We start from the raw sequence: 72,089 nt of genomic DNA, 5'->3' as shown, positions 1-72,089 counted from the left end.
TCTCCTGTAATGTGCGACCATCTGCTCAGGTGATCCCAAAAATCATTTGCCATTAACATGGCCATGATTAGAACCTTAAAGCAAGTGATGTAGAAAGAACTCTGTATAACTTGATATGAATAACAGTATTTGAGACATTCGCAGGTTCAAGGCAAAAACATCTTTCAGACTCTGCCATCTGCTTCTCTCAGCCATCAATCAGATATTCGCTGCCACAGCTGTTGTTAATTTTTGCTGTAGGAAATGTGGAGACATGAAAAAAAAATAAAGCACCAGAATATGGGCATTACCAGGAGCAGCAGCTGGAGTTGTGTCTCTGTCATCATTTGCTGCAAAGATTAAACAGTGATCTGCCCTGTTGGAATAGATATGTAGGCGATCAGAGAGGTAATAAATTCCTTCCGGTCAAACATTTATCTTGCTGCTGAATATATAAATATGATTTATCCCCTCAATAAGATTCCAAGTACAGTAAGTCAAGTTATCAAAGCCCAAAGTAATCTTTGTAATTAGCCAGAATCTACAACGGATATATTTGAGCTCTATCACTACTTTGTGTCTCCTGTTTAACACTAACTCATACATCCTTATTATCTCTTGCTCATCACTTCCAGTTAGAGCATTTAGTCTACTTCTCAAATGATGTTCAAGGTTTAATTGGCAATGATACGTTTATTTAATTTTGTCTGTAATTTTGCATATTCACTATCTCATGATTTACCTGGCATGTATAGTAATAAGATGTCCATAACGTGTAAATCTATTTTTGTTCTGAAAAAAAATCACTCGACTTTTCATCTTTTCCGAATGATGGTGAATGACAAATTGAGCCAGGACACTAATTTCTACTATACTGGTTTCCATCTTCCATCTTTTTATTTACTGGTGTAAGTAAGTAATACAGGTACTGTGGCTAATTAAAGCTAAGTAAGATATATTCCACTTCTAATCTTCCATAGAACCTATGTAAATTATGTGACAGCAGAACAGGGTTCAGTAAGCAGGGGCTCATAGTTTCTCCTTCATTCCCATTACCCCCCTCCCATTACCCCCCCCCTCTTCCTCCCCTTCCCCACCATTTTTAAATTTATTTAAAAAAAAGATAGTAGTACAAACATGTACATGGCAGACAACTACAACTTAGCAGTACAAGGTGCGCTGGGCTACATCCCCTTTTTGAGCACCTTGCTGGATCAAGCTTCCCACAGTTCCCACTAGGCCAGCCAATCAGAGAACGGCTTGAGCCACGGAGGACTCGAGCCAGTGTTGGAGAGAAAGGATTGAACAGCTGTCAGGAGAGGAGGGGAAGGAACGGAGAGCAGTTGACAGTGATGGAAAACGTGAAGCAGAAAAGCAGGCAGCAGAAGTGGCTGGCAGGATACAAAAGAGAGACAGAGTGAATAGACCAAAAGTGAAATGTGGTTGAAAAGATGGGGTATAAGTGAGGGTATAGGGGGATAATAATGAGGAATGTAAATTGTGGGTGCATATAAGAAAAGAGAAGTGTAACAAAATTCGTTTGACCAACGAAAATAGTATAGAGTGGAGGATGATAATAGTAAGACACAGGAAGGAAAATTACAAAAAAATAGGAAGGTACAGGAGAGAGGGAGAAATATAACAGTTACATGGTCAGGTAGTGAGAATAGTGATAAGTATTATGAAGTGAATGACAAATATCCTCTGAACAGTGCTGTGTACCTGTTGGCACTATATAAATATACAATAATAATTATAATAATAATAAAAATAATTTGTCAGTGAAATATTGTGCTGCTTTAGTCGGTAAATCCTATTTCCCAAACTTGGCCTGGGAATTTGGACAAGGGTGTGTGGTCACACCAGCGGAGGCGTGGTCAAACCGTGTGGGAGGGTGTTATGTCATTCGAGTTTGTGCCTAACACTTCAGAGGCGCTAGGCAACCCCTAAACCCACTTCCCTCTCCTAAAGGCACCCATAATTTGCATGCACATCAGAGGGACATACCTCCCAACTTACTAGGAGTCTTAGCAAAGTGTCAGCTATCATGATGATGGGGAAAGTCCGCTCAAATAGGCACTGTGCTGTTTTAATTGGAACAGTTGGAAGGTATGGGCTAATTAGTAGTTATGTGATAATCTGCCAGTAGCTGAAATATTAGTAAATGAGTAATTATCCAATATATATATATATATATATATATATATATATATATATATATATATATATATATATATATACCAATATGGTGTGATTGCTAGCATTATCTTACCATGTTTTCCCAGAAACAATATCTGGGGGTTTGGGGGGCTTGGCAGGGAAGAGATGCCAAATTTTAGGGGGCAATTCTCGACTCAACGTCCTAAATTAAGGGGGGAAAAATGCAGGTGGCCCAGTGACCCAGCCCAAGGTAGCCCACTATGGTACCAGCCTGAGGGGCAGATGTCCCTTGCCCCCCAGCCCAGCCTGCCCCTGAGGCTTGTGTTGGTTGGGGTCTTAGCTCTCCCTGGGTCTGGGTTAGCAGCATCCTGTCTTTGCAGTTGGGACACAGTGAACTAAACTCTGAAAAACATAATTTCAGGATAGCTACATTTATATATGCCAAGCATTATAGGGTTGAGCTGGCAGCCCAGATAGGAAAGCAGTTTAGATGTATTTGTTAGTTGCAGGACTTGTCCATATAAAAGGTCAGAATTGTTTTGTTTAGATATAACTTTTTTGCAGCACTCCCAGAAACTGATGAATAAAGAAAATATATACAATATTAAAAATAACACTACATTGCCTTCTTACTAGAGAAGTTAGATTTAAACTAAAGAAAGTTATAAAGATAAGGGGAGGGGCATTGTGGCAGAACAAGTGGCAGCACCCTAGAAGTGAATTTATATATTATATCAAATGGAGCTGGTTGGTGCAATTTTTAAAACATTTGCCTCAAAAAGTGGATAATACTGGACTACAATTAAACATTATAGTATTCCCTTTTCCCCTCTTTTACACAAGGGGAAACCAGACTGCTCACAATCACTCCACTTCCCTTTATTTTCCTATCTGGCATTATATTTGTAATTGTAGTCAGTATTTCTCTCTGAAGGCTTAAGGATTAGCGGATTGCTAATGTAATACCCTGTCATTTGATCAAGGACAAGGGTGGGCCAATGTTTTAATGACAATGGACATCATGGGTCTTATGGCCAGTCCTGAGTGTGTCACTAACCGTCTACTGTAATGTATCCAAATTCTCTGTTAGATTAGCAGCACTTTATGGTGAATTTGAATCGAAAACTGTTTAAAAATTAAACACATGGTGAAGACAATCCATGTATTTGTTTGTGTATGGCAGATACTCCACTTTGACCCTTTATATTACTCTGATTTCATTTGATATCCTCATCCCACTTTGCCCCTCTTGCCCAATATTCTAAAGATATAAGATGTAGAAACAAACATGATGAGGCTGTAGCAGACTATATCAGATAGAAGTATTCTGCAGTGGGAGGCTGAGTCACGTGACCTCACAGAAGAGTCATGTGACCTCTCTAACGGTATACATTAGTGTAGAACTCACCAAATCAGAATTAATAAAGCCTTGAGAAACAGGGCTATATGCAATGTCTGAACTCAAACTTCCTTATGTAGTTTGCTGGGAGTAATCAGATATTTTAATAGGTCTCCACTACTATTATTACCTGATAAACCCAACCTCTCATGTCCATGACATATATCAACATCAGTCTGTATTATGTGGAATTTTTATATAACTTTAGTGTAAGGGGTTGTAAATATTTATTGTAGTAAATGCAGATATTGTAGTAAATGCAGATTGTTTGACGTAAATCAAGCAGGACAGTTTTGTAAAAGAGTAAAAAAAGTTCACTGCTGTCCTACTATTACTCGAATCATCTCTAAGATACAATATAGCTTTGAGATGGAAACAACTGATACGCCCTATGCCTCATCTGCATTAGCCCCTATTATAAGATGGTTCAGATGGCATGAATATATCACTGATGGCCCAGGGGTTCCCCAGGATATCTCTGGTTACCCAACGACTCATTCACCAGCGGCCCTTGTAGAATCCCCCCAGCCCATTGACCAGCTCCCATCCCCGGGTATTCTCCCCCTAGAGAGGCTATCTTCCAACAACCACAGTGAAAGTTAAAGCGAATATGTCTTACTGTCTCTTATATTTGTGAATACATACTGTTGATACTGTGTGCCTTGGTTTAAATGAGTGATTCCTTTCCCCCTGCGTGGGGAACCCCTATGTGTGCCCCATTGTATGTACTTTCTTCTCCCCCCCCCCCCCCCTTTTTTTTTCTGTACCCCAAATACTTTTGCAAAATCTGAATAAAAATATTGATGCAAAAAAAAAAAAGTTCACTGCCCTCTTGCATGACATATAATTGGTTCTGTGCCGGTCAGATGCCATGTCTACTATGGCACTAAATACTCCACTCTAGTAAATCAAGCAATCAACAGTTATCACAATGTGTACAGTGCCTTGATATAAGATGCTTTACATTGTTTCCTCCTCGAAAAACATAATTTCCTGTTACATTATGAAAATGGAAGGAAACTAAGCCAAGGACATATATATGAGAACAGAGGACTGTATTGTAAATAATGTTAGTGTAGGCAGAGAGTTCAGTACGGAGGATTGTGCTATTGGTACTAACATTTCCCAACCCTCAAAGTTCAGACTTTTTGTAACCTGTAGCGACCATTGTTCTTCTACAGCAAATTATTCATAACATCTGAAAGAAATATAAATTCCAGCTATTATAGTCTACATTTTTCAAGTTACAGTCAGATGATTGTCTGTTGATTATGCATTGAGAAAATCAGTAACATAAAATGTGATTAATGCTGGGGAAATGTGTGGAAACACCTTTCTATACTATTTTCCTTGGCAATTATACTAATTATTGTACTGTTCTTCTAACATTTAAATAATTTTGAATAGCATTATTGAAAGGAAGTAGCATGCAAATGAATCTATAGATCCACCAAATTACTTATCAGCTGATATTTTTTTTTTGCTTTCAGTGGGTAATAATATCAAGGGGTAAATGTATCAAGTTGAGAGTTTTCCAGCAGGTTTGAAAAACCAATCATATTCTAGCTATCATTTATTTAGTACATTCTACAAAATGACAGCTAGAATCTGATTGGTTGCTATAGGCAACATCTCCACTTTTCAAACCCTCTCAGCTTGATACATTTACCCCCAAGTGTTGTTTAAATGCAGGACTGGTAAAACACAAACTAAGCGATAGTACCATGAAAGCCATTACATTATCATCATCAACATCATCATAGAAATAAAATTTGTCCAAGCAGATGTTTTAGTATCTTAAAGTGAAAAACACTTTTACAGATGAAACACATTTTAGTTAGATGAACCGTGTGATCTAGTGACTGTCATGCAGTGTTCGTGGTGGAATACAATATTGGGCGGATGAAGTGACCACTCAGAGCCAGAGAAGCTCGGCCCCATCCACCTTAACGTTCCAATACTATCATGCAGAACTGTAGACAGTTACTCCTTTCTAAAAGAATGCAGAGCCGCTGCTTTTTTAAAAAAATATTATGGTTTTAATACATCATGTGACCAGTATCAAAACTACCATTGGCGCAGCAGGTGCGGTGCACTGGGGCCCATGGAGATGATGGGGTCTGTTGCACGGGGAACTAGTTAGCTGTTGCCCCTGGTTCCTGTACAGGGGCCCACAGCTCGCTAGTTCCGCCTTTACATGTGACGTCTGTTTAGCGTAAGACAAAAAGAGCTCAAAAAAGTAATGTCTGACTGTAGTGAAGATAAGGTAAGTATGAGAACAGCAATAGAGAGGTGAGAAAGAGAGAGAATACGGGTAAGATGGAGAGAGGTATCTGTAGAGGACATGACAGGTAGAGAGAACTACAGGAGCGGACTCAAAGTCATATACATGTATAATATAACATTTGTGTATAATATATACACAACGCTAAAACCACTCTATGATGACGGATTTGATGTGAATGCTCATCCACTATCACACTGGAATGATTACTTTGAAAAAAAGTTGCATGCGCAAGAGCATTCCCCACCCAAAATGAATGACTGCCTAAATATATGCAAGTAAACTAGCAAATGTAGAAGTGCAAGTGATGAAGAGGAAGCTGCTTTTCTAAAATTAGTTTGAATATTATATTTTTTAAATGTAAAATGTTTATTCATATAGCACCAGTCATATTACGCAGTAAAGAATATATTGTCATTTACCTCAGTCCCTACCCCAATTGGAGCATACATTCTAAATTCCCTACCACACACACAGACACCTAGCAGAAAACAACTCAAACACAGGAAGAACATAAAAATTCCACACAGTTAGAATCCTGACCAGAGTAGAACTCATAACCCCAGTGCTGTAAGGCAGCAATGCTAAAGTCAGGCGTTGTCGCTCCGTACCTGCTCCGGGGTGGTTGCCTTCTCGCTTCCGGCCTCTTGTGTCTGGTTGCTCGGCAACCAGGCTCAATGTCTTTGCCCTGGCAGCCAGCTCCCTGGCGCATGCGTGTCCCGTTGCTACTGACATCAACGCCGCCGGTAATTTACCTTCCCCCCTTCCTCTATTTAAGCCATGCTCTGGTACCATTAGGATGCCAGAGTGTTAGGTAATCTTCTGTGCTCCAGCGTTCCTGCTCCTTGTGTGCCAATCCCTCATATTGATTGGCTCCTGACTTTTGGCTATTCCTCCTGACCAATCTTCTGGATTTCCCCTGGCTCAATTACCTCCTCGTGATATTGACCTTTAGCTATACTTTTAACCTTTCTTCCGGATTCTCCTTGGCTCCGTTACCACCTTGTGGTTTTGATCCCCAACTCGTCTGACCTTCCCTTTCTGGATCCTGATTTGGTACTGCATATCCCACTCGGCGCTGACTCAGTCCATCTGACCACTCTATACACCCACTACTTCGCTGGTAGCTGTTCTGGAGAACTGCAACCTGCTCATCCTTTGCAGTGGATTACAAACCTCCTTGCGGGAGTCCAGGGGTTAGACTCTGTGCCTCCAGATTCAGAAGCGCCAATCCCAACAAGTAGCTACCGTCCGCTGACCTTGGTGTGACAACTAACCACTGTGTCACTGTGCTTTTCCACTTTCTATTATTTTAAATCTAATAGCAACATTCTTATATACTAAACATTCTATAACATTTCATCACAAACAATGGTTCATCCTGCTTTTATCTCCTGACCTTCCCTGTTGAGTCACTTCACTTGAGTGTCACTAAAACATGTTAGTTATATGTATATTTGTGAAAAATACTGATGACAGCTTAGCTGTATACATCCAGGACAAATTCTTCCTTCAAATGAATGACACCAATGTCAGCTGGGAATTTGTCAAAACAATAACTCATGTCAATTTTGTTCTTTCAACTTTACAAGCCTGTAAGTCCCCAATCAATCTTACAGTCATGTTTTAATCCAAAACCTGTAACCTTGCACATTTACAATGTCATGTTTTAAGTCTTCAATAGAAAACTGGATTCATTTTCTTGTATTCTGTCCATACTCATTTCTCTTTATTCTGACTCATGGCAAATCATGTAAGATTTCTACTCCATTTGGATCACTGAAGACATTTGAAATCATTCCTTGAAGCAAGCTCATTATATGCTACAATACAGTGCACACCAATAGTTTTGTCATAATATATATATATATATATGTGTGTATATATATATATATATATATATATATATACATACACACACACACACACACACACACACACACACACATATATATATATATATATACATACACACACACACACACACATATATATATATATATATATATATATATATATATGTATACGGTATAATAAAATATACACAAAATATAATAAATAATTTATGGAGAGTAAATCCTGTGAGTCGTGGGTTACCCTAGCAAAATTAATTAATATATAGTCTAACAAATATAATGAAGGCCTGCAAATTTAAACACAGTTTCATGATGATGAAAATAGCCATTTTAAAAAACTGAGAATAAAATATCTAATAACACATAATCACAGTAATAAAATAAAATAATAAAATAATATTATATGTTAAGTGTTATGTAATGTGTAGACGCTATATAAATAGCTGTAGCAAATAAATAAATATATTGGTAAGTATATGGGTATATAAACAGTTCTGAAGCAAAATAATGTTAATAAGAGCTAGATTTGTGCACAGTAGTTAGGTGCTACAAAGGAACAGTTCTAATGAGGAAAAAAAAAAGAAAGAATGATTGTGACAAGTAATTATGTCACCTACTTGAACAGCTTAATTAGCCACTTTGATAATTATGACATCTCATTTGTCTTTTAATTCCATGTCCTCTGAATTTTACCTTTGATTTTTTCCCTCAATCAGATAAGAAGATTAGATAAGCAAAATAGTCCATTATGCCTTTGAAAGAAATTGAGATTTTAGCCTCCTCATCTGCCTGAGCCTGAGCCTCTCTTTATAAGAGCACTCCAAACAGAGCTGTAAAAGCTTCTGTCTCCCTGTCGACAAAAAATGTTTGCTAAGCAAATTAATAGTGGAAACAGGTTGCTGGAGGGAATGTTCAGCCCACTTAAGAGTGACAGCAAACAAACTGCTTTCAAGTACCTTTGAAACCACTTTAGTAAACAGACATTTACAGTTTGTTCAAATGATTAACATGCTAATTAGAAAGCAGTTATTTAGCGGAGCACTATAGGCTGCTCTGGGATCAGGCTGCTAAAATGTCGGCAAAAAGAAGCTGCTATATGGATATGTATATGGATATTTTCACATTTAAAATTGCACTGAATAAATCACCGTAAAGCATTAGCCATAATAAAAATTTATTTTCAGAAATATATTTTATGTTCAAATTGCAATACTTGTACAGTAAAATATTTCTGATTACAGCCATACCTGTGCCAAGACATTTACAATGGTGACCTATCCAGAATAGTGACCACAAGCTTCTGGGTGTTCAATGAGACAACAGGGCTATGAGATCTTTGTACCAAAGTTTAGTTCAACAAAAGAGGTTATGTGTGTGGCTTTCAGCTAAACGCTAGCTGGGAGGTTATTTTCTAGATATGAACAAAGCGTCAGTTTTAATAGATCAAAGGAACATGACATTTAGATCGGGAAGATAAGACATAAAGGGACACTCAGGTGAAAAGATTTCTGGACATCTGCAAAACAAAATGACACTGCAATAAAACAAGTGCCTTTGAAATGTCTTCAGCAGCTACTGAAATGATCCTTTGATATTTTTCAATTCTGGCTGTTTATTGAAGGGATTCCTTGTATAATTCTTCCTAAATGTACATAGTCAGTTACGACGGTGATGAATCAATAATTATAAATGTAACAAAATAGTCCAACAAGTAGAGACATTCAGAAGAGAAGAATGTGCAACAATGAAAGGAAACTCAGACAGTCGTTGCAAGATACCTAACATGCAATAAAGTAAATCAGTTATATTGCAAAACTAAAAATACTAAGAAATCCTAATATTGAAGGAAAATTTAACATTTATGAACAGATTGAACAGATTATTACAGAAGTAAGTAATGAATGTAGCTTTGGACCAATTCATAAGCTGCTAGACTCCGTTACAAAATACAGGGTGCACACAAATTACAAGTACACTAAAATATCACTAGAACAACATTTTCACCATATCTGGGTTGAAAGGAGGTGGTGATCATCTATGTCTACAGGGCTGCCATAGCTCCAGAGCTAATACTGTGTCAAAATATAAATATATATTACATGTTATATAAATATATACATACTGGAATGAAGTCAACCTGGGACTTCCTCATATTATCCTAGATTAACCTGACCTTCATAGTATTTTACCATGCTACTATAGTGTGAGATTTACCTGGTGTGCCATAAAACTCTTCCCCAATTAGCAAACGTTTTACCAAGTCAGATAAGTATTTTATTATTGGAACCCTTTAAAAATAAGTCAAGTAAAGGACAAGTGAGTTGCGGGTGGGCAGTATCGTAAAGGGAATGGACTTCTTTGCCTGAATGCACTATTTACTGCAATTGGCTTGGAAAGAGAACAAACTCAAAAGTAGTGCAGAAGAGGTCAGAGCATGACTGGATATGGGACAATTATTTAATCATCCCACCTCTGATAATGGGCCATCCTTACTGGCCAGATAAAACCGTCTGGGGTTTGTAATCTGTCCCAGATGGCTGTGATAAATAGAGCAATTAGGCACAGGGAAGTATATGCCTTTAAGTGCAAATGGGCAGAATCAAGTCAGCATGATAAACCCGATTTTTACTTTTGCCAAAGAACACTATAAAACTTTTTTTAACTGTGGTTAAATCACGGTTTAATGAAAATAGTGAGGGAACTACAAAAGTATAACAGTCATCTCACACCTGGGGGTAAATGTATCAAGCTGAGAGCTTTCCAGCGGGTTTGAGAAATCAATCAGATGCTAACTATCTTTCTTTAGTACATTCTACAAAATGATAGCTAGAATCTGATTGGTTGCTATAGGCAACATCTCCACTTCTCAAACCCGCCGTAAAACTCTCAGCTTGATACATTTACCCCCTGAAGTTAGTCCTACAGAATTGTATAAAATCTGTCAGGAATACAGACTATATTCATTTTCCATACATTTACTTGTTTATATTAAACTTATATAATAAATTATGTTGCAGGCAAGTCTCCAGGTACATCAGTCTGACAGAGGAAAGTGCTATAACATATCTGATTCAGCCTAATATTCTGAATTACCCAACAAGGAAAAATTTAATTATGTTTTTTTAATTAGATTCTTCATATTTAGCTGGACATTTATTTTTACATTTTTTTTTCATATTAGAAATTGTCGGAAGAATTTTGACATTAGGCATCATATATTTGGTAGCACCAATAAAACACCTTAAAATCTCTTAATCATTTAACTAAAATATAAAAGACTATGGTGTCTATTTATGAAGCTGCATTTTTCTTCAGAGAATAGCTGTTGCAGATCTTTTCTCAATACATCAAAGGGTTAAAGCAGGAGAAATCTAAGATGTATCCTGCCTTAACTTATTTTCCACCAGTTACTGCCGTTCCCTTTGATTTCTAAGGGGACTGCAACCTGACCTAATTTAATAAGTAGTGAAAAGTTTTGCATAACACCATATCAAGATTGTGTTAGCTTAACTTTTTAATGGGGTTCATCACCGCTGGAGAGATAGCTCTATGTGGCTCGCCAGGGGTTGGTTACCTTATCCCGATGCTTTAGAAACACCTATATGGAATAGCCCGACATGATGAGACCAAAAGTGTCATGCACGACAGCGTGATAATAGTGACAGCTTCTGACGAATGAACATCCTGGCAGCTTACAATGATGTCAGTTTCAAGCTCCCCACTATCATTTGTGCTGTTAAACTGCTAATTTAAGGAGGTGCCTGCTGTAAAATGTTCTTTAGGCTAGACACACACTGAAGAATTTTCTGATTGGCCTGTTATCTCAAACGATTGTGTCAGGCGCCGTCCCGTGATCTCCCGGGATGGCCGCCTGTGTTTCTCCTCTAGCAACCAGACGCGTCACTTCCGGACGGCCACCGCTACATGACAGCGTTCCCGTTCTAGGAAACAGGACACTAGACCTTAGCACTATGGCGCTAATTATGACAGCTCTGCGGCGCTGACCTCCTATTGGGCCACAGCAGTATTCAACCCCTCCTGGCCCTCCCACCAGTGCCAGAGTTTCAGGTCCCTATCTGCCTCCAGCGTTTCCTACAGTGTTCCAGTTCATTGCTTGTCTCCTGATATTTTGCCTGCCTGCCTGTGACCCTTGTGACCCGGATTGCCTTTTATTACCCCCTTTTGGATCTCCCTTTGTAGCGCGCTTCCAGAACGCTACTGACCCAGCTTGACTCACCTTCCCTTCGTATTCTCCTTGTGTACCTTCATTGCCCGCACCGTTACCGACTCGACTTGTCTGACAATTCTTCTCTCATGCTTCGCTATCCGAATGGTGGAAGGACCGCGACCTGCGTGTCTCCTGCAGCTGAGTCCATACCTCCTTGCGGGGGTACCTGGTGAATATCAGGGGCACGTTAGACTCTGCACCTTCCCTTGAGTAGTGCCAACGATAGCAGGTACGCAACACTAAGTCGTGACAGATTGTACCTGCGACTGAAGGTCCAATCAGTCTGACGATTCATGCATACACACTGACACGATTTACCTTCAGATCTGTCCTCTTCATCTGGTCCTCTAGACTTCAGTGACAGCACAATATTCATTCATTCATTCATTATTGTCACATTGTCACACTGATTAAAACAGCCTTGTTATAGCTATCCATATGTCCTAACGAATTTTGCTAGCTTCTGTGACTCTGAAACTAAACCTTCTGTCTCGGAACGAATAAATAAATGATTCCTTCTAAAGCACTATCTACATTTATTCACTGGGACATTCATTGCTGGCATCGGCTGAAAAGAACATGACATGGAGATCGTGAGCATGAGTGCATACACACTACATGATCGTTTGGTGGTTGGTTGGAAAATATTAAACAATATATAAGACCAACCAAATGAAATGATGATCGGCACTTTGGGACGACTTTAGATTATCATGTCACTATACACACTCACACGATATCTGACCAAATGGTCGGATGTCGGCTTATTGGAGGTTTTTCTTGCAATGTGTGTGTGTACCTAGCCTTAGAAAGCCAAGAACATTGTACAGTCGGCGCCTCCTTAAATTAGCAGCTTAACAACACAAATGAAACTGACGTCATTGTAAGCTGCCGGGACGTTCATTCGCCAGAACTGTTTGAAGTCTCCTTTCCAAGCTGTCACTATTACCACGCTGTCGTGCATAACACCTTTGGTGTTATCATGTCAGGCTATTCCATGTCGACATATTTTAGCTTTGTGATAATGACTACCACTGCTCACCTAACACTATGGACATGCATAGCCATAGCCGTGCATACCCAATAGTCACAGACAGTCCCTTCCTCCTTTAGCCGGCAACATTAGCACGTATGCCACCAGTGAAAGGGTTTTTTGCTCATTTCGGAGGGGTGGATTTAGCCAGAGCTTGTCAGCGAGGCCTGGCATGGTAAATAGCAGTGGTATTACCAACAATGGTAAATAGATATGTTTGTGATAGATTGATAGACAGTACATATTCTTATAGAATGAGAAGTACTCTGTTCTGTACAACCATTGCCTTAAATAAACATTTGTATGGCTCATGCTCTACTGGATTGCTAATCAAGGCCAAGAACCTGGAAACTACCCCTCCCCATAATGGACTATAAAATAATAACCGTGCAAAACAAATGGAGAATAGAACTTACTTTATCAGTAAATTATAAGCATAAGGCAGAGGCCTAAGGAGATTATGGCAAAAGTTGGGTATTCTATGAATCAGGTGATAGGTTGTATATTTTAGCCCTTACAAGCAATATGGCAAGGTCCCTATGTGATCATTGAAACCATATTGTGGTAGAGACAATGTGGGATCGACCTTGTCAGTTCATTAAAGATATAAAATCAAAGGAGTTAGTAATAAGGATGTATCATCACTCCACTAAACTGTATATAATGGACCTCAATCACCCGAAGGGATGTTGGTACCCAGGTGCAATTGATAATTTAATAATTTCCTTATATATATATATATATATATATATATATATATATATATAAAGAAGCAATTTTAATGCAATCAGTGTATACATATGCAATAACATCGATTAAATGATCATTACATAAAAGCAATAATTACAAAATGTAAATGCAATAAATAACATTGATATTTGCAGAAACATATAGACCACAGATTTAAGTGCCAGCGAGATAATTGGTCCCACATTAGATCCTTATATAGATGTGGTATTCAGTTTAACAACTGCAAATCCGTGTGACTGACATATATAGGTTTCCTTGGAATAGTTCAATGTCTGTGTTCTGAAAATTATTGTTTTTATATCTATGTCACTATCATTTAATCAATGTTATTGCATATGTATACACTGTTTGCATTAAAATAAATTATGTTATTTATGTATATATATATATATATATATATATATATATATATATATATATATATATAAAAATTGTTACATTATCAATTGCACCTGGGTACCAACATCCCTTCTTTATTATGGATAAGTGACTATATTTATTTATATATACTGTATTTGATATCTAACTGTACAATGCAGGACACCAACATGTTTGTTTGCTATGTGTCATTACAAAGAAGACAGGCGCTGTTGTAATGATAATAAGGCTTCACTGGGAAGGTACATTTTCAGGAATTGTCCTAATACACTATCTATATTCATCTCAAGAAATTCTGAAGACATTTGCGATAACAAAAAGTCAGTGATAAAAGAGGGACAAATAAAACACAGCAGACAATCTAATTTGTAGAGCACTGCACTTGTCAAGCTGTAGCTTAAACTTTTTTTTAGATAAGAAATGATTTGAGAATGAGTGTCCATCTTTTTTGTGATAGCAGATAGAGCAATCTAAAGAAATACAATTTACCATCCACTTTGCTGAAGTTCTTTGTAAACAGCTCAGAGATAATATAGCCCTGCAGTCAAGATATCTGTTCCAGGCACATAGGTGATGGTTATGGTTTTTTTTTTAAAGGCAACTTATAGTTTAAAATAAAATCTATAGTACTTTTTTCCTGGCTTAAAAGATATTTCAACAGAAAAAATTTGAGACTGTTTTAGCTTTTGTGTTTATATGTAAGAACTGAGGAAGTAGTTAATCTTGCTAAGATAAAAATCCGATTAAAAGATAATTGTTTCATCCATAAATATAATTATTGTATGGTATGTACATGTATAAATGTGTTCTAATGATGCTGCCTAAAATACAAGATTCCTGATCCATCTTATTGAGAAAGTGTAACTCTAAGAATCATAATCATCATCATCATCTTTTTTGTAAGGCACCACAAAACTCTGCAGCACTCGACAATCCAAGTAACAAATCCTAAAAAATGAATAAGAATCAGCAAGAACCCTTTTTAGGGTGTATATTTTTATATGTATTAAAAGCCCCTAAAAAGGATTCTTGCAGCTGTTAATAATTCAAGGACCTTATGAATGTTTCAGATTTATGTAAATTTATTATTTTCTAGATATATACTACTAATGTTTCATTGCAGATACATTATTTATAAAGTTTTTTGTTCTATAGATTGCCCCTATATTTTACAAGTATCATCAATAAATTTATTTTATCATGCCCATATGTGCTGTATGTGCCCACCTTCCAGTAACGGGAGTGTATACTCAAAATTAAGAGTGCTGATAGTGTAATATGCTTGATGTTTTTTTACACTAATAATAAAACTAATCTGTGTACTTTAAATAGAGAATATATAGGCTCATCTGAAATAACAGTGTTAGAGACCATTCAGTCTTCCTCAATCACTGGAGAAAAGCTTCCTCTTCCCTTTTTTGGAGGGTCACTCTGGGTTGTGGCATTGGTACAGTAAAATGCCAAATACACCCAGGGCCAGTGTTAGCATGTCTGGCACCGGCCCTGGGTGTGCTGGCCCAGCACACTCTTCCTGCCTGTCTCTGCTGAACGGACCTGCACATAGTATGCAGCCGCCGGCAGCAAGCCCCTGCAATCTCCGCACACTTTTTGACAGCTAATATATATATTTTTTAATTTGGGGGCAAAAATTAAGGTGTGTTTTGTACATGGGAGCACCTTATACATGGGGAAATATGGAATGTCCTACCTCAAATGGTCTGCACAATGTGTTATATTATTCTCACTTTGTCTCTTCTTTAGCATATCTGTTTTAGTAATTATATTGGACCCTGTAAACTAGACCTGACAGAGACGTGACTAAACATTAACCCATTCACACACATAGGGGCATATTCAATTACGATTCCAGTTACCGCAGAAAGTGCGCAGTATTGCCGGTAATACAGTACCGCAATAACGCAGATTTTCGTATGCAACCCTATGGGCTACGAATGACAATCCACGTTATTGCGGTACCGTGGATTAACTTCGCGTCCCGTTCCGGCGCGATCCCGTGGACCTGAATCATAATCGAATATGCCCCATACAATTCTTTTTGACACGCTTTGTTACCCAATATCACATCCGAAATTTTACCATTACCAGAGGGCCCCATAAAAGGCTAGGTAGTACAGTTTTTTCACCTGATTATTGGGCCAATCACACGATAATCGACTGTTCAGCCCGATAATTCATTAATGTGTACACTCCAACAATAGACGATGATCATTCTAAAGCACATTGTATTGTTTGATTTGATTTTATAAATGGATTGAAAATCTAATTTAGCGATGGAACAATGTTGTTCCAATTCTGCAGTGACTATATGCACTCACGACCAGATCTCTATAGAGTTTTTAGTGTCACAATATTTTCAGCTGATTGTTATGACAGATGAAGAGCACATAGCTGAAAGTAAATCTTGTAAAGCATGTTTAATATGTACACATGAATCGACATGCTTCCAGTCATTGGTAAAATTGTTAATGACATCAGCAAGGGATACATTTTCTGTAGTGTGTTCCCAGCCTAACCCTCTCCTCTCCCTAGTTACTTTATGAATGTCTGCCAATTTAAGTGGTGAAAGGCCCAATTGGTGCACAAAGTAATTCAACTAAACAAAAGATAAAATGTACTGTGGTATTCCTCTAAATAAGCAATAGTCTGGACAAGGGATGAATGAATCTTGCAAACTGTTTGGTTCATTTGTCTATTTCTAATATTTAGCCAATGGTTCTGTTGCTGACAAATGTCATTTAAAAGCTATATCTGTTCAGTCTGTTGTCATTTTATGTGTTATAAGGATTGTTGTTAAAAAAAAAAAAGGTTTTAGGTGAAAAATTTAGTTCTGAGTTGTTGTTTTTTTAGTACAGCATTTGCAAACTGATTATCAAGCTGCACAGAATCTACATTTTTATCAAACATTGAACTCATCTCTAGAACTTTCCTACTATAAGGTGCAATGTTGTCCAGAGCTTGACCTGGAAATACTCATTGTAGAGTGCAGTGCTAAATCACACTTATTTATATAGTGCCACTAATTCCGCAGTGCTGTACAGAGAACTCATTCACATCAGTCCCTGCCCCATTGTAGCTTACAGTCTAAATTCCCTAATATAGACACACACTCATACACAGAGAGGGAGACAGACAGACAGAGAGGGAGAGAAAACGGGACCTCTGCTGGGCACCTACAGACCTACTTGAATCTAAGCATTTGAGATCTGACACAGCCGCTCTAAGGCTTTCAAACTGATCCACTGTGTCAAATTTCTCCTGCTACTGGGAGAGCTGACCATCATCATCATCATCACCATTTATTTATATAGCGCCACTGATTCCGCAGCTCTGTACAGAGAACTCATTCACATCAGTCCCTGCCCCATTGGAGCTTACAGTCTAAATTTCCTAACATACACATACACACACACAGAGAGAGAGAGAGAGACTAGGGTCAATTTTGATAACAGCCAATTAACCTACCAGCATGTTTTTGGAGTGTGGAAGGAAACCGGAGCACCCGGAGGAAACCCACGCAAACACAGGGAGAACATACAAACTCCATACAGATAAGGCCATGGTCGGGAATCGAACTCATGACCCCAGTGCTGTGAGGCAGAAGTGCTAACCACTAAGCCACTGTGCTGCCCTATATAATATATAAAAGGGCACAAAATTCCATTATTATTATTATTATTATTATTATTATTATTACTATTATCCTTTATTTTTGAAGACTAACAAATTACACTGTGCTTTATTTTGAGAGGATTATGATACAAAGAAATTATGTAGAAATACACTTTATGCAATACTTCAAGGTCAAGTTTCAGATTGTCATTTAGAATACAACATCCATTAATGATCATTGTTTGGCACTTTTGCTGGTAATCCAGGTTGATGATAGAATGTTTAACATGCTACTCTTGCCTACATTTGAAGCAAATTGCTTTTGATTCAGTTCTAGTTCTAGGCCTGCAGCAGTGACACGCAAACAGAACTTTAAACGATGCAGTAATTCTTCAGTACTGTAGTCTACAAGGCCAAGAGGCAAATGTCTGTGAAGTCAGCATGAGTAACTTCTATACACAGACAACTCCGAAGACAGTTTCTTCACTAGCCACATTCAAAGATTTCTGAATTTATGATCCCCGTTAGCAGTAAGTATAAATGGCTAAAAATATTTTGAAGTGCAAAGGGATGTTGTTTTGTAGTGATTACTGGCCTCCAGCCATAACCTCTTTAAGATGGATCAAAGAAGCTATTGTTGTAACATTTAAATAGCTTGATCTAAGCATTCCTTTTAGTATATAGGTGTTGTACACATGCACAGCCATTGTCTGGTCATGAAATTAATTTTTCCCCACCATGTACGTCTCCAAGAAACGAAGATGACTGAGCCTATTGGATATTGTATTGAATTACTTTCTAGACAAAATTGACAATGAAATGTAGCATGACTTATTTGAAGTAAAATGTGTCTACCAATAAATTCTCCTGATTTAAATAGCATGGAATGAAGGTCAAGTAGTATTGACTGTTTCTGTTTGTTTGCATAATACTATACTAAAGCTATGTATTAAAAAATACATTTTACTTTGTGAATTAAAACATTTATGAGGAAGAAGTCTAAGTAGAGTTGTAATTCATGTCATGGATGTCAACATAGGAATCTTTTAAATGTTTTCACAGTGCTTATTCTTATAAATAGCCCAAACATTACTGTACAGTCAGTGGCTTAGCACTGGGTAAATCTGAGACAGGCTCCTTACATTGGTCAATGAATAAGCCTGTAATCCTCCATTGAACAATGACCTACGCCTTGCATTGAGATTCCCCTACTCCACAAACTCGTGGCTTGTGGCGGTGAAAATGTGAGAGTAACTGTCTGTAACTGCTGTCACAGGGAAGCAGATGAGGTTCCAAAACTGGTTCCCCTGTTCCCCTAGGACAAGCCACATATGCAACTGCTGAAAGCCCCAAATGTTATTTCACTGGTTACATTCAAAAATCTGCAAAAGATTCAATACTTATTTTATTTAAACAATAATGTCTCTCTTAGATTTCCCATGTGTTCCACTTTTTCTAAGACAGTCAATCCTCATTCTGAATTAGAAGGAATAATAGTAATTAACTTTACAGCACTTTACAAGTAATATGAAGTACATGGTACATCTGTAGCTACACAAAAATGACCATGACTCATTGGTGTCATGTTGGTTTGCTCAAAAAAGTAAGTCCACTCAAAAAAGAATGTTGCCTAATTCAAATAATTTAAACTATCATGCTGCTTACTACAGCTTACTGGGATAACCACTGATGCTTGAAATACCCAAAATTGGCAGCTGGAACACTCAGATTTTGCTGTTGCTGTCCTTTGTTGGACATTTAAATATCTGACACTCTTTAGCAACATCTGTAGCAATGGAAACAAATCGACATTGCAATCCACAGTTTCTCTGGTTACAGATGTTGCTATGGAGTATCAGATAATTACAACAAGTCTGCCAAATGATAGCAGCAACCTTTATAAGTCTTCAGTTGACAATCTCAGGTAGAAGTCTGATTTCAAACATCAGGAGTTATTTTTTTTTTTTTTTTCATTTTTGAGTTACCCTGTAAGAAAATGGGAGATCTATCGATCTGTCTAACTGTGAATCTTTATATTACTTTATTTATCGTTCTTTAGCTTACATTGTATAGATGTACTCATTTGGCTGAATCCCCAATAGATGTACAGTATAACAGTGCATTTGATAGCCTTTCAATCAATTTTGATTTGATTATTATTGGGCATCACGGTCGCTTTCTGGTCACGCACATTATATATGACGTCGTGCCACACAAAGTGGTATCCCTGAAACACCAGGGGGTAAATGTATCAAGCTGAGAGTTTTCCGGCGGGTTTGAAAAGTGGAGATGTTGCCTATAGCAACCAATCAGATTGAAGCTATAATTTTGTAGAATGTGCTAAATAAATGGTAGCTAGAATCTGATAGGTTTTTCAAACCCACTGGAAAACTCTCAGCTTGATACATTTACCCCCAGATCTCATGGGATTTTCTCAAGAATTTACAGAATGGTGCACAAAGCAGAAAACATCCAAACAGTTACAGTTCTGTGGGCGAAAGAGTCTTGTTAATGAGAAAGGTCAGAGGAGAATGGCCAGACTGGTTCAAAATGACAGGAAGGGGACAATAACTCAAATAACTATGTGTTACAACAGTGATATGCAGAAGAGCATCTCTGAACAAACAGAATGTCGAACCTTTAAGTGGATTTTCTCCAGCAGCAGAAGACCACACCGGATTCCACTGCTGTCAGCTAAGAACAGGAAACTGAGGCTACAGTGGGCACATGCTCACCCAAACTGGACAGTTGAAGATTAGAAACATTTCTCCTAGTCTGACAAATGAATCCATGGATCCTTCCTGCCTTGTGTCAATGCTGTAGGTTGGTGGTGGTATAATGGTGTGGGGAATATCTTCTTGGCCACATTAGGCTCAGTAATACCAATGGAGCATAATTTAAATGCCACAGCCTTCCAGAGTATTATTGCTGACCATGTGCATCCCTTTATGGCCACAGTCTACCCATCATCTAATGGCTACTTCCAGCAGGATAAAGCGTCATGCCACAAAGTACACGTCATCTCAAGCTGGTTCCACGAGCATGACAATAAGTTCAGTGCGGTGGTAGTCACTTCAGCGACTCCACAAAATGTACAATGTTTATTCTATATTGTACACACGGTGCTACCCTAAATGACCACCTTAATACCAAGGATGTCTGTATCGCAGTTTAAGATGACATCATATTTACACACTGACATGTTCGTTGGCCACAATTCTTTGCAGGAGGCATAGGAAGTTGTCAATGTCACCTCAAGGTAGGAAACATGCAAATCTGAGTTCTCCGATCAGGGAAAGTGCTGTCGGAATTTGTCAAGTCGATAGTTAGTACCCAACCCGTTCAGCCTACTCCAATGGCCTCCACAGTCACCAGGGGCTATATTTACTAAACTGTGGGTTTAAAAAAAGTGGAGATGTTGCCTATAGCAACCAATCTGATTCTAGCTGTTATTTATTTATTACATTCTACAAAATGACAGCTAGAATCTGACTGGTTGCTATAGGCAACATCTCCACTTTTTTGAAACCTGCAGTTTAGTAAATATACCCCCAGATCTCAAATCAATAGAGTACCTTTGAGATGTTGTGAAATAGGAGATTGCACCATGACAAATCTGCAGCAACTACATGATTCTATGATGGCTTCATGGCCTTAAAGGTACCTAACTAATGGTAAGTTCTCATCTGTAAGTAATAGTTGTCTTATATATAGTAAATATATAGTATATAATGTGTTCCAACCAGAGTAAAATTAACCATATCTATATGGTTGATCCAGCAAGTTTTAGATTAAAATACACTACTGGAAAAAAATAAAGTAAACATTACCAAGATATAATTAAAGCACTATTTTGATAAGTAAAGTAAAAATTCTAAGCATATTAAAATATTATTTCTTAAATACATTTTTATAAAACCATTAAGAAACATGTTTTTATTATATATACAGTGAAAAATACAAATACCAATGATCAATTAATTAATAAAGTTCCAATATATGTACAGTCAAGTCCATAAATATTGGGAGATCGACACGATTCTCATATTTTGGGCTCTATACACCACCACAATGGATTTGAAATGAAACAAACAATATGTGCTTTAACTGCAGACTTTCAGCTTTAATTTGAGGGAATTTACATCCAAATCAGGTGAACAGTGTAGGAATTACATGGGTTTCTATATGTGCCTCCCACTTTTTAAGGGACCAAAAGTAATAGGACAAACTAAACAATCCTACATCAAACTTTCACTTTTTAATACTTTGTTTCAAATCCTTTGCAGTCAATTACAGCCTGAAGTCTGGAACGCATAGACATCAGCAGACGCTGGGTTTCATCCTTAGGGATGCTCTGCCAGGCCTCTACTGCAAATGTCTTCAGTTCCTGCTTGTTCTTGGGGCATTTTCCCTTCAGTTTTGTCTTCATCAAGTGAAATGCATGCTCAATCGGATTCAGGCAGGTTATTGACTTGGCCATTGCATAACATTCCACTTGTTAGCCTTAAAAAACTCTTTGGTTGCTTTGCAGTATGCTTCGGGTCATTGTCCATCTGCACTGTGAAGCGCAATCCAATGAGTTCTGAAGCATTTGACTGAATATGAGCAGATAATATTGCCTGAAACACTTCAGAATTCATCCTGCTGCTTTTGTCAGCAGTCACATCATCAATAAATACAAAGGAACCAGTTCCATTGGCAGCCATACATGCCCACACATGACACTACCACCACCATGCTTCACTGATGAGGTGGTATGTTTTGGATCATGAGCAGTTGCTTTCCTTCTCCATCACTCTGGTACAAGTTGATCTTTGTCTCATCTGTCCATAGGATGTTGTTCCAGAACTGTAATGGCTTTTTTAGATGTTGTTTGCCAAACTCTAATCTGGTCTTCCTGTTTTTGCTGCTCGCAAGTGGTTTACATCTTGTGGTGAACCCTCTATATTCACTCTTGTGAAGTCTTCTCTTGATTGTTGACTTTGACACCTATATACCTACCTCCTGGAGAGTGTTCTTGATTTGGCCAACTGTTGTGAAGGGGTTTTTCTTCAGGGAAAAAAATCTTCTGTCATCCCCCACAGTTGTTTTCCATGGTCTTCCGGTTCTTTTGGTGTTGCTGAGCTCTTCGGTGCGTTCTTTCTTTTTAAGAATGTTCCAAACAGTTAATTTGGCCACACCTAATATTTTTGCTATCTCTCTGATGGGTTTGTTTTGATTTTTCAGCCTAATGGTGGCTTGCTTCACTGATAGTGACAGCTCTTTGGATCTCATATTGAGAGTCGACAGCAACAGATTCCAAATGCAAATGTCACACCTAGAATCAACTCCAGACCTTTTACCTGCTTAATTGATGATGAAAGAAGGAGCGAATAGCCCACACATGTCCATGAAATAGGTTTTGAGTTGATTGTCCCATTACTTTTGGTCCCTTAAAAAGTGGGAGGCACATATAGAAACTGCTGTAATTCCTACACCGTTCACCTGATTTGGATGTAAATACCCTCAGATTAAAGCTGAAAGTCTGCAGTTAAAGCACATCTTATTAGTTTCATTTCAAGTCCATTGTGGTGGAGTATAGAGCCCAAAATATGAGAATCGTGTCGATGTCCCAATATTTATGGTCTTGACTGTATATACCTCCTGATTGTGAGTCAGGTTGCTAACAATAACTGACACATATAAATGTTGATAACCATTTTTTTGTAGCATACTGATCTCCAACTGATAGTATGCTAAGTAATTTTTTAGTCCTCACAGTCTCTCTCCCAGTTTTGTCACCTTCAACTTTTTGCTAGAATATGCCCTTTTCTTACCCAAGATGCAAACAATTCTCTTTTCATTCTCTCATCATCTCCTGCTTTGACTACTGCAAACTCCTGCTATCTGCAATTCCTCCCACTTACCTATAACCGGCTCAATCTTTCCTAAATGCTGAGGCAAGATCCTACTTCTACCTTTGACCCGCACCTTGTCTTGTCTCAAGTAACCACCTCGCTCTCACTCTTCTTGTCTCACCAGTGTTCTTTTTCCAATAGATTGTAAGCTGCTTCATCAGGTGGGCTCTCCATACCCTTTGCTTTCATGCCTGTATCAGGGCCACCTTAACTACTTTATGGGCCCCCGGGCAATGCAGTGCACCGGGCCCCTAAAAATAAATAAATTATATATATATAAATATATATATATATATATATATATATATATATATATATATATAAATATATTGGGGCCCCTTTAACTTACCTTAAGTCCCATCCACTTCTCCTTTTTTCCGCGCCGCTTAGTCTCTTCTGCGCTCTTCCGTGTTGTGCTCGCAGTGAATGCTGAGCGTGACATCACGCCCAGCATTCACTGCGAGCACAGCATGGAAGAGTGGACCAGGGAGGGAGCCGTATCACCGCTGACGTGACCGCAAGGTAAGTATTTTCATTTTTATTTTTTTTTCAGGATTTTTTTACAGAGCTGCCTGGGACGGGCCCCCTTGCCCGCAGGGCCCCTGGGCACCTGCCCATTGTTCCCAATGGAAGAGACGGCCCTGGTTTGCATTTATTTTGTCTACCTTGTATTTTGTGTGCCACTGTCTGGCACTGTTGCATCTTACAAATGACAATGATAATAATAATGTTTGATCCAATTTTTACATTGCATTTATGTAGCTTAAAACACTTGGTTAAAGCAATATTCCAAAAGAAAAAAACACCAAACTTGAAACAGTAAAAGATCCACCAATGTCATATGCATTGGCCTGCTCCCTTCCAATCACACTGGCTTCAATGGATAACTGTTAATTTCTAGAACAATACTAAGTAATCAGGAGTTTATGTAGACTATTTGTTGTATTTAGCTCCTGCACCCTCATAATTGAAGTTGCACTTGCCAAAGTGGACCGTTATCTATGACCCCATGAATTGTGAATATGCTAACATTAAGACGTTTTATGGCCCCTATGACTGGTAGCTTCATTCTCTCCATGTTTAGCCATAAAGTATTATGTTCCATGTTAAAGTGTCCTTCACGTTCCTAGGAATCTGTAAAACAAGTGTTACGTCCATGCATGCCAGTGCTATCTTTCAGAATGTCATTTTTCTTCATTAATTGATAGCACAAGAACAGTGCCTCTTATCTTGTCTATATACAGGGTGTACTTTGCTTATTGTATTCAGTTTTAATGTACTTAAATGGAGTCCACACACATAAATTTCTATCTTTAAATTAATGTTAATAATTGAGGTTGAACATTTTCTTTATTTTCATTTATGCGTAGCATCAACCTCAATCAAACAATGCCCAAATAACAACACCCTTTAATTAAAATAAATACCACTATTTTTCTTGCTCCACTAGTTTTCTGATACTCATTCATTAGAAAAATTACAGAAAACATCTTTCAAATGCTGAAAACACCGTTATTTAACTGATATCCAAATTTTAATCTTCAAAGAATCATCTGAATTTGACAAATTCACTCATGAGCTGCATTTCCGCCAGTTAAAGCCCCACATTTTCAGATATAAACCATGAAGGTAAAATACATTGCTCAGTATTAATCTGACACTGTAGCTCTGTTAAAAACTAAAATAGCATCCCCCTACTTCTCAGGAAAGCCAAGGCTCCTCCAATGTCTTCAGGACAGGATCCCAGTAATATCTGTTACAGGCCAAAAAGCTCTGAATGCACTTTGAGCTATATCACTCGCCCTGACTCTATACATGAATCAATCAACCATCCAACCTACCAACAGAGTGCATTTTTTCAGAACAGGTCTCCCAATCTGGCAGTCACTCTGTGTCTGTTCAGTTAAGAGAAGCACCTCCTTCCCATCATAACACCTGGCTGAAGAGCATTAAAAGAGAATATGGTGGACTTATTTAGTTAAACAAAACACTCCAGTTATTCCTTGTATATTATTCAGCTCATTAATACACACCTTTGATATACAGTATATTAATATGAATTAGGGCTTTTGCTTGCTCTTTAATTAGTCTCAACAACTGATGATGAGCAGATCACTCAGATTGTTTTGAAACTGTATTCATGGTGCTATTCAAAGTACCTAAATAATTTTCAGATTACACTTGTCATTCATTTCTGTGATTCATTATCACTATAAATATCACAGCTTTTCCTTCATTTTCAGTGTCTTACGTGTTTTAAGTAATAATAGTTTTCCAAAGTCAGCAAATTGGTTGGCAATTTGAATTAATTTAAATGTTTAAACATTTTCCACTAAGGAAATCTAGTACTTTCACTATTTTAGAGATCAGTAGTTCTGTTGTGTCTTGTTTTGCAGACCAGAGTTTGTGTTTTTAGTTATTTGTGGGTCACTGGGTGATAATTATAGGTAAGTTATATTATTATAGGCATCCATGTAGATGGGTCTAGTTACACTACAGTGTAATGTTATGACTAAAACCATGTAGGAAACACCAACTCCCTTGGCATAACAAGTAGACAAGCCCGCAATGGAAGATATTGTTTCTGCGACAGAGTGGCAGATAATGTGTGTGTTTGGAGACCATTTCACGATTTCCTAATGGCACATAAAATACATAGTAACAATTAATTACGGAGGACAACATGTGGATGCTGGACAGAGATTAGGGTTCTATGGTTTAAAATGTATAATCAAAGACATACGTTGAGGTGTGTGCAATTTGAAAAATATGTAGATAAAATATACCCTATTTGTTGATAGTTAAATTTTTATTAAAAAAAATATACAATCTAGGCGCATAGTGTGTTTTGTGCTGTTACTCTATAGTTTGAATAAAGTAAGCCTATATAAATGTTCCCGATAAAGCCAGTCTCACAGCAATGCTGGGGGCAGTGCAATTTCTTAAAAACCAAGATATATGTTTCCAACAAGTCACAAGTACTAAGCACATTTTTATGTCTTAAATATTTAGTTATATGACTTAGGATAATAGTTACTGATGTTAAAATATTCACCTGTTTTAAAAGCTTTTAGTTGTGCATCTGGCTGTGTAATAACAAATACACATACTGAGGTAGTGCAGTAAGTAGGTGAAGGCAGGACGGATCTGAAAATAGTCAGTGGCCACAGTTCCAAGCTATAACAATTTGTCTAGGTTGAGTAAATCAGCCGTGTTTCCAACTCACTCATACCTTTTTCATTTTGTCTGATTTTCAGAGAATATGTAGAAAAATTAATTTTGCATGAACAGTAGCCATGAAATTCAGTATATGTTCCTTGCATGACCCCTCCCCACAATTACCATATAATCACTGCAGGTCAGCCTATGGAAAATCCATATTTCAAGGCCGGAAGACTGGAAGGGAAATTCAAACTGTTATCCAATACTAACACCTAATTGGTTGGCTGCAGTATCTGTCCAGTCAGATGCTGCATTCACTGCTCTATTCCCGTTTATAGCAGTTTTGAATCTCCCATCACCTCCAACGGCCACCTTACAATAGATGGGTTTTCAGAATATTTTATAAGATTTTAAAGACAATTAAATAAGGAACATTGTACATTAAAAGAGATATACTTTAAATAAACATGTATTTTAATATTTATTTTATATTATTTTCATAAAAAAGTGTGATACAGGGATACAGAGTATGCAGTATACACTTATAACCAATATTAAGATCAGGTTTCTAGTTGTACAGAGACATTCATACTCCACCCTAGTCCTAAACACTTCAGTCAATGTTAACCTTTGCTATTGCTAACACCAACCAATTTGCTTCCTACACCCCTTTGTCATGTGTACCAAGTGCAAACTTTTCCAAGGATCACCAGTGGTGGTTTCTATACACTCAGGGCCAGATTAAGGGTCACAAGGGCCTGGAGCTGAAAATTACTGAGGGCCTATTGTGAGCAGCATTGTGCCGCTAGAGGGGGTGTGGCCAGCATCATATATAACAAACTTTAGACAACCCTTCAATCCTGTGCAGCTCTTTCCTAACTGTTCTTGCAGCTTTGACTACCTGGCTCTGCTGCTGCTGGTGTCTTAAGCTCAGCTGATACTTGGCCGGATCCTGGAATGTTGGGGCCCTAATTGGAAAGAAATATTTACTACTCCCTTCCTGTAAAGCTAAGCAGTGAGTGAACAATGCAGGCCTCCCTCCCCCATTTAACCCAACATTAAACCAGTAGTGTTTTAATTTAATAAATAAGCCAAGTCATGACTATAATTACTACAGGAGACTATTTCTACGTTTTATACAGCTGACTTACGATTACTATTGTATTGTGTTTTGCATGTATGTTTGTCGTTTCCTCTCAGGTCCATGTACATTCACCGTCTATTGTCTATTATACTAGGATATGGACCAAGTTTCACTCTACAACTAGACTTAGAGGGACTCTAACCATAGCGATTGGGTAAGTTGCACTTTACTGTGTGATGTTTTTGTTGAACTGTTCACTCTGTACACTACATTTTAAACTATATGACACATAACCCCCTCTCCCCACTGCACTAACTCTCCACCTCTTTTCTCTTCATATATGCCCATTTCTTCAAACCTAATTTACATATAATGCAGTGCCCCACACACTTTGGAATCCGCTGTCTTAAAATTTTCTACCCCTCCCATATTGTGAATTCTTTGCCACACTACTCCTCTCTGGTTCTTCTGAACAGCTTTGGATGCATTTAGCCATTCCTAGGGCTATTCATATTGATGACCCGGTTCCTCCTATCTCCATGCTTCCCATCTCCTAGTTTATGCTACCTTCCTCCCTGTAAAGCCTCCTCCCAGATCCCCTGGTGGTCTCCCCCTTTCCCCCTGCCTCCCTCCCTGCCCTTGAGGTCACCTCTCCGGGTACAGATATTACCATCTCTATTGCTCAGCTCGAACTTTCATATGCATATGTCTACTAAAATACTAACATTTAGGGGTACATTTATGAAGATGCGGGTTTGAAAAAGTGGAGATGTTGCCTATAGCAACCAATCAGATTCTAGCTGTCATTTTGTAGAATGTACTAAATAAAGGATAACTAGAATATGATTCGTTGCTATAGGCAGCATCTCCACTTTTTCAAATCTGCAGCTTGATAAATTTACTCCTTAATGTTAATAGTCTGAATTGGTCCCAAAAACACTGAATCTTGTTCCGTGCACTAAAACAAATCAGAGGAGATGTTGGGCTAGATTTACTAAGCCGCGGGTTTGAAAAGGTGGGGATGTTGCCTATAGCAACCAATCAGATTCTAGCTTTCATTTATTTAGTACCTTCTACAAAATGAGAGCTAGAATCTGATTGGTTGCTATAGGCAACAGCCCCACTTTTTCAAACCCGCAGCTTAGTAAATCTAGCCCGTTGTCTTTCTTCAGGAGACCCATTTTTGCTGGGTCCCTCCTCCTTCCATGTTTGTGACACCTTCCATTAAAAAAAGGTGTTGCTATTTTATTTTATTGTGGTCTAACATGTAAGCCCTCTAATGTCCTATGCAATGGAGAAGGAAGATACTTTTTTTATTGGAGCATTGAGCAATGCACCTTATACCTTAGTTAATGTGTATGTCCCCAACACGAACCTAGTTCACTTCTTTCACAAGTGTGATATCATATCACTACCCAGAAGAGGCAATGTGATCATGACCGAAACCTTCAATACTACTCTTGATTGCCATATGGACAGTACCGAGCACCCACATTCCCTGGGTCTTAGTGAAAGTTGTGCTTTCTGATTCTAAAGCTAATGGCACCAGGCAGGGGTGTCCTCTTTCACCCCTGATTATTGCGCTAGTCATAGGGCCCCTGGCCGCGATACTACATTTATCTCAAAACATTAATGGTGTCTCAGAGGGTTTAGATGTATACAACATCTCTCAGTTTGCTTATGATGTCTTGCTCACCTTGATGTCCCCACATACATCGTCACTCACAAACCTTTTTCAGGTCTTATCCTATTATGGTTGCCTATCAGGATACAAGGTTCTATCACTCCATTTTTCTTCTGCCGCCCTTGATCTCCTTAAAAGGAAAAATGTTAAATTAAATATTTAGCAGTTTTCTTTACTACCTCCTATGATTTGTTTTACAGGGAGAACTTCCCTACATTATACGTACAATCAAATTGGACCTGTTCAGATGGTGAAAGCATCGGGGCTCACAAAATGAACTTGCAGCCTAGACTTCTTTATCTCATTCAGACTCTGTCCACCCAAGTCCACAAATGTGCTTTGTCCTAACTGAATAAATGTTTCATACAATTTGTCTGGAGAAATAAGCCTCAGAGAATTAGCTTTTTAAACCTGAGAGGAGCCACCACCAAAGCAGCAGTGGTTTCCTGTATATACGTCTATTTTACTTTACCTCTCACTTAAGCCAGACTGTCGCCTGTTTTACAACCAACCAAGCCCCTAGATGGGTTACACTAGAAGCAAGGTCTTGCAAAAATTTTTCTCTGTCCTCTGTTGTGTCTGTCCCATCTACAACCCCCACTTGTGCTCTCACATCTGTTAGTTCACATCTCCTCGGAAATTTGGACCATTGCACAACTTGCTTTAATACCACTTTGGCCCAATCTCCCCTCACCCCACTTTGGGACAATCTTGAGTTTGCTCCTGGCCAATCTTCCACTTATTTTGCTCATTGGTCCTCCAATGGTATTACAGTGGTGCATGATGTTCTACACCAGGGTAAAAGTGCCACTTTGGAGATGCTGCAACAGAAACATGAACTCCAGTTGGTGAGATTCTTTGAATATTCCTAACTACGACATTACGCCTCATCTCTCCCTAAAACATTAATTGCCAGACCTCTGACTCAATTGTAGATCTGTTGAGAGAGGGATCCCCTTTCAAAATGCTTGCTCTTCTTCCAGTACAGTCATCTAGTAAATGCCAAATAATCTCCTATCCCTAAACATGAAATCAATTTGGAAAACTATTTAGACAGACCCCCAAACCAGGAATCAATGATTAGGAAAAGAGTATCAAAATCCTCAATCTCCACCCTTATTAAGAAAAATATACATACAATTTAAACAAATGGTTCTCTATACCCACTGGGCTCTGGAGGATATTTGGCTTGGCTTCCTCTTACTGTTGGAGAGGTTGTGGTGAATTCGCTTCTTTCACAATTGGTGTACATGTCCTTAAATTGCAAGGTTCTGGGATGATATAGCCACCATTATATCTAATGTTAGCTCCTCACCCATCCCTAAAAATTCATGGTCTTTTTTCTTGGGGTTGCCAATGGAGGGTTTTAATGCTCCTCTGACAAATTGGCTAAACAAAATCTTGACTCTTGCCACTGGAAGAAAGCTGATCCCCCGTCTATTCAACAGGCGTATAACAAAATTTGGTATATCGCAAGTATGAATTAAATATCCGCTTACCTGAACAACAAAACTCATAAATTTACGTAAAAAAAAAATTTGAATCTCCGGTACTATTATAATACCTTTAGACCTTAATTGGTAGTTAATGCTCAGCATACCACTCACGCGATTCTTCAAGGTTCTCTTTCAGACATTTGTCTTCTGGTGGGTTTGTCGGGCCCCGGGGGTTAACCGCCTCCCCTTCTGCCCCCTCCCCTCTCCTCCCCCACCTTCTATTTTTTGCATTCTTATATGCACCTTCGAAACATGCAGGCCTCCCTGTTTATGGTTATTTTTATCCAAATTATCAATTTTACTTAGATGTGTCTCAGGAATTTGTTGTTCTTCTTTGTCTTTCTCAATGTAATTGTTGACTATATATATGTACCTTATGTTTGTGTTGTCTTTGTCTTGTTATATTTGAAATCATAAACAAATTTGTACAAAAATTAGAAAAATAAAGGATGATGACTCAGTCAATGACATCACCTAATAAGTGGAATCAACAAGGGGCAAGAAGGATATTACTCAGGCTTATATTGTTATTATGGTTATCAAGGCACTGTACAAGCAAAAGGGAACATATGTTGTTTATAATCAAAGTAATTTGAACAAATATAAATAAAACACTATTAATTGAAATATATAAATGTGTTTGGTGAAATTAAATGTTAACAATGGAGATATATTACAAGATCTTTGCAAGAGAAACATATTTATGAGTCATGACAGCTCAGCAAAGACAACCAGTAATTAGTAAGCAATAAAGGAAATTCTCGGAATAAACATTTATGAGAGAGAGGTGGGACATTTTGACAAGGCTGCAGGGTTAAAATGGCACCACCTCTATCTATGTTAGATGTTGCCGAGGATTAGTGCATTCAATTCAAGAAGTGAGAGATGCCAAAACACTCTTGTTCACCTAGGATCCATACTAAAAGGTTCATGAAATGTTTGTACAGTTTAAAGTGGATGTTATGACCATTACTGAATATTTCCTAATTCACTTTCATATAATAAGTTTCCTATATATGATGACAGTCATATTTTATAGAAAATACATAGTTTGTAGTAACTATTTTTTTTTCACTCCATTTATCTGTTTTGTCAGTGGCATTGTTGCAAAAAGAGAATAAAGCCATATGTACATCATAAGTACAAGTTTCAGGCAAAATCCCATTAAAACTATGTTACACAACAAAATCTATGGATAGTCTCACAAAAAAAGTTTTGAGGGCCACATCTAAGTCATAAATCACCAATTCAAAAGTATACTCCTTGACAATCACAGCTTCACTGGGACATGTAGGTAGATATTTTTTCGAAATTGGGGGCGCACTCACAAATGGGGGTAGATGGAGTAGCGTAAGTGGATCAAGATATGGTCTAATCAAATTGGGATGTGACTGAATGGATCAGGAACTGTCAGAGAGAGTGACAGATGGCCAGTGGGAGCTTACCTTATACACTGATAGGTATGGCCAGTTGCCCTGATTCCTAAATCAGAAACATTGAAAGGTCCGAAGCAAACATAGCATACACTTGTTCGGTAGATTTGTTCTGTAAATTATGAGGATAATAGGTCCAATGCAAGTCTTATTTCCATAGAATCTAGGCTGGTTCTTTAAAATTGATCAAGAAGTTATATACAATTATCAACTATACCTTATTATTAGGGCCAATATTACCAGTGTATTCACAAGGAATGAAACAATGACTAATCCTTGCCATAATAAACTCACTCAGTCACTTAATAGGATGGATAGTTAGGAATTGAAGAGCATGGGTCATTGATACCTCAACAAGTGTCAGGAAATCTCACCAGTGATGCAGGAGCCATGCAACTGGACACGATTGACATTAGTACAAGCAATAATGCTATGTTCTGAGGACTAGAACCTGAGGACTAAATATTCTTCTCCCAAGAATGATAGCATGAACAATCCATAAGTACACTTTGTCAAAATGAATGCCACAGTTGCCACAATTGCCAAATATTTATTATTAAAACAGGTGGGCTTTTGAGACTAGTTGTGAATTGTGCATTTGCATCTCTTCTATCGGACAAGAAATTCACTTTATATGTATATACAAAATACCATTCTTTGGAAATATAGGATTTTGCCCCATTCACAATTATTTAAGTTAAAAAACAGCAGTTTTTAAAATAGTCATAATTAGAGATGAGCGGTTCAGATTATGTGAAATCCAACACAATTCGATGTTGGGGAACCGAGTGAAACCAGGTTGTAATTTGGTTTCTCCTGAATATGAGACAGAACATCATTTCCATGAAAAATGTTTTGAAAAACTCTCTCGAGTTTTGGATCGTCATCTTTTGTATATATAGTCCGACTCTCGTTTTCTCAAGTGCCATTTTAGAACAGACAGCGTGTACCGAGTAGGTTAGCTGCGGTGCTCTGCTCAGAAAATAGCGTTCAAGGTGAACGAGGGACATAGGAAAGCAATAGAATCTTGACATTATTGTAAAGCAGTTCTTTAGAAAATAATCAGCTACAATAGTTTGCTGATCAATTACTTTTAATTTCTTAAATACACTTTATATGGACTAGTGGCTACTGGTTGTTTTTAATGCATTGCATATATATAATTGCACTAGCCAGCATATACAGACTGAGTTAGATAGATATCTTTCCGATCTAAGTAGTATATTTATATATCTTGGAGAAAAACAGTGCTTTTGCTGTCTGACTATAGCAGCAGAATCCAAAAATCAAATAGATTTATTTCTTTTAAAACTGAGTGGCAGTGACAACTGAAATAATTTTGAAACAACTGGGTTTTTTCGTGTGAGATTCAGCAGCAGTTGCAACACCCCAAAAAAAGGCTATATATATTCTTATATTCTAATGTTTTCAAGTATTTTTCAATACTTGTCAGTTTGAAAGGCTCATTCAGTGATATCCTTAATTAAAAAAGGGTGTTTGCAGGTGAGGTTCATCATCAGCTGCACACCCCCGAAAAAAACAATATATATTGTTATATTCTAATCTTTTCTATTTTTTAATACTTGTCCATTTTGAACTGCTCATTCAGTGAAATCTTTATTCAGAAAAGAGTGTTTGTGAGGGTCAGCACGAAGCTGCACACCCCAAAAAAATCTGTATATTTTCTAACCCTTTCTATGTTTCTATTTTTAAATACTTGTCTATTTTGAAAGGGTCATTCAGTGAAATCTATATTTAAAAAAGAGTGTTTGTAAGGGTCAGCACACAGTTGCCCACAACCAAAAAACCTATATATTCTAATATTTTCTATTTTCTATTTTTCAATACTTGTCACTTTTGTAAGATTCATTTAGTGACATCCATATTAAAAAAAAGAGTGCTTGCATGTGAGGGTCAGCAACAGCTACACACCCCAAAAAAATGCTATATATTCTAATCTTTTCTATTTTTTCAATACTTGTCGATTTTAGAAGGTTCATTTAGTGACATCAATATTAAAAAAAGGGTGTTAGCATGTAAGGTGAGGCAGCAAAAAGAACATTATATGTTTCTATTTTTCAGCACACAAAAATCTCACACAATTTTCTCAGTCTCCCAAGCCAGCTGTCTTGGTGTCACACTTTACTCTGCCCTGTCATCTCCACCTTAAAAACATTGCCAGAATACGTCCTTTTCTTACTCAACATGCTACCAAAACTCTTATCCATTCTCTCATCATCTCCCGACTTGACTATTGCAACCTCCTGCTATCTTGCATTCCTGACACCCATATATCTACACTTCAATGCATCCTAAATGCTGCTGCAAGACTGATTTTCCCTTTTCACCGCTCCACATATGCTGCACCACTTTGCAAATCCCTACATTGGTTCACTGTGTCCTCCAGAATCAAATTCAAATTACTCACCCTTACCTACAAAGCCTTAACAACACTACCCCTGCATACATCTCAAATCTCATATCAAAATACTCTGCCTCCCGCCCTTTTATATCTACCTCTGACCTGCGCCTTGTCTCGTCTCTGGTAACCACCTCTCACTCCTGCCTACATGACGTCTCCCGTGCTGCTCCCCACTTATGGAATTCCCTACCACACTCAATCAGACTTTCCCACAGCCTTTAAATCTTTATAAGCTCTTTGAAAACCCATCTCTTTTTTAGAAGTGACCTTATCCCTGATAACACCATTCACGGTAATTCATCCTCACAACTGTCTCAATTTCCACTGGGAACCACATTTTCTCCTCTTGTTTCAGCTGTTTACCTCTTCCACTTATAATGTGAGCTCTCTAATGAGCAGGGTCCTCCATACCCTTTGTTTTCATGTCTGCATTTATTTTGTCTACCTTGTATGTCGCTGTTTTATGTATGTACTATTTTCCCTACTGTGCGGCACTGCAGAGCACTGTGGCGCCTTAAAAACCTATTATAATAATAATAATAATAATAATAATAATAAGTATGACACTCAGCATCCTATTGCACAGCAGATGACAGCTATGTTAGCATTAGATGTGCGCCCAATTTCTGTCATCAGTGCATCAGGTTTTAGACGATTAGTTGAGGTCATCTATTCATGCTTTCATATTCCATCTTGATTCTATTTCTCCAGAATGTCAATTCCTCAGCTGTACTGTGAGGTTAAGCAAAAAGTCATTCAGTCTTAGAAAATGCCATTGGACCGACAGTCCTATGTATATCTGGACAAGCGTTCCTGGTCAAAATAAAGACTATATGACCATGACAGGCCACTCGGTATATTTAACGCCATCAGCAACAGCTCATCCTTTCTGCATAGTAAACCTAGCACTCAATGCCAGGTCTTTAACAGGCAAGCTACTCTGTGTATCGCTGGTTTCACAAGGAAACATACTGGTGTCAATCTTTTAGAAAAACTCAGTAATGGGCTAGCAAAATGGCTCACCTCACTAAGATTCTTGTCAGGATTCCTCATTGCTGATAACAGAGCCAACATTGTGTGAGCATTACACGATAAATTTTGAGGTGCAGAATTGCTAAAGAAAATGAGGAGTCAGTGCAGGACATGCAGGAGATGCTGTTTGTGGTGCGTAAAATTTCTGGGTATTTTCAACATTCAGCGACCGCATGTAGAACATTGAATCGACTACAAAAAAATGTCATCTGCCATGCCACCAACTGAAGCAAGAGTTAGTAGCAAGGAGGAATTCCACATTTTATATGCTTAAGGCACTAGAGGAACAGCAACAAGCCATCAAGACCTAGACAGCAAACCATGATATTGGAAGAAGGAGAACATTTTAACAATTGTAACAAATGAAGTGAGCTCAGACACTGCCAGTCATACCCTTTACTTACCCATACCCTAACTTTATTCACTTCGTCAGGACCCAAGGGTTTGCAGCATCTTGAAATTGGATCACTTCATTTAGGCAACCATTTTTGATCCTAGGTTTAAGTCATATGTCATGTCTTTCTTTCAGAAAGACACAAATCTTCACAAATGTAAACAGCTTCTTGTGAAATTGGGAGCACCGTGTACAAACTAGCTATGGTGTACTTAAGCTGCCCACCCTCCATTGTGAAAGAGTGCTTAGCGCAGCCGGAAACATTTTGAGTGATCGTTGGAGGAAACTACTTCCCAAAAATGTAGAAAAACTGGTATTCATCAAAAAGAACTACAAATTGTATGAAAAATACTATTCTTGCCGCCAATTACCAACAGAATGTGTAGATTCCAGTGAGGATGAATTAATATTGTGTGATGATGATCAGGACATCAGTGATGAGGATGATGATGAGGGTGATGACATTGTCAACAACATAGAGGAAGATGACCACTGGAATGACCATTAGTTATTTGTAAAGAAAAATTAAATTGCTATCTATTTTGTTCAGTTCAACGACCAAAAACCAAAATGTTGTCTTTTGTGGGAGCTCAAACAAATCAAGCACTTCAGTCACAAAAGTGGCAGCCCCTGTTGCTGATGTGCTTAGTTTGTTAAACTATGTGCAAGTCCTTTTTAACATATGGGTGGGTGGGCCTTGGTCTATCAGCTTGTGTAATAGTCGACAATTGAGGTGTCAAAAGAATTATTATAGGGTTAATGATAGGGCTAGGGACATGGTTAAGGACCGGTATAGGGACAGGTTTAGGGAGAGGCACAGGTCTATGAGCAGGGATTGGGACAGGGATAGGGGCAGGGTTAGGGATCGGGACGGGCTAGGGACAGGGATAGGGATAGGGACAGGGATAGAGTTAGGCATAATACTGTCTACATTTGAATTGTCAATCAAATAAATACTGTCAACATTTCAATTGTTGTCCTAATAATGCTGTTGATGTCATTATATTGTTGACTTATAACCCTGTCTATTTTGATGCCCACCACTAATATTATGTCAGTTCTGTAGCTGTCGAACACATGTATGTATCACACTTTGGTGGGTGGCCCCAAGTGCAATGTCATCCTGCACTATTTAACATTGTCTCATCATCTGTTAACTAATGTATACTGATGCCTACGCTGTCTGTCTAATGAGCTTTGATACTGCCACTGCTTCCACCTCTCCAATATATTTGCTGCTGACCCTCTCCAATGTATTTGCTGCTGACCCTCTCCAATATATTTGCTGCTGACCCTCTCCAATGTATTTGCTGCTGACTCTCTCTAATGATTTTGCTGCGGACCCTCTCCATTCTAGCACCAAAATTCCCTTTTTTTGGTCAGTTTATGTGACTCATTGCAATGCCTAACTGTGTTTTCAGTATGTTACTAGTGCTGCCACCTGTCAACTGACTGCTGGTTGGGTGACCAATATGTCAAATTTTGTCTCTTAATTTCCCAGAATGTGGACTATTAAATTCAATTGCATTGTCTTGTCAAGACAGATGTTTGGCAACCAAGGGGTATATTTACTAAACTGCGGGTTTGAAAAAGTGGAGATATTGCCTATAGCAACCAATCAAAAGGTTGTAGCACATTCTACAAAATGAAAGCTAGAATCTGATTTGTTGCTATATGCAACATCTCCACTTTTTCAAACCGCAGTTCAGTAAATATACCCCCTAATCTGCAGCAGTGTGAATTATACATATTTACTTCTGTGGGAAGGCCAACTATTGTCCAATCTGAACTGTTGGGTTTACATATATTTTACACTTCACCAATATGACATATATGTATTATTTATACATTCCATATTTATATCCATTACATATTAATATGATGTATTTTATACATGACATATTTATATGCTTTCAAATATATACGAGTGATGAGTCCCATTGTTTGATTCACAAGGGCAGCATTACAGCACATACTAATTTCTTTTCAGTCAGATCTACCTTACTCATACCATAACAAGCACTTATAATGTTACAAGGTGTTTGAAAGTTCTGCAGTTTGCTCCAGGTGAATCCTCTACCCAATGATAAGTGCATAGTAAATAAATAGATGAAGGTGCAGGCCACCTTCGTCTATTTAGTTTGTCTGACGGTATTAATTCTACCACTGCCCATCCAATGAAATTTATTGTATGCCTACTCTTTGAAAGTTTTAATATGGGTGCACTCCACCTTCATCGATCATCATCCAAATTTATTTATATAGCATTATCAAATTACGTAACAGTTAGCAATTTTTTGAAAGGCTGCCAGATCATCTATTGTGTTCCCTAGTCTAGGGATTGTATCTTTGATTAAATTGCCATGTATGTGTGCCATATATTTTCCCCACTGCTCTGTCATTAATTTTAGCTAGTCAGATCGCTGCAGACTTTGTTGAAAATTGGGACATTTGTTAAGGGATCATTGGAAAATAGACTGGAAATGACTAGATAGGAATGTTAATGCTATATATAGTAATAAATGAGCAAAAAAAAAAAGCTCAAAATGACATTATTTTCTCTATTTTTCACAATTTTTAATTCAATCCAAATCCAAAACCAATATATCTTGGCAAAACCAGTAGCAAAGCCAAAACCCGAATGCAGTTTAGAACCGTCACGGGTTCCGAAACCGAAACACGAGAGTCAGCACACATCTCTAGTCATGATGCATAAAGAAAGTTCAAGATAGATATTTTTCAGCACTGTGTTTCTTGGCATGTGCCCCATCTCTTCATAATACTGGTGAGCAACCCTACTTCAGCTGAGGATAACCTGTGGTCATAAAACCTTACCTCTAAATATGATAGAACTAGCCAGACGTCACCTCAGGCACTTACCTCTGATTCCTTTTGTCATCACCTATACAAAAGGCAATAAAACAAAGGGGGGGTTAAATATATTACACAGCAGACTTCAAATAAACTGCAAACAACAATTATTCACAGTGTGCAGTAAGTAATGTTTAATATAAGATGCTTAGTTACATTTTGAGATACATTACACACCAACTTTTAAACTTCAATCTTTTTTGCTTTCAGAAGTTTTTACCTTTTTGTGATGGCACGGTGGCTAGCATTGCTGCTTCACAGTGGTGAGGCCATGGGTTTAATAACAACCAGGGACCTATATTTGTGGAGTTTGTATGTTCTCCACATATTCGTCTGGGTTTCCTCCACGTGTTCTGGTTTCCTGAAAGACTCCAGAGACATACTTACAGTCTCACAGGCTTACATCAATGCATCTCAAAATTATTTAATTAAGCCGATGGTTTAAAGAGGTAGCAATATATATATATATATATATATATATATATATATATATATATATATATAGTGGTCCAAGTGGTGGAAATTTAGAAGTGGCGGCATGGAAAATGTAAGTGAATACAATTGATAGTGTATGGCAGTAGGAGAATTGGCGGTATACAGGAGGCGGGGGGGGGGGCATCTGCACCCCTGCTGGGCCAGTCCTATGTTGGGCTACCTTGGGCTGGGTCACTGTGCCACCTGCATTTTTTTTTTCTTTAAAATGTTCCTAATGGGCTGCCCGTCAAGTCTTGCTTCCTGGGCTAAATGTTGCCAGCCCTCCCCTGGCAGTAAGGCATATACATCCACTGTGACCACTGTGTGTACATATATATATATATATATATATATATATTTACATACATACATATATATATATATATATATATATATATATATATATATATATATATATATATATATATATATATTTATGGTATTAATGTTTTTTCTGTATGTATACCATTGGTCTCAACAGCTTGCAACATCATCTCTCTTGCTATTTCATTTTTCAGTTTTACTTAAATGTTTTTGCAAGCTCGCAATCATGACCTTTGTTACTCAGACATTATCAGGTTTTCAGTCACTTTAACGAGCCCCGTGCAATAACCTGTTGCTCTTATTGCAGCACTGTGCACTAGCATGGAGTGCACTTAACTGTGAGTCTGAATGGCTCAGTAATGTAGCTTTAGAATGGCATAAATTAAGCTGTCATTTTATTGGCAGCAGCAAGCAAACCCAGAGAGGTGATTTTCCTGTAGTAACACCACAAGAAACAACAATTTTCTGGCTTCAGTCCTAAGTGACAGTTTGGTGTGATACATTCTCAATGCTCCGGGGTCTGAAGCTGGAAAGAGCCTTCAGCGGGAGTTATTGTCTGCATTAGTAAGTGCAGTTTGTTCCCTTATAGTGCTAACATTTTCTACTTCATCCAAGACAGCAGTCAGGCAAATTTTGATATAGTGCCATTAAAATTTATTGTTCCATCAAAGTATGTAACTATTTTTTAATACCAGGATTTCAGATTTTGAACACAACAATGAATCAAGCTTATGTTATTTTTAAATGTACTACATAGATAAATGGGCCTTGATAGTGCCAGAAAACGTGCAGTTATCTTTGCAATTTTCCCTTACAAATATAAGACTTTTCCACAAATGTGCATTGAAATCAGATAACAGCTCTTCATTCACAGCACCGTAACACAGGTCACTATGCATTCAATACAAGAAGGTGAGAAGAATAGCTTTTAACTCCACAGCTTACTAAAGTCCCATGTCTCTTCTGTTACAGTAAAGCATGCCTGGAGAGTTCTCAGAACCATTTAAGGATTAGTACTAGTGCACACAAGTATATATCCTGCTTTTTTCAGGACAGTCCTGTTTTTTTCACTTGCAATGTTTACCATGCAATCTTTTTTTCTCTAGAACCTGATGTATCTAGAGGATTGACAGGATTAGCGAGAGTATTTTTTATTGCTATTTTTTTTTATTAGACACCCAAAAGGAAGAAAAGGGTGGTTTTTTTTAACCTTAAGTCAGGGTGCTGCTTTTTGGATCAGCAGAGGAAGAATGGGGATAAGCGGAAGCTGCAACTTCCACGATACAACTCAGAATCAGAATGTAGGGCGAGTACAAAACTGTTACTAAGTTATATCATCATCAGCTATTTATATAACGCCACTAATTCCGCAGCGCTGTACAGAGAACTCACGCACATCAGTCTATATGTACCTTATCCCTTTAAATAATTTCACAACCTATTTCAATTATTAGCATTGGAACATTACAGACCCTGGGTCATTAAGGAAGGCTAAAAAAACAAGGAGTAAGTTTGCTCCTGAACAAACCATGTTACAATCCAAGGGGTACAAATTAGTTTATTATTTTGCACATAAGTTAAATACTGGCTGTTTTTTCATGTAGCACACAAATACTTGATAGCTTTATTTTCACACTGACATTTAAGGTTGATCTAGGACATGCCCGAACCCAACTATAAATATGTCCCCACATTTTAAATTTAGCACCCCCCACCTCCAATGCAACATGATTTTGCCCAGGTGTAAAGTTACTCCTTTTTTTATGCTTTGCTCTCCTCAATGACTCAGGCCCACAACCTTTTTGATGTCATCAGAGATGAAAGATTCTCCTTTTGTTAGATTTATGGAATGAATCATAATATTTCAACAATAGGTCTATTTTAGCTACTTAATTTGCACATATTTTATTATTGGGTGTACATTAAGTCTTAAAAATATGTTTTAGCATAAAATGTTTACAAGGTAAATGTGTTTGATACATTATTTTTCTTAAAAAAAATATGTTGTTCAAAAATGAGACAATTGTGTTCAAAAACAGCTGCAAAACAAAGAAATTGTCAGAAACTCCAATGTTGCTGACACATTCAACACAACATATTGCTTACTGCAGAATTGCTGAAAAGCGCAGTTTTAACATGGACTAGACAAATAGTACTATAGGGAGATCTTCATTTTCTTCCAGGTTTACACTAGCAAAGTATTTCCTATGAATTACTTTACTGTTGTCTAAACATTATGCATATTAAATTAAATGTATAGGGCCTGTTTCATCTTTGAACGTAACCTGCACACAAGTTGCGTTTTTAAAACAAGTACGTAACTTGTGCCTACGTGTTCCCGTATTCAAATCTAAGCAGATCTTTAGATATGTGTATATGAGCATCTGGGTATAAGTTCGCTCTGCTAAAACAGTATTTGTTATATGTTTACAGACAGAACAGACTGCAGGATACATACATGCATATGTGCAATATTAAATCCCATCAGAATGCAGGCAAAAAAAACCTATAAAAGCAATTATCAACTCATAATACTATAATCATTAATAAAAAATATGTCTTTAGAAAAAAATATATAGTTTTTAATTTTTTTTTTACATTAAATACATAAATCCGGATGTTCTTAATGCGTACTGTGGAAACAATGCATTAATACAGTCAATCTTCCTTTTCTTTGCTAATGCCACTCATACATGTACTTTTTAATACAAAGACTATTCTGTGACATTCATCACTATCAGTCGGCACTTACACCTGCCCTGTAACTAGTGCATCTGCATTGGAATGTCCTCGGCACCTCCTTACTGTTCATTGCCTACATTCAGCCTCCCCCTTCCTCCTCCATTCCACTGTTCAAGTTGTAGGCACTAGTATATATCATTTGCGTTCAGATATGATTTGCATACAATTGCTCTCATCTCAAGTCCGTTTCTGTGCTGTTTCACGCAAGATATAGCACACAGGGATTTACGCTGGAAGATGAATCAGGCCCATAATCTTTATGGTATTGTAGACTAGCACAAAATAATATTAAAACTTGATTAGCGATTAGTATATTAGTTGGTAGTACACAATAGACCGCAAAAAGGTATCATGAGGCCCACCCACACGGTATGATAACCATGTAACCGTAACTGAGCATATGTTACAAATCAGAAAATAACGTTTACAATTTACGCTACTTATCTTGAAGAGGAGGGTCAGGAAGGCTTCCATCTCTGTTCTGTATTAGGATTATGCTGTCCTCCTATTATATTCCTCAACAGTTCTCAGCCTACAAAGAGACTGCTAGAACCAGACTTTTTACCAAAGCTATCCTGTTGGGTTGCACATGGCCGGAAGGGTTAGAAGTTGATCCCCTCTGGACATGCAGAGTAGCAGAAGAGGTAGAGGTCAGGTGCAGCACTGGGTTAAGACTCCATGAGGCCCTAAGCAACATATTCGTTTGAGACCCAATGTTTTGAGACCCAATTGACTGTGGTCAATTGGGTCTCAACATTTAACGAATGGAGCACTGTTTGGCGCCCAGCATTTAATATTTTCTATAGGAATAGCAAACATTACCTATCCCTTGTAAAGACCTTCCACCCCACCCATATTAAAAGGTGCAGTTTGTGAAATACTAACAACTTTACTGACTTGTTAGTATTTATTGCTTTTGTAAAACAAAAGCGAGTAGAAAACATGTAGAACAAGCCCATCAATCAAGAGATGTGTGTTGGCAGGCTCCAGACTGCTTCTAAGGTGTGGCGTTTTATAGAGTTACATGCCTTACTATAATCAGGAGAATGCCTAAATTTACTAAGTTTAGCGATGACTCACAAAATCTGGGTCATACTAGGTCATAATCTACCATCTATATTCCTGAAGTTCTTCCACATTGTTATGGATTTTGCCAACTGTACATGATTATGTGTTATGTACGTGATACTAACACTTAAAGAATGTGTGATCAGTGCTAAAAGTCAAAGGTGGTAAAGTATATATTTTGCTTATAGTTACTGAACGTTTTGATTTGTGTACCTGCACCACATGGAATCTAATACTTTTTCTTGCAGACTGTTTACTCATTGACATCTGTAGAAATCTGCAGAACATTCTCCCGTTCAGTAACTTCTCTTTATTCCCCAGTGCAAAATATGAGCCATTTGTCACTGATTTAGTCAAAGATGATTACTGGTGATGTAGCAAACTGCATGTGAAGATGTTCTTTTAAAATAATTATGGATATTTAACCTAGGTAGGCCTAGCAACATCTGACATGGGCCTAGCCCTAGTAAGAACTTTGTTTGTGGTACAAAAGTACCACATTCCATACTTATAGTATAGGAAGAATTGCAGAGGTGTCAGTCATGTCCGCCTGCAAAATAATCTGGTTGGACCATTCTTTCTAATGGGATTTTGAGGAAGTCCTGAGAGCTGATATGAGCCAGTGAGGTCAGATAAGTAGATACATAGGTTTAATTTACATTCATAGTCCACTATTGATTGCACTAATTGCAGGAACCCCACCCCACAAAGCTCCATGACAATGCTGATTTTAAGAGAAAGTATCTCTAATGTAAACATTGATCTATTTTTATTGGAAATAGAAGAATTCTTTCCAGACTCAGATCTTTGGAGGTAGATGTTCCCCTACCTGATAGCTGTATAGAGCAATACTTTAGTGGTACTATGTGTATTAGTGTATGTGAGGGGGAAGCATCATACAATTCTCACTTTATTTCCAAAATATAGAGGTGACCTTTGTGTAAATATAACCAGCCAAATAGCCTATTTCCATTTTTATAGATAGAAGACTACAAATCAAAACTATAATGTATGATCACATTATTAGAAAGTAATAATTAGTTTATAAAGTTTGCAAATTAGCTTTGGATACGATTGGGTTTCTGCCTATTCTTTTCATCCATTAAATATTATGCTTCATTTTCTATTTACAACAGCCTTGGATGTAAAAACAGATTTTCAAGGGGAAAAAAACAAGAAAAAAGAAAAGAAAGAAACCATTAACAATTATATTGTGTTTGCCCCAACTGTTGTAAAATATACACCCAGAGCCATTTTAAATTACATAACCTAACCCACAGAGTAAGAGAACAGTGGGAGACTTTAGCATTTAGGTTGCTACAATGAAAGACAGTTAAGTGATCAATTATACAAGTTAACCAGACTGTGCAGTTTTTGCATTTGAATAGCTCCTCAAATGTGAAAGCTTCCATTGTTTTCCTATTTTATATGTTGGCTTTAGCAAAACCAACCACAAGTAAAATATATATAGAAAAAGTGAGACAAAGATGGTAAAATTGTTGGATAGAGAATTGACTGTGTTTAACAAGCTGAGAAACCTAATAAGCCTTACAAATCAAAATATGGAAAAGGTTAGCAAAATATTTCTAAAATAACATAAATTTTACTTATAAGAAATGTTACTGTGAGTCACAGTTACTATATTATAATAATAAAAGGGGGCCCTCCTACAGCTAGTAACTATGATACACAGCCTCTGCATATTAGTAATGACAGTGTTCATGACCATTGACATTTGTCAATATTTTAGTATCATTTACAAGTGCAGTTTGCAACTTAGCATGAACATGTGTACATATATGTTATTGCTCTTTGGACACATATAGAACTGTACCCTCCCACCTACCATACTAAGCACAACAAGGGCTGCCATCAGGGTGTAAAGGAAGTACCAGTGTTTGGAGCCTGGAATGATCAGGGGGCCCGCCGCCCAAATTCAGCGCATTCTTTTTAATACTCTCTTTTAATCCTGTCATTGCAGTTCTTGGTGGCTGGCTCCTCCCCCTGGGACCAGCCACCAATGAGCTGCCTTCTTTTCTAGCTCCACCTACTCCCCTCTGTCATCTCCTGTTCTCCACTCTCTTCTCCTATCCAAGTCTTCCCCTCTCCTCCTACTTCCCCTGTTCAAGCCTGCATTATCCATCCCTCCCCTCTCTACATGTGGCTGTGTGGATGACCCCTGCTGCTTTGGAAATCAGGTAAGTGACATGGGGTGATTAATGTTATGAATGGGGGTTGGTTTTTTTATAAGTTGGGTATTATGGCTAAGAGTTGGTGCTATTGTTAAGAGTGGAGTGTTAATTTTTAATATTAGGGGTGGGAATTAAGGGTGAGTATTAATGTTACGAGGATTCTGGTGGGGTTAATACTAGTATTTTGTCCCACAATCAGTCCAATAAACAAGATATCTCCCTCTCCCACTCAGTATCTCAAATGACCAGGCGCTCTCTCTCTCTCTCTCTCTCTCTCTTTGGTAAAGGACATGTGGGGAGATCTGTGGGGCATGTGATGACATCTGAGGGGCATGTGAGGAGATCTGAGGGACATGTGAGGAGATCTGAAAGGCATCGGACAGGTACATAAAGAAAATGAGGGAAGGTCTGTGGGTCATATATGAAGGCTTGTGGGGCAGGGGGAAGACTGAAGTACATATGGGAGGGGAATCTGGGGAGGTCTGGGAGTCATGTCTCCACACTACACCGCTGTATCCACTGGACCGAGTGGGGCAAGGGTGGTCAAGGACAAGGAGGAGGAGGGCTGCCTGTTTTATATGTAATGGACCCCACCATTTCTGATGGAAGCTCTGACAACAACAACCAAATTGGAGAAGATTGTTGTAACCTCTTTTGAATTTTTTTAAAAAGAATAACTGATACACCATACAGAATAAAAACTGTGGAAACTGCAATCAGCAAACTGAAGAAGGAGTACTGTGCATTTAGTTATAATAAAAGTTGAGCTTAATCCATAAAATGAAAACAATTATTTTAAGACTCGATGTAAGATACATTTATCTATATTTGAAAGTAGTAGTGAGGATCAAATTTTACGTAAATGGATACTTACACTGTGCTCAACCATTCAGGCAACACAAGTTCACTACAGCAGCAGTGGGACCAAGGTATCCCTCCTTGAATAATCAATCTGATAAATTGTGAAATGTCCCATCTGTGCTCATAATAAACTGATCACAATTAAATAAATAATGATAATGTCCAGTTACGGGTAATAAGTCTATATGAATACTTCTAGATTCAATAATCTAATATGGACACACTGATTTGCAAATAAATCCTCTATATAAATGCATGTATTAATAGGAAAATGGTAACGACCAGATGAAATCTAGTGCCAATATATATAGCAGACAATGCAAAGGATTAATGTCCCAAATGAATTATGTAATGGTTACAAACAATAAAAAAAAAATACAATAAAATAATATAAAAAAGTATAAAAACTGAAAATCAAAAAATAGTCTTAAGTACAGAAACTGAATGCATCACCGTGGCTGCCTTGGTCTTGAGGTTAGTTGTAATATATGTCCCAATGGAGACTTGACATAGATAGTTCCATAAGAAATTCTACAGTGAGTTCATGTAGTCAGTTTGTATGTTTTTTGAAATACTGCAATTTAGATGTCCACAGACCACAAACAAAACAAATATTAGGGTCAGAAGACCCAATTAATGCAATGAAAAGTGAATGAAATATGTCAAACAACCTAATATGCATCTATCAGTTGTATATTGTCAAAATCAAATCAATCTAATACTCAAATATAAAAACACTTTAGTCTGATTGGATCTGAATTAGCTTCGTGTTTTGGCTTTGGTTTTGGATCTGTATTTTTTTGAAAAATTGCTAAAATATGCTAAAATAACATAATTTTTCTCTTTCTTTCAACCCTATAATGTGTCTTTCAGCACTGAAAACTGCTACCTCTCCTGTTACTGGGTGAACTGTGGCACGGTACAATGTAACTGGAGACTCTAATTACACTGCCAGCCCTATAATGTGTATTTTAGCACTGAAAACTGCCACCTCTCCTGTTTATGGATGGGCTATGTCACAGTAAAATGTCACTGGAGACTTTTAATTCCACTGCCAGCCCTATAATGTGTCTTTCAGCACAGAAAACTGCCACCTCTCCTGTGTCTGGGTGAGCCATGGCACAATACAATGTCACTGGAGACTTTTAAAAACACTGCCAGCCCTATTATTACAATTTTGCTTTCAGCACTGAACATTGCCACCTCTCCTATTTCTGGGTGAGCTATGGCACAGTAAGATGTCACTAGAGACTTTTAATTACACTGCCAGCTGTAAAATGTGTCTTTCAGCACTGAAAACTGCCACCTCTCCTGTTTGTGGGTGAGCTATGTCACAGTACAATTTTACTGGAGACTGCCAAGAGCACTGCCACCTCTCCTCTTTCTCTTTTATCAATGACGCTGCCCAACTGCGATGGAGACTGCCAACAACCCTGCTACAACTTCTGTGTCTCTCTGTGAAATGGCACTGGACCTTCGTGGAGGGCGGTACATCTAGAATCCACAACTCGTGAGATCCAACGATGCAATGATGACCCTTTGCCTCATTTTCACTTCCGAGGGCGCACGAAAGTACAGAGCGTAGGATCCGCAAAGAGCGGGTGGGCTTAGTTCTCGGAGAACCGAGGATCTCTAATTTATATAGAGGATTTATTTGTAAATCTGTGTGTCCATATTAGATTATTGAATCAAGAGGTGTTCATAGGCTTATTACTAGAGATGCTCAGACTCGGTTCCCCGAGAACCGCATACACCCGAACTAAGCAGATCCGAGTACCGAGCTGGCGGTACTTTCACATGCTCTTGGAATTGAAAACAAGGCAAAACGTTATTGTTATGTCGTCGGATCTCAGATCTCGCATTTTTATGGATTCTGTAAGTACTGCCCTCCACGGAAATCCAGCGCCACTTCACAGAGCGACACAAAAGGAGTAGCACAGTTCTTGGTAGTCTGTAGAGCAGTTGGGCAGCATCATAGGTAGAATAGTAAGAGGGTGGGGTAGCAGTGTTCTTCAAAGTCTACAGTGACATTCAGGAGAGCTCCATTGCTCCATTGCTAATTGTCATTGCTGAAAAAGAATTAATAGGTCTGGCAGGCTTGGTCTTCTAAATCTGCAGTCCCATAATGTACAGTGTTATATAGGTAACACACAGAGAGGAGAGCTCCATTGCTAATTGTTATTGCTCAAATACAAATACTAGGGCTGGCAGGCTTGGTGTAAATCTGCAGTCACATTGTACTGTGTTATATAGGTAACACACAAAGAGAAGAGCTCCATTACTCCATTGCTAATTGTCATTGCTGAAATACAAATACTAGGCCTGGCAGGCTTGGTGCAAATCTGCAGTCACATTGTACGGTGTTATATAGGTAACACACAAAGAGAAGAGCTCCAATGCTCCATTGCTAATTGTCATTGCTGAAATACAAATACTAGGGCTGGCAGGCTTGGTCTTCTGAATTTGCAGTCAAAGTGTACAGTGTTATATAGGTTACACACAAAGAGGAGAGCTCCATTGCTAATTGTCATTGCTCAAATAGAAATACTAGGGCTGGGAGGCTTGGTCTTCTGAATTTGCAGTCAAAGTGTACGGTGTTATATAGGTTACACACAAAGATGAGAGCTCCATTGCTCCATTCCTAAGTGTCATTGCTGAAATACAAATACTAGGGCTGGCAGGCTTGGTGAAAAGCTGCAGTCAAAGTGTACTGTGTTATATAGGTTACACACAAAGAGGAGAGCTTCATTGCTCCATTGCTAACTGTCATTGCTGAAATAAAAATACTAGCACTGGCAGGCTTGGTGTAAATCTGCAGTCACATTGTATGGTGTTATATAGGTAACACACAAAGAGAAGAGCTCCAATGCTCCATTGCTAACTGTCATTGCTGAAATACAAATACTAGGGCTGGCAGGCTTGGTGTAAATCTGCAGTCAAATTGTACAGTGTTATATAGGTAACACAAAGAGGAGAGCTCCATTGCTCCATTGCTAATTGTCATTGCTGACATACAAATACTAGGGCTGGCAGGCTTGGTGTAAAGCAGCAGTCAAATTGTACGGTGTTATATAGGTGACACACAAAGAGGAGAGCTCCATTGCTCCATTGCTAATTGCCATTGCTGAAATACAAATACTAGTGCTGCCAGGCTTGGTCTTCTGAATTTGCAGACAAAGTGTACGGTGTTATATAGGTTACACACAAAGAGGAGAGCTCCATTGCTAATTGTCATTGCTCAAATACAAATAATAGGGCTGGGAGGCTTGGTCTTCTGAATTTGCAGTCAAAGTGTACGGTGTTATATAGGTTACACACAAAGATGAGAGCTCCATTGCTCCATTCCTAAGTGTCATTGCTGAAATACAAATACTAGGGCTGGAAGGCTTGGTGTAAAAATGCAGTCAAATTGTACGGTGTTATATAGGTAACACACAAAGAGGAGAGCTCCATTGCTCCATTGCTAATTGCCATTACTGAAATACAAATACTAGGGCTGGCAGGCTTGGTCTTCTGGATTTGCAGTCAAAGTGTACGGTGTTATATAGATAACACACAAAGAGGAGAGCTTCATTGCTCCATTGCTAACTGTCATTGCTGAAATAAAAATACTAGCACTGGCAGGCTTGGTGTAAATCTGCAGTCACATTGTACTGTGTTATCAAAATGGATTCACAGCAGTACACAGAAGACCGAAGCTTTATTGAGACAGACACAAATATAGGGAAGGGTGCATAAATTAAGGTACCATGGTTTGTCCTGGAGAACATTTACTCCTTTTTTTGCCTTACTTTCCTTAATGACTGAGGCCCCTATTCCTTATGTCCCTTTAACTGCAATATTGGTACTTTTCAAAGGTATGTTTATGGACCTGTAGTAGAATGTTTAAACTATTTCAACAAAACTTCAAACAGTGATGGGGGAATGGTTTGTAGGTGGTAAGGAAGGGGGAGACACAAGCCCATGGTTTTATTGAATAAAAAGACACATAGGGGGAGAAGGAGAACAGGGAGACAGAAAATGAATCATCTTCCTCTTCCTCGGGACTGTCAATGGTGTTATAGTCTCTTAGCAGGCTGTGGATCAGCCTATGACAGTCCTGGATGGTCATCTTCTCCGTTTTCAAGTTGAGGCAATTCCTGGCAAGCCAAATAGTATCCTTAGAGCAGTTCATAAGGCACCAGGCCTCTTGGATTGCCCCAATGGTGTAGGTCCCAGGAAATAATCCATAAAATACCAAATGGTATGAAAGGCAAGTTCTGGGCACACTGTCCTGTGCAGTGGGGCAGTCCCAAAAAATATGTTGTGCTGTTTCACTTCTGGTGATGCAGAAGGGGCAGTGGACATATTGCCAAAGGTTCTGAGAGTGCATGAATGTCCTGAGAGGCAGACCGCTTTATATAGCCATCCATACAATGCATTTGTTTCTATTAGCCTCTTTGAGGCCCCATTCTTCCACACGTGTTTTGTTGTTGCAGCAGAGATCCCTGGAAAAGACTCCATAATTTGTTTAGTTCTGATGAGCCTGTGGACAGTTTTTGGCTTCCACAAGTCTGGTTTAAGTCTCTCTCACAAATTGTCCAACATCCAGGTAAAACCAAGGTTTAGTCCAGTTGTAAGGGAAGGAGCTGTCCCACTGGTCCCAACCAAGGGTCCTCCAAAGAGGCAGGAGGATAAAGCGAGACAGCAGAGCAAATGTTCTTTTCAATTAGAGTTCTGCGGATGCAGTTACAGACAAAGAAGGTTCGCAGCATGGTGGGGATATACGGGATCCCTTTCCCAACTTTGAGGGTCTCCTTGTACATGACCGCCCGCTTCACTCTGTCCATGTATTAGCTGTAGAATTACCAGTTATCCAAGGAATGGGTGGAGCGATCATATGAACCGTAACTGATTTCATGATCCAAGGACATTTACATCTTGCACCACTTTTCTTTTCTGCCACTGCTGTGTGCGAAAGTTTCCTAGATGTGCTATGAATTGCCGTGTGTTTGAGTCATTGCTCTGTCGCTTAGCCAAGTCGCTGCAGTAGTTGTCCGAAAGTGTATGAAAATAATATTGGGACCTGTGAGATGGTAGAAATTGACTGCAAATGACTAGAAATTAGTGTTATTGAGGTTAATAATACTGTAGGGACAAAAAAGGAGTAAAATTATGTGATTTTAGCATATTTTAGCAATTTTTCTAAAAAATACAGATCCAATACCAAAACTAAAACCAAAACACGAAGTTAACCAGATCCAAAACCAAAACACACCAGTGCGGTTTTGCCAAAACCAAAACACGAAGTTAATCCAAATTCAAAACAAAAAAACAAAACCAGAACACGGGGGTCAGTGAACATCTCTACTTAATACCTGTAACTGGACATTATCATTATTTATTTAATTGTGATTAGTTTGTTATGAGCGTGGATGGGACATTTCACAATTTATCAGATGATCAAATTTTACACTGTTAATTTGGGATTTGGAGATTGAGAAAATAATTTTCTTTTGAATCAGAAATCATTTTTACTGGTCAATTAAAAACTTGATTCAAAATAATTTGCCGTTTTAAATACTATTTTAAAAGATCATTTCAATACAAATTTTATAATGTTATTTTTTACAGTGTGGTGTTTCAGAGTTCACTTGCCAGACACAAAACTCTGAAATTCATAGAAACCCAATATAAAAACAGTTTTTTTGCCTGTATTAATAAGTATACTATCTACTTGCCGGTATTAGTTTTACTATCTCAATCTTTGCTGATTTGGAGCTGCCATGAGGATGTATTTGAAAGAGGACATTGTTATGCTGTAAGGACCGAAATAAATTGTTATAACCAAAATGCTCCACTGGGAATGTCAATTTTTAGAAAGTGTGATATGAAAATAGGTCATTGAATAAAAAAGCTGCTGTAACACGCATTGCTGCTAACAAGACAGATTATTGATCCTAGTTAGTAACTAGGGCTTGGGTACAGACTTTCTGTGAAATATGGCAAATACTAGTGAGTAACTTATAAAAGTTTTCTCCATTAAACACACCTATTTTAACATTCCATGAAAGTAAATAACTAATGAAAAAGGTTTTTGTAAACATCAATTAATATTAATAAATTCAGCACCAGTAATAGTAATTTAATTGTGATGTTCATGAGCAGAGCATTTTGTAGTGTGTCTGTTACACAGTAGTGAGAACCTAAGTGTGCCCAGAGTGAAGCGTCATAAATAACCTACAAAACTTTCTCATTTAGAATAGAAACATATTATATTATATATAAATTTAAAGACATGTCTATGGGAAGGACAGTGGTACTGTTGAAAAAATGCTATTTAGGGTATTATAAAAATATGTTTCCATGATATTTTAGATGAAGAGAAGGAGAGTCACTGAAATTACCTAATAGCACAAAATTGCCTAGCCTTTATGGCATGCCTCACAAAATTGTCCAGCTAAAACATTTCCCAAAGCTCCCATGCTACACTTAGGGCCTGAGTCATTAAGGAGAGCAAAGCATAAAAAAGGAGTAACTTTGCACCTGGGCAAAACCATGTTGCATTGGATGGGTAGGTAAATTTAAAATGTGGGGACATATTTATTGTTTGAATAGGGCAGGCTTGGTTAACCTGTGGCACTCCAGGTGTTGTGACACTCCAAGTCCCAGCATACCCTTCCAGCAATAAGCTGCTATATATTGGCAAAGCCTGCTGGGGCTTGCAGTTTAACAACACCTGGAGTGCCACAGGTTAGCCAAGTCTGGGATAGGGCATGTTCTAGATCAATTTTAAATTTTAGTATAATAATAATAATAAAGCTATCAAGTATTTGTGTGCTACATGAAAAAACAGCCCGTATTTAACTTATGTGCAAAGTAATAAACTAATTTGCACCCTTTACATTGTACCATGGTTTGTCCCGAAGAACATTTACTCCTTTTTTTACCTTACTTTCCTTAATGACTGAGGTCCCTATTCCTTATGTCCCTTTAACTGCAATATTGGTACTTTTCAAAGGTATGTTTATGGACGTGTAGTAGAATGTTTGACCTATTTCTAGGGCTCCACTATGTCCTGGTATTTCCAAATCAAATCCCATTTTTCTACTCAAAGTCTTTAATTCACAATACTTACTTTCCCATATCCAAAAGTGATGATAAATACAAATGAATAGGGCAAGTGGAAAGGGATTGAGGTAGTTGTTTTACCTTATTTGGAACCTATAAGAAAGTATGAGGCAGATTTTATAGACCTGTGAGGGTGACATTAACATACCTTATGAAGAGGCTATAACTTGAGCTCCACAGCTACCAGCCTCTCAGCCCTAATGCTTAACAATTGAATTTATTTTATTTAATGTGTTTATTTATTTATTTATTTATTCACTGAACATTATTAAAAAGGATACAATACATATATTTTACTTGGAATTGTAGGCTTTAATAAAGAGGTGGGATTTAAGGGAGCATTTGAAGCTTTGCAAGCTAGGAGATAGACTGATAGAACGAGGGAGATCATTCCTGAAGTGGAGGCAAATCTTGTATGCAGGAGTGAGACGTGGTTACCAGAGGGGAGGGGAGGCCGACGTCGCTGGCTGATTGGAGAGGGATAAAGGGAGTATGTATGGAAATTGGATTGGAGATGTAGGGAGTAGTGGAGTTGGAGAGGGCTTTGTAGATGAGGGTGAGGAGTATGTAGAGGATTCTGTAGGGGAAAGAAAAGCTGTATAAGGCTTGGCAGAGATGGGAGGTAGCAGTGGAGCGGAGAGAGAGAGGAAAATCTTGCTGCAGCGTTGAGTATAGTTTGAAGAGTAGCAAGCCAAGTCTGGGGGAGGCCAGTCAAAAGAAGGTTGCAATAATCAAGGCAAGAAATGATCAGAAAGTGGATGAAAGTTTTGATGGCATCACGGGAAAAAAAGAGGCTCATTTGAGCGATGTTGCAGAGATTGAAGCATCAGGATTGCACGAGAGATTGAATGTGGGAGGTGAAGGAGAGGGAGGAGTCAAGGATGACACCCAGACATCAGACTTGAGGAAGAGAGGCGATAGTGGTACTCTTAACAGTGTTAGAGAGGAGGGAAGGAAGAAAACTCTATTGGGAGGGAAGACAGTAAGTTCAGTTTTGACCATGTTGACATTAAGAACTCATTGGGCCATCCAGCAGGAGATAGCATAGAGGCAGCAGGACACCTGAAGGAGGAGGGAAAGGGAGAGGTCAAGAGATGAAAGGTAGATTTGGGTGTCATTGGCACCGAGGTGATACTGAAGGTCGAAGGTGCTGATAAGTTCACCCAGGGAAAATGTATACAGGGAGATGAGCAGAGGACCAATGACAGAGCTCTAAAGTGGAGGGGGGGTAGAGCCAGATGTAGAAACAGAGAAAGAGTGGTTAGAGAAGTAGGAGGTGAACCAAGAGAGGATAGTGTCAGAAAGACCAATGGTACAAAGGGTGAGCCGCAAGAGAGGGTGGTCTACTGTATGAAAGGCCGCAGAGAGGTCCAAAAGGATAAGCAGGGAGAAGTGGCCTTTGGACTTAGCAGATAGAAGTTTATTTGTGACAAATATAAAGCTGCGACTTCATGTAATATAGTTGTAACACTAATGTTTAAGTGCCAACAGCTGGAGGGGTTATTACACAATCAGCCAATCAGAAGTCATCATTGCAGTTTCAGAGGTAAATCCACAATTAGCCAATGTTAGTGCTGGCGACCATCATCATTAATGTGTATTTGCACCATCAGCTGAGTTTAGGTCTGCCTAATACGCAATTACACGATCACTCACTTACTATTCTCATACTGTGATTGGCCGTCCCTTCCATCTCCCATCTCTACAGACGTAGGAGTCGCAAATGTAAGATGCGAATAAATTTGCTTAGGGAGGTGGGCTACTGGGTTTTTTTTGGGAGGGGGGGGGGGCATGCTCAGTACCAATTTACGTATATAACCCTAAACATTATGTACAACTCACCATCAGCCCTAAATAGTGACTCCAAAATTATATAAAGATATAAAGTACTATACAAACAAACAGCTGGATATATTTTCTATTGTCTATCACATTAGATTTGAAATAAACTAGAATTATTTGTCAATATAATTTATAGTCTATTGTTAGCTATCAGGTGTCAATTTCATTTATTTAAAATAAGCTTTTATTTTATGCTAAATAGAACAATTGAACATTATAATTTTTTCACATGTAAGAAATAAGTGTGAATAACTGTTGATTATTTCTCTAAACTGCAAAGAACACTTTAATAACGAGTTTGCTGATAATTATATATGCAGTATTAGTCATTTTCACTGTGTAGCAGAGCAAATATATATGAGTGACATAGCCTCTGCCAGGAATCTCAACCAAATAAAAAACACACTTGGTAATTATAACAGTTTCTTGAAAGAAAATGTAAAATAAATCAATATACTAGTAAGTAAAAAGTTACATTTAATAGTAAACGAAAAACATGAATCATTTTGCTATAAACAACATGACAATTGTTAAAAGGTACAATATGGCTTTCTCAGTGTCAACCTAACTTTACTTATAAAAATATAAAAGACAAGAATATATTTAAATGAGATGTTCACCCAAACACATTTTAAAAGTTTAGTTTCCATCCCACAATTGTCATAAATACAAGGTTCTGATGCCTGGAAGACACTCACTGCTACCACAATACCTCTCTAATGGGTGATTCTCTTGCTGCTGATGACAGTAGAATTTGGAAATTGTTGTCACAATTGATCAGTGCTGTAAATATATTAAAAGCCATCAGAAGTAGGGGAGTCAACGATTGGAATGGCAGTGGGGTGGGATTATATCTTGCCGAATGACAGAGGTCATTAGCAGGCTGTAGTATTGAAATATGTTTTGGTGAAGATATTTTTTAAGTTCAGCTTCCACAAAATGTATAAACCTGCTTTAATATTTTTTTTTACCAATATAGCTGAATAAAACACATTTACCACTAACAAAAAGAAAAATGTTGTCAGCGCTTATACTCAACACAGCATATCTGTGTGTATGTAGCAAAAACATGAGGTATAGGTTCATATTTTGATCAAAACATTTAAACCTGCATCCCAGCGTCAAGGGTATCTCTTTGTATGCAGGTACACTGACCTATATGTTTTTAAACACCATTAAATGCACTTAAAATCAGATGCACTCACCTCCCAGGTATAGGGGCTTATATCTAGCAAGGGCTGGCTTGTTGGTCCATGGCATGAGGCCAAATGCCCTCAGTCTCTCTGTTTCATTTGCATGCATTCATACAGGTGACAGATGATGAGTTTCACAGAAAAACACTTTTACCACTTTCACATTGCCGCCCCTGCAATATCCCGGGTTTTTTTAAGCCGGGTTTTTGTTGTATCTCTCATCATCCCAGCTCATCAGACCCCGTTCACACTGCACCTTGGATCTGGGAGATTCCCGGATCAACTCAAGGCCCGTCAAGGTGGTATGGAGTGTTGTTGAGATTGTGCAGGCCCTTGCACTCTTGACACCAGGCGATCAAGGAAAGCCATTATAAATTCTCTGTTTTCACTGAGAACTCGCTCCTGCATACACATTACTTGCGTAATGAAAGAGTCCTGCCACATGCGCTCATTACCAAAGAAGCGTTGGAGATCAGCATCTTTTTGTGCCTGCATAGCCATATCCATTTCCTTGAGCTGTTAAACCATTCCTGTAGTCATGGCTTTTATTGCTTGTTCCATCTTATTTAGCCTCTTCTTCCTTTGAGGAACATTGCAAGTGCTAGAGATAGGAAAAACAAACAAAAACATTAGGGCCACTGAGGATGAGTGAATATTACTGCAAAATAAAATAGCAGTGTTGTAAGCTAATATGTGCTCGAGGCCTCCTCCCTTCTGCCCACTTGCTTCACGCTGCAACATATGTAAGTTCATTTTTTCATATGTTTTTAAGTTTAGTGTTTTAATGTTAAACTTTCATATATTTATTTCATTTGTTTTTATTTAACTTACTGTATGAACGTAACGGTTGGTTCGGCGTCCCTGGCAACGGTTATGTCTCTGACGAAGGTTGTTTCTCTGGCAAAACTTGTGTCGCTGGTGACGGTTGTGTCGCTGGGAAAGGTTGTGAGTCTTCCAATTCTTCTGTAGACATATTCATGCTGTCTTTGCGCCTCATTTGAGGCATCTAATTCTACATGTTCTTCTCATGAATCATCACTATTCACAAGTGACAGCACGCTAGATTGAGTGCGTTCAGGTTTTGGACTGTAAGCATCATGGCAGCTTCAGGAGGACAGTGCTAATGGATTTGCCAGGGCAGAATTGCCAAAGACCACATTACACTGTTCATAAAAGGACTATTCCACATGGCCAGCACAACTCTTTCTGCGGTTGTGGTCATGCACTTTTGAGTACTGTTTTCTAAGTGCCTTTAAATTGTTTACAACCTGCTGCTGGCTGCGCTTGATCCATCAGGCTGTTAAAATTTTTGCCATGTTGTAGTACACTGTGAAATCTTTTACAGTGCCTGTGATTTACCTTTTTATTTCCTCCTCTCCTCTAATAGCCAGCAGCTCACGCACCTCTTCCTCTCACCAATGTGACATGCTTTCTCCTCTCTCATCTCTGCAGCATTGAAATGACGTCATCCTCCAGCATCCCTGATCCCCCCAATCAACTCCCTTATGTGAGATCCAGGTTGAAAAAACTGGGAAGCACCATTCAGACTGAAAGCTACACGGGACTGACCCGGGAATAACCCTGCAAAAGCCGCAGGTCTAATTCCCGGGTCATCAGCCCCCGGTAGATGCAGGGACCCCATTTCACACTGAGCCTACACCTGGGTCGCTTGGGCTCGCCCCCACAAAAATCTGTGTTTTTGTGGCAGTGTGAATGGGGTATAAGCAATGCCCAGCCACTCTACAGCCTAGGGACTGGTGCAAATACATACTGATGATGAGGATTACCAGCGCTTCTGATTGGCTGATTGCGGTTTCACCTCTGAAGATGCTGGGTACTTTCTTCATTGATTAAGCAAATATTAAAGGATTTTGTGTGTGTATTTAAAAAATAAAATAAAGTTATTGAGTTAATTCATACAGGCGAAGGGAGGCTATATCTGCTGTACCTTATAAAGCCTAAGAGCAAATGTATTTTTGCCTATGATTTTTTTTTTTTTAAATGACTTATTGAGCTTATGACCTGGTTCTGTGTATGTGGGTGTGGGTGAAAGTATGCCAACTGTAAAGTTGGAACATATACTACCTGTGCTATACTAGGAGCATCTTGAGCAGCCGGAATCTAGATGGTAGCATTGGAATAGTGACTCCTTCGGGTGGAACTTGACAAAGTATCCATTAGTCTGCAAAACAGTTGTAGGTCATATGGATTATATAGTAGCTTTACTCTGGTTAATTTTTCAGAATGTTCGGGATAATACTTCACAGTGTGACTCACATATTTAGCACAGTGTGTGGGTCTAAAGGCAGAAGAAATTTTCGCAGGACGATCAGCCACATAGCTGAGGTTGTCTTCAGACATAACCAGCATATGTTCCACTCTATGAGGAGGAACTACTTTATAACTCTATGCAAGCAATGACAAAGTGATACAATATCAGTGAAAAGGGATCACATGCTGAAATTAAGCGAATCCTTGCAAACTAATTTACATACAATATTCTTGAGGATTTAAGCTAAAATCAGAAAAAGTCATATCTTTAGAGGAACCTTGTCTAAACTCCTCCTAAGACACTCTGGACCTGATTGACTTCTACAATGGGTAAATTATTATTATTATTATTATTATTATTATTATTATTATTATCTAGAGTAAATGTATAACAGGTAATCATGTTTGTATAAACAGGTCCTCAGCCTATAGGGACAGAGGCGGAACTACCAATGGTGCGTCAGGTGCAGTGCACTGAGGCCCATGGAGATAATGGGGCCTGCTGCATGGCAGATGCAGAGGGCCCTGGTTCCCTCCGTCCGCCTCCCTGCACTGGGGCCCACAGCTCGCTAGTTCCCCCTCTGTATAGGGACATATCTAATAATAAGACATGTAACTATCATTAGGTCATATGTTTTCAGATCAGTTTATATTTGTGTTTAACACAATAAATATATTTTATGTATTTTTATTAAACTGCTTTTTAGACCATTGTCTTTTTTAATATATTTCACCTACATTGTGAATATATTTCTGAACTTGCTACAAAGACAACATTCTGTTTATACTGCACAGAGCTGTAAGGAGGTTGGGCATTTGGCAATGATCTATTCTTTATGCAATGAGTAAATAACATGGATTGATTTAATCATAAAAGAATAACAGGGAAACTGTATTGATTTATAAAGTCCCTAATGTGAACATCAGAAGCTATTGACTTGGCTTCATCCAAGGTTGTATCATTGCTGTGAACCCAGGAACATCAATAGTTTGTCATTACTCGAACAAAAAAATATGACAATTTGGACCCTATTCAAAATGGGATGGCGCAACAAGGAATCATTGTGATTGTAGCGAGGGCAGAATAATATATGTACTAATACACTTTAGTGCTCATTAAATTGAAAAGGACAAAATCCATAATTCCTGCTAAACCGTCCTTATATTAATTAAGAGAGTCTGTTCACAATCCAATAACACAGCGGCTCTCAGGTTTTGCTGACAAAAGGCGAGTACTAGTAACTAATTTTGTTCAGGACATTGATGGTAACTGATATGATCTACAGGGTACAATGAATAATAGGAATGTCAGCTATTGAAACATTTATATAAATTCATCATAAAAGTGGTCTTTAAACTAAAGGTGAGTATGAGGTGACAGCTTGTATCTTGTTGTATCACACAGCATACTAGGAATTCAAGTATATACTGCTCATCAGTTTGCATTATAATTATTTCTATTACTATAACAATTGTACGAAAGCCAGTGACAAATTAATTGGTTTACATTAGAAATGCTGATTTCTTGTACAGTTTGATAGCCTATTAGGCACAGCAGTGCCTGGAACAACAACTTTCTTTTCAAAGGGACAAAACTAATGTCTCATAGTAAAATGTGCTATAATAGAGAAATGTTTATATCAGTTTGTACACTAGGTGCAATGCGCTCATTAGTAAATAAATTCACAAGGTCATCACAACTGGAACTTAATGCAAAAGTCAAGATGGTATATTTTAATATCATTGCTTTTATGCATTGGTCATGCCACTAATATGATGTCTTTGCAATAGATGATGGTGACATTAAGAATGTGCACAGTACATGGATTTAAAATGGATGGTTCAAGGTCAGTCAGTAAGACAGCTATCATCTGCCTACTGGGTTTACGGATACATCAAGTTATAAATTGATCAATTTTGATCAGATAACTCTCAGTTATGGTGCTCACTTTGGGAAAACAAACTGTGTGCCAATATTACAGGCAATATCGCAGCATGTGTGGCCACTCCCTTAATTTTTATGAATTGTCCATTATGGACCCAAATGTTAAAAGAGCAAAAAAATGCCCATACAAAGATTACAATGATTTACTGAGGAGGTAATATAATTTAATGGCAATATGGCATGTGATCCTCAACTACAAGAACAGCTTCATGAGGTGTTCACCTATAGCAGTCCCCAATTCAAGGAACTTGATGCGTTTCACAGTACTCGGTTGCCCCCAAGTCTTAAGCTTGTAGAAGTGATAGATGTTGATATTGCCAATGGTGTGGACAGAACATGAAACTAGGTAGTGAGCAACCGGGATGGTTTCAGAATAGGCCAAAACTTACTGAGATCAGGACAGGCAGGGGTTAATGCAATTCCTTAAAACAAGCCAAGGTTAGGACAGAGAGAGTTAAATGCAATTCCGTTTAAACAAGCCAAGGAACAAGCCAAGGTCAGGACAGAGAGAGTTAACCATTTAAACAAGCCAAGGTCAGGGCAGGTAGAGATAAGTGCAGATTCATTTAACAAGCCAAGGTCAGGACAGACAGAGGTAAATGGAATTCCGGTTTAAACAGGCCAAGATCAATGTAGGCAGCGATAAGAGCAGATCCTTTTAGCAAGCCAAGGTCAGGAGCAGGGAAGACAACAAATTCCAATAACAATCCCAAAAACATACAGACAGAATCAGGTGAGCATACATTAGCACACTAGGTCATGCAGGAACCATCACCAGCAATTGTGTAAAACAGGAATGGGTTTATAAAGCCAGAGGAATCAATGAGAGATTAGCTGCACAAGTGCAGCACACTAATTGTAAGTAACTGGACAGCTAATGCAGCCTAGCAACTGGCTATATGCCTGCAAAAATAGAAAGAGGATGCTGATTGCCGTTTACATGGCAACCAACTTAGATCAAGATGTGGCATGTTGCCGCCCAACAGGAAGAGGATGTTGACATTACCCCCCTTGAGGAGGGATCAAGGGACCCCAATAACAAGGTTTCAGAGGGTAATTTTTTGTGAAAGTTCTTCACCAACTTCCCTGAAAGTGGAATAAAATGGGCCACTTTGCTAAAATGGCCACCCATATGGTGGTAAAGCCATTAGAAGGGGTCAAGTCTTCATTGAAAATGGATGACTATGGCTTATTTGGTATAGGGAGTGGCAAGAGATGTCACACTGGTTGTCTTCTAAGACTCTTAGCGCAGACCTGACAGACTCTAACAAACACTTTAGTATCTTTTTTTTGATATAAGGACACCATACTGAACTAGAATTAGATTTGGATATTTTTGTCAGTATTTGGTTCAGCGGCCAGTTTATTTTCGTGAGACTTTCTGAGAACTGCTGTCAGAGATGCTTGGTTACAAATAATATATTAGAAGGACTATCAGAAGGGGCTTGTCTTTGAGCTCATTTTAGTTGCATATAGAGATCCTGAGTCAAGACGACAACAATCGTGGTAGGCAAAGTAGGAGGTTTAGGTTCTTAGTGTTGCTGTAAAAAACTTCTGGACGGAATGTGATGGTGAAATTGAACCGAGAAAGAACAGAGCCCACTGTGCTTGTCTTGGGTTAAGTCTCTTTGCAGATTCTATATATTGTACATTTCTGTGGTCACCATACACAGTGATAGTGTATCTAGCTCCTTCCAATCAATGTCTCCACTCTGCTGAAAAGAAATTTTGCAAGAAGAATGCACATGGATGCAACTTCTTATCAATTGTATTGACTTGGGAAAGAATTGTCCTAGCTCCAAAGTCAGAGGCATCTACCTCAATGATACAAGTTTGTTCAAGGTTAGGGTGTTTGAGCACAGGTGCTATGCTAATGTCTTTTTTTAGAGTCAAAAAAGCTTCAATATCTTCCAGAGACCAAATGTAAGGGTCAGGAATCTCATTAAGGCTTTCAAATTTGTAGGTTTGATCCAATACTGAATCACCTGGACTTTTGGACCATTTACATGAAAAGTAGCTTAGATCAAGGTGCTGTCTGCTACTGCCCGAGAGGAAGAGGATGTGACTGCTGTTGATAGGCAACCGGCCCAGTGTGTTAGGGCAACCACTGGATCTCTTAACAGGGGAGATGGTCAAAGCAATACATGTTCTGACATAACTGCAAATAGTGCATGAGAGACACACATATTCAGATTGGAATACAAAATGTAATATTATTGACAGAGCGCATTGAGCAAATATATGCAAATATGAGTATATGAGGGTAAAATGCACTGTCCACCTGACAGTACACTGCAGCTCTATTAGAAAGCAAAGTATTATTTCCCCACTTAATTACAAACAACTGAATATCATCATAAGAACTTTCTAACAGCTAAGAATTCAGTGATTTGAGCTACTGTGACATCACTGACCATGCTCCTTTGTATGAATTTACCAATCCACACAAAGCAAGTATGCTTAGCTGTCAGTTCACTCTGTTAGCAAAGCATATTGCCTCTAACATGACAAAAAGAGAAAGCATGCTGTACTTATTGGTTTAAGTATAAACACTTTCATTTTTTTTAATGTATAATATTCAGCTCAGTAATACACAGCCTTTGAAAAGTAATAATGGGTAATGGTGGCTTTATTTGCTCTTTAAGTACCTGAGTCATTAAGGGGAGCAAGGGAAATAAAGGGAGTAAATTTGATACTGGACAAACCATGTTACAATGCTAGGGGTGCAAATGAGTTTATTATTTTGCATGTAAGGGAAATACTGGCTGCTTTTTCATGTAGCACACAAATACTTCATAGCTTTTTTCTTTTACACTGAAATATAAAGTTGATCTAGGACATGCCCTACCCCAACTGTAAATCTGTTCTCACATTTTAAATTTACCTCCCTCTCCAATGCAACATGGTTTTGCTATGGTGCAAGGTTACTCTTTTTTCTAACTTTGCTCACCTTAATGACTCAGACCCTAAGTGTATGCATGAGGACAATTGGTCACATGTTTCTACAACTCAGATATCAAAGCTGTTCTGGGTGTGAATGCCTACCTGGACATGACATGAGCAGTGCAAGTTCTCAGTCTATCATGTGCTGTGTCCTGTTTGACAGGTATCAATAAAGACCGATGTCTTGGTCATTTGTTATTTTTTTCTATATTCTCTTTATGTCTCCGGCACATGCGCAGGATAGTATTTGTAAAAACGACAAATAGGTATGAGCGGCACACAGTTCACTTTGCACTTCATTAGTTATTTATTTATTCATTTATTTACATTAACAATTTAACATTTGCCTAATTATTAACATGTGAATTAGTCTGAATTTTATCAATTTAATTTTTTAAAGACGGGATGCTGTGGGGACTTGGAGATATCTTGTAAAACATATCTCTCACTCTAATGCTCTACTAACACTTACTTGTCACATTAAATGTGAATTAAACACACATTGATAACACTACAGGAACATAACATGAAACAAAAGGTAAGAGGGCCACGCCTAAAGAGCTTGCAATCTAAGAGATAAAAAACATGATACATAAAATAAGTGTACAAGCTGTTATACATTAAACACTCCTTACACTCTACGGGCATAAGTCATTAAGGAGCAAATTATTTTTTTTTATTTTGTACATTAGTTAAATACTGGCTGTTTTTTTCATGTAGCACATGCTTTATTTTTACACTGAAATTTAAAGTTGATCTAGGACATGTCATGTCCCAACTATAAATTTGCCATCACATTTTAAATTTACCTCCCCCTTCAATTCAACATGGTTTTGCCCAGGTGCAAAGTTACTTATTATTTATGCTTTGCTCTCCTTAATGATTCTGGGGGCACCAAAAATCACGTCATTTTTGGATACACCCCCTGTGACGTAATGACGCGTCATTTTACACCGGGGGCGGGGTCAAATGCCACGAATGGGCAGATTCGGGAAATTGCCACACTCTCCCGGGAGTCCGTGAGACTCACCCAAAATGCGGGAGTCTCCCAGACATTCCGGGAGAGTTGGGAAGTATGGAATAAGCAATATTTCAGTATAACTGTCATTGATTGCTATCTCACAGCAATCTCTGTCCCACTTTCAGGTCTGATGTATATACTGTATAGCTCCATGAATAACTCTGTTCGCTCCATATTATATAAGCCTTCAATGTGATGATGATTATTATTATTATTATTATTATTATTATTATTATTATTATTATTATTATTATGTGTTTTAATGCTGTGGGTGTTTATAGTAAGCTATATTTTATGTTAAATTGTATTTGAAAGTCTGCTGATTTGTGTGTTCATGTCTATGAAAGCAATAAAAACTATGCAATTTTAAAAAAAAGAAGTTAAATAAGCATTCTTATGGGCATTTGAACTCTTGGTAAATATTCTATGATGTCATTGTGATTTGTTTCTCTTTGTGAAAAACTAGGTCCTATTTAGAACATCAATTAATGACCTGTCGGAGTGTTTTGAGTTTTACTTCCTTTGTGCAGTACCTTGGTAATTAATCTACGGTCAGATGGTAATCTTTTCTGGAAATCACAGAGAGGAATTTGTATTTCCTGTGAGGCAGAAGACATTATTTTTGTTCCTACAGATAAAATATTTAGGTATAATTTGAACATTTGATAGTATCCAATCATTAATGTATTCCCAGAAATATAAACTACACTTGGCATAGCACACTTCTAGACCAGCAAAGGTTTGTGTTGGCATTTGTGGAGAAGATGAAGTAAGTTTGCACAGGACGAGTGAAGGAATTGGACGGAGTGAGGGTGTATGTAGAAAATTATGGAGTAGACGCACCGGTATGCCTCCTTGGCCAAGCAATGCAAAACCACCATTCTCTTTCATATCAAAACTTCATTGCAAAGTGAGATTATTGAAATGATATAACCATTATTAGGGATTTTCCTTGCTGTGAGGCAAAAGGTCTTGTATTTTGCACCCGTTAGTTCAGAGCTGGTGGTCTCCAGATCTCATCCTATGGTTTTATAAAGAGCATATCCAGGCACGTTTGGATCAATGTAACATAAAATTTAACACACAAAACTGCCACCTGTAATAAAAACAGTCCACAATTTCCCCTCACCCTTTTTAACTTCATCATCATCATCAACACCATTTATTTATATAGCGCCACTAATTCCACTAATTCCGCAGCACTGTACAGAGATCTCACTCACATCAGTGCTAACCACTATGCCACGGTGCTGCCCCTAATTTAAGTCATAAATAAGGCTAAACTGAGATGTAGAAAATTATAAACTTTTCAAATAAAGGGGTGTTACTAAAGTGATAGGAGGTTGGACTTTCACACTTTTACACAGTGACAGTGTCTCCTTAGTGTAGAAGTCAGACGTGCACCTTTATGAGCACTGGGCAGACCATCTAGGCATATAGGGACAAAACCAAGACATGTTGTAGTATGCATAGAGTGCGCTTCATAAAAGGCCACCTGTATTGGGAAAAACACAGCACTTGTATGAATACCCCATTCATTTATCTACTTTGTTACTACCAATCAATATAAAAAATAACAGTTTTGGGCCCTGGTACTAGAAATGAGAAAAACGATTTGGCTGGTTCTAAATTTCAGCAAAATTTCAGAGATTCTCAATTGTCTAATTAATGCTCAAATCGTTCCTGATTCGCCAAAGATTCTGTGATAAATTCTGCCCACTGGAGAATCAGCACCCACACATGTCACATGTCTATAGCCTTGTAGGCATTATACTCATTCAGTTCTTTCTTCCTGGACTGTACTAGGAGCTAATATCTGTGGATGTTCTTTGTGACCGTGGCTATTAGTAGCCCACACTACTGTTCACTTATGTGTGTGTACAGTGCTGCGGAACCAGTGGCGCTATATAAATAAATGGTGATGATAATGTGTGCATTTGCTACATAGCTGTGTATACTGAACTGCAATACTGCCTGCCTGATTTATCTTTTACCTTTCTTACACATTTTTTCTCACTACAGTACACTGACTGATGCTATACACAACTGTTTTCTGTACTTGTCAATAGCATCATTACCAAACTAAGTGTATAAATACACATTGTGATCTCAACCATTGTATTTGTTACAACACACTAACTGGCTCACACAACAAAACATTCTGTACCTGGCATTAGTGTTCATGAGCAATGTAGGTATACAAATAACCAGCCCATCCATTGTGATTTCAGCTGGTACATTTGTTTAAATGCACTCATTTGCACAAAGCAAAACAAGTTATGTGCTTGTCATTGACACCATTGCCTACTCAGATATAGAAATACACAGACAATTGTGAATTCAATCAGAATATTGTTTTTATTTATTAAACAGCTACAAGAAGAATATGGGCATATGTTTTTGCTGCATCGTAAAGCTTTTTATTGCTTGCACAAACCCTTCAGTCATTCATGCAACTAGAAAATTCCAAATAATCAATTTTTTTAGGACTGAAATGGAGGTTTTTGGGGAAAACAAGGATGAAGAGCTACCCAGTTCTGGGACTTATGGACAAGAATTGGTAGAAGCACACCTGAATAGCTGTCTAGTACTACCACCTGTATATGATCCACTGGAATATTGGGAGACAAAGCTTGACCAGTGAGCAGTATGATCAAATATTGTCATTGAAATACTTTCCTGCCCATGTTCTATTGTGTTGTCTGAATGCGTGTTCGGTGCTGCCAGTGGAATTATAACCGAAAAGTGCAGTTAGTAACCTCCCGTAATGAAGAACTGTAACATTACAGCAATTTGGAAGAAAGGAATATTCCACCACAAATAGAATCTAGATTTTATAATATACTAAACAGCAAATACACATTTTTGTCCTAAATGTTTAATCTTTCAGCAGAACCTACTTGAGACATGTTGACCTAAACATTCAGAAGACCATTTACAATGTGTAAAAATGCCAAGGCACTGTGCTAATCCTCTTTGTTGATGTTCAACACCATGATTTATGCGTGTGCACTTAGTTTTCCACAAAAATCCATTGCAAAAATGACAGTGTTTGCAGCAGCCAATAAAATAAGTCGAATGGAGAGAGGGCATACAGTGATATGTACCAAACAAGAGCAAGAGTTCACCTAGTTGTGTAAAATTATATTTCATCTTGCGGAACGAGATTATTACATTTATATAAAATTTTGGAGAGTGTGCTTCTTTGTTCCTTGTTTTGTGGAAAGTTACACAGCCATTTCAACTCTGCAACAACACATCAGTTTTGAAAACTTGGACTGGTGAATGGAGCTTTAGAAACGGTAGCATTTGGCCAAATTAGCCCAAGTAGAATTTTGGGTGTTTCATACATCGTACCTAATATCAAAGTTTTTATTTTCGACTTAATTTTGTCCATTACTTTGGGCCTCATTTTGAGTTGGACACATTTATGCTTCCAGTTTACACAGAAAAATATATGCCCAAAATAAGCATACTTATATGTGCATGTTGAGTTGGATGTAACTCAAAAAAAACAGTAATAGTTTTGCTAGACAAACACCAAACATACAAGTGTGTACACACCTAACAACAGCTTAGAGATGTGGCTTCACACTTTTAAAGTCACATTACCCTATTTGTACACATTATAATAATGCAATCAGGTGACATATACACAAGAGTAAGTAGTGTATTTATTGTTATTAATAAATGCAAAAGTCACATTTGGCATAGAAAATGTCACTAAATATAAATACCTCCACATCCGTTATTTCAAATTTAATAGGAACTTAATTCCTGCCGCAGTCGAAGTAGAAATAACAACTAAATAATACATATAGACAGCTTCATTTAGTATTGCCACAACGCTAATTCATAGTTGCCTACTCTCCCAAAATGCCCCGAATTTCTTGGACTCCCCAGAGAGCAGGGTAACCTCCCGATTCCCAGCCATTTGATAAGATAAACAGCAGGGGGCGGGGCTTATGATGCAATTGTGTCATCATGGCCCCACCCCCTGCTGTAATAGGTCAGAACATGTTATGTCAACTTATGACGCGATTCGGCGAGTCCCGCTCCCACACTCCCACTTCATCCCTGATCTTCCGGAGGCAATCTTGCCCAAGTTGGCAAATATGCGCTAATTAGTTAAATATTAGCAGCTGGAGCGTTCAATACACAAACAGCTAATAAGAAACAGCTAAATGCTGCTGATGGTGGTCATCATCATAATCATGATCATCTTCATCTTGTATCTTTGCATCAGCCCTTCAGTACCAGTAAGAGATATGCATCCTAAAAGGCTTATCCAGGGGTGTGTCAATCTCTAATTCTGATGCAATTACATGAACACGCCTTTATTGTTCTCAGTATAAAATATGCAAAAATAGATAGGGATGCATTTGCACATGTTCAGTATAGTAATGCATATATTGCACACAAAACAATTAGCGTACACCCATCTCTAAATGTGGGTGTACGCTGTGTGTTTTTGTACTTACACATATATATATTTTTTTTTTAATATTGACTAACATCTGGCGCAACAGATTGATAAAGCCAGTCATTGCCTATGTCTATGGCACATGCTATGTAAAATATTTTCAAGCTGACTTCAGTTGAATAATAATGTTAATAATTGGTTTTACTTAGCAGTTTAACACTGATTTAAGGGGATACAAGGCTGTTCTCCTCAGGGACAGAGAGAGGCCAGATTTTTAAGACAATAAACATTTTGCTTAGTGATATAGAAAACAGAGTTAACTAATTGCTCCATAATTAAATAAATCCCCAGAGTCTAAGTTTCTAAGTTGTTAATACTCCTTGAGGAATGAGCTGCCTATATAAACTGAAAAGACAGAAAGGACAGATCAAAGGTTCTCAAAACTGTCCTTAGGGAAACCATAAGCGGCAGTAATGACAGGGCATTTCTTCTTGCACACACATAGATGGGTGTATTTTTCATTTAGCACCACAGAAATTCCTTGTATAGGGACCAGCACATACTGTAAATAAAATAAGACAGTACGCAAAGAGGGCACAGTCACCCAGGGGCTGCTGGGCAGGGGGGCCCATACTGGGCTACCTTGGGCTAGGTCACTGGGCGACATGCAATTTTTTTCCTTTAAAATTTTCCTAAAATGAGACTGAGCCGAGCCCCCCTCCCCAGGCTACAATTTGCCAACCAGTCTCTGCTGTCACCAAAAGCCAAATCTGAGTAAGCCTGTTGCAATCTAGATGAATCTGTCAATAAATATCATAGGCTTGGTTTATTTGAAGGACATCTCCAATGTTGGAAATGCCTTTTTTTTTAAAAAGCTGTATCTGTGCTGTACCACCATTGACTCACTCCCATTGGAGGGAAGATCTTTCACCATATTATGATACTTTCATTTTGGTAACATAAGAACTTTTTTAATCACGTTATTTTAGTGGGGTAATGAGATTTGAATGTCCCATGGTTAATAGTTACCACACTGGGGGCTTTCATCTATTTTTACATCGGAATTATATGGCAGGAAAGGAGGGCTTTATTTTAAAATAGATATGTTTATAATAGATATTTTATTATATCAAATTTATATGTCATAATGGCTCTGAAAATATCAGCTCTGTGAATTGAAGGGTGAATCAATGTATGAGAAAAATAGATCTGGAGACAGAAGAGTAAGTCATAAGCTTCAGAAAATATTCTAAAGATAAAAAAACAAATCAAACTACGATATATTGTATTGATAAAGTTGCAGAGACCTGTTTCTCTGCTGAGTTTTTGTCTTCTGGAAAAGAGCAGGAGTTTCCTTTCAAGATTCATGCAATTCTATTGAAGTAAATGTTTGGTGTCACTCAAGCAGAATTATTCGTAGAAGTGTTTTATTGTTCTAACCATGCCGCATGAGCAATTAAACAGCTCCTATGAAACTCTGCTCGCATGAAAAACATTCTAGAATATTGAAGAGTGTTTTTCCCAGCTGTTATTCTCTTGAGGGAAAACAGCACATGTGACAACAACTTAAGTTTGCAACATACTATGTAAGATGAAAATGCAGTATTAATATTTATACACACAGGTCCCCAGTTAACTGTCTCTGAGAGTAGATCAATAGAGGGCCTTAGATTCCTGAATGGTCATGGATATCTCTCTCTCTCTCATTGGATTCTAAGGGGCATATTCAATTGTCGACAGAAACGCCGAAAATCTCGCTCTCGTCGCACTATTACCGTTACGTGTGCGTAAAAACAGTTAATACGGTAATTTTCTCGCTGGATTTCAGCTCGCAGCTCCCTGAGCCGAGGGCTGATATCCAGCTACATATTACCGTATTAACGGTACTAGTTTTTCCGCAGCGCGGAAAACTAACAATTGAATATGCCTCTAACAACACGAGTTTTATTTACTGATTACATGATTTCTCTAAGACTGTTTAGTTTGCTATATTTTAAATTTGTTATTGTCTGCGTGTTCCTATTTGTGTATTGATGTGTATAAATGAGCATATGTTGATGTGTCTGTATATAACAACATGTGACTGTGTTTGAGCAAATCTTGCTGTTTCTGTGTAAATATACTGGTATTTTTGCTTAAGACATTTAACTAAATAATACATTTGCAATGACCAAATCCCAAAAAATCTAGATTTGTTCCGACCTAAAATTATGTTAAAATAAGGTGCTCTTTCCTTTTGATGTTAATGTTACCAAGATAGTGGATCTCCACCAAAAATGATCAATTTGTTATAGTATATAAGGAACAATCTATATACTGTATCATAAAGACACAATTATTTTATTGTTATTTACGAATGAATTTGTTTCTTTTTTCGTATTTGTTGATAGCTCTTTCCTAATGCCCATGGTGTTTGTGCAAAAATATATATCAGACACTCTATTATGCTAATTCCTATTCGATGTTTCAATGATAACAAAATGTTTTAATATTTGGAGGGCTGCTTTG

Source organism: Mixophyes fleayi, chromosome 5 (assembly GCF_038048845.1).
Source record: "Mixophyes fleayi isolate aMixFle1 chromosome 5, aMixFle1.hap1, whole genome shotgun sequence".
Lineage (NCBI taxonomy): Eukaryota > Metazoa > Chordata > Amphibia > Anura > Limnodynastidae > Mixophyes > Mixophyes fleayi.
The sequence above is the reverse complement of the archived record's forward strand: the minus strand, read 5'-3'. Positions refer to the sequence as shown.